At 46.7% G+C, this 72,089-nt stretch overlaps 1 protein-coding gene across 1 annotated transcript; it reads right to left on the bottom strand.

Moving 5' to 3' along the window:
• Window positions 1–21,896: 21,896 nt before the first annotated feature.
• Window positions 21,897–48,812, bottom strand: ADAMTS15 (ADAM metallopeptidase with thrombospondin type 1 motif 15). Its single transcript, XM_049857118.1, has 8 exons — window positions 47,222–48,812; window positions 36,577–36,709; window positions 35,902–36,069; window positions 35,384–35,667; window positions 28,327–28,504; window positions 27,109–27,290; window positions 26,835–27,010; window positions 21,897–25,009 (listed from the first exon to the last, which is right to left on the bottom strand). The coding sequence occupies exons 1-8, from the start codon at window positions 48,782–48,784 to the stop codon at window positions 24,235–24,237; spliced, it is 3,459 nt and encodes a 1,152-aa protein (XP_049713075.1). The 5' UTR covers window positions 48,785–48,812; the 3' UTR covers window positions 21,897–24,234.
• Window positions 48,813–72,089: the final 23,277 nt, after the last annotated feature.

The following is a 72,089-nucleotide window of genomic DNA, read 5'->3' as shown; positions in this document are numbered from 1 at the left end:
CCTGAGTTCAGACTTCTAGCCTCCCCAACTGTGAAACAATAAATTTCTGTCATTTTAAACCACCACTTTGTGGTACTTTGTTATGGCAGCCCTGGCGAACTAATTTGCTTTGAGTGTGGGCAGGACCTGTGACTGATTTCCAGCCAACAGAATATAGCAAATCACCTCCGTGATTACGTTATATAAGACTGTGACTTCCATCTTGCCAGCAGACTACATTGCCTTCTTGGGTTGCACACTCACATGAAACAAGCCTCCATAAGATGCCACATGGAAGGAACTGAGGGAGGCATCGACACACAGCCATCAAGGAGCTGAGCCCTCGCCAGGAATTGAATCCTACCAACAACCACACGAGCTTGGAAGCAGAGTCTTGCCTGGTCAAGGTTCAGAGGAGCCCCTAGCCCCAGACGACACCATCACTGCAGACCATGAGAGGCCTTCAAGCACAAGACCCGTCTAAGCCACACCTGGGCTCCTGACCCACAGACTCTGTGAAACGGTAAACCTGCTGCTTTAAGCTGCTGTATTTGTGGTCATTTGTTACTCAGCAATGGGTAACTGATGCACAGCATGACAAAAGCTTGGGCAGGACCAGCCCTGCCTCAAGAGACCAGCAAAGTCTCCCAAGAACAGAGCACACCAAACACACTCCAAAGGCTCCAGTCAGGACAGAGAGGGCAGTATGCAGGCTAGAGGGGTTCCTGGCCGCCATGAAAACACGTATGCCTCCAGAGGATCTGGGAAGGGGAAACAGCCGTGAGACAGAACGTAAAGTTAGGATTGATTTTCTGCTGACTCAGAGAGATTGAGTTAGCCTGAAAGAGGTGCTGAGCCGTGTTCCCTGGAAGCTTTATGTTTTCTTCCACCATCATAAAGTGTACATTTTCTGCCTTGCCACACAGTATTTTCTGCTTAGTTATAAGATTAACCATTTATCAAGCATCCTCCAGTTGCCCTCCACACCTCAGTTGCTCACCTGTGGGCCTTCTGTTCATTCTGTAAGGCCGAGCTGAGGAGTTTTCTCCTCTGTGAAATGTTTTCTGACCTTTCTGCAACACAGCTAGTCAGAGTGACTGCCCTGACACAGGCATATGCTTATCGAAATACTTATCAGCCTACATGTGGTGATTCCACAATGAATAACGCTGTCTCTCCTTAGACCGTGAGCTCTTTGAGCACAGTTCCTAGGTCTCCTGTTTCATATTCCTGGATTATAGTGAGCAAATAATAAATATTAAAAAGGGGGAAGAAAGAGAAAAATCAAGGTAGGACACAGTTTCTTCATGCCTTAGCCATCTCCCTCTATCTGGTTTAGCCTCCAAATTCCACCCCTGCTTTCCTCATGCATCTCAGCTCCATTTCCTCTGTGAAACGTTTTAGACTACTCTGTACTTATCTCCTAGTATACGCACAATCCCCTCAACTTGATTATGAACAATCTAAGGTCGAGGACCATGCCTTGGACTTCTTTCTTATTTCCCCACAGCCCCAAGCACACACTGAAATCAGTACTTACATAGCTGAACTGAAAATACTGTCCAACAATACATCCATTCTTCTCTGAGCTTGAATTAAGACAGAAACGTGGCTGTTGAGAGTTTCTCTGAGGTCAGAGGTCCTGGAGGAATCATTCTCATCATTCCTAGCCCAAAATCCTACCACTCCAGTTGTCACTTACCAACCTTTCTAAGCCTCAGTTTTCTCATCTGCAAAATGGGAATAATAATAGAGCCTACTTCACTAAGCATTATGAAGATAAACAACATATAACAGAGAAATGCTTATATCTTATAAACTCAAATAACATATAGCACTGTCATGGATTGAATTGTGTTCCCCCAAAATATCTGTCAACTTGGCTAGGTATTGTATGATTGTCTGCCATTTTATCGTCTCATGCGATTTCCCTATGTGTTGTAAATCCTATCACTATGATGTATGAAGATGGATTAGCAGCAGTTATATTGATGAGATCTACAAAATTAGGTAGTGTCTTAAGCCAATCTCTTTTGAGATATAAAAGAGAGAAGTGAGCAGAGAGACATGGGGACCTCATACCACCAAGAAAGCAGTACCAGGAGCAGAGTGTGTCGTTTGGACCCGGGGTCCCTGCACTGAGATGCTCCCAGACCAAGGGAAGACTAATGCATCACAAGGACCTTCTTCCAGACCTGACAGAGAAAGCCTTACCCTAGAGCTGGCGCCCTGAATTCAGACTTCTAGCCTACTGAACTGTGGGAGAATAAACTTCTCTTTGTTAAAGCCATCCAGTTGTGGTATTTCTGTTATAGCAGCACTAGATAACTAAGACAATCACCATATAAACGCTTCATGCCTAGATGTAGAAAATCATCTGTTATCAACAGTGTAAGCATTATCATTATCCCACTTTCCAAAAAGAGTCCAGTTCTCTTTCCCCAAGAGCCAGTTCAAAGAGAATACAGTGATGAGAGCTACCCACTGGGCAGCGATACAGAGTTCAACACAGATTTTGGTTTCATCAAAATTCTAGGCATGGGGAGGAAATGAAAAAAATGTTTAAGTATCACTTTCCTGGTCTCTGACATCTAAACTACTTTAAAAGTCTAGAAGAACAAAGGAAACTCCAGAGGTAGTAGCAAACTTATATGCTGAGATTTCTCAAATATTTATTCTCCTTCCAAGGGCTGTCTACAGATAGAAGAGCAGATAAGCCTGCCTTGGATGGAGAATTTCCAAATAGGAAGGAAGGAGCATGGAAGCTTCTAAAACATAAGGCTAGAAAGATACATCTTTTGTTCCAGAAAAAGTGACAGACAAGAGCTTCTGAAAATCCTTTTGAAGCTGAGATCCTCAATTTGTGGAAGAAACAAGTCTTAGAGCTTGAAAGGGACCATGTAATTAGTCATCATGCATTCAAAAGACGGACAATAAAAAAGGAAGAGAGAATAAGAATTGACACATTTGGATTGCGATGGCAAAGAATATTGAATGTGCAATGGACTGCCAGAAAAAGTAACAAATCAGTCTTGGAAGCAATATAACCAGTATGCTCCTTAGAAGCAAAAATGGTAAGACTTTTGGTTTACTTACTTTGGACACATTATCAGGAAAGATCAATCCTAGAAAAGGACATCATGTTTGGTAAAGTAGAGGATCAGTGGAAAACAAGGGAAACCCTCTGTAAGATGGATAGACACAATAATCACAACAATGGACTCAAACATACTAACGATCATGAAGATGGTATAAAGCCAGGCAACGTTGCATTCTCTTATATAAAAGGATACCCTGAGTCGGAGCCAACTCAATGGCAACTAACAACAACAACAATTAATTACCAAGTCCAATGCCTCATTTAAAAACTAGGAAATGGATATGTACAGAAGGCAAGCTGTTTGCACAAGATCACTTGGCTGTGATAGCAGAGGCTAGACAACGGACTGGGTCTCCTAACTCTCAGGGCAGTGTTTACCCAGGCTACCAGAGTCCTGTATAAATAGTTAGCTTTTGAAGAAATAAAAGCTAAGTGACTTTCAAAGGCAGAGTGCCCTAGACTCACAGAAACCAGAAGAGACTTTCGCATTAAGCAATTAGGTATTTATCTAATTATCTCAACGGCAATCTCTGTGTTTAAAGCTTTCCCAGGATGATGGTGGGGGGAGTGGGGAACAGTAGTGGCCTAGACATTTGGGAGGGAGCCCTGGTAGCACAATTTTCAAGCACTCGACTAGTAACCAAAAGGTTGGCAGTCCAAACTCATTTAGAGGCTTGGCAGGAGAAAGGCCTGGCAATCTCCTCCTGTAAAGATTACAGCCTAGAAAATTCTATGGGGCAGTTCTACTCTGTAACATGGGGTTGCTGTGAGCTGAAAACTGACCAATGGCACACAACAATAACAAGACTTTGGGGATCTAGCTCCATTTCAGATGGATTCTTGGCAGCAAGAAGATTTACCCAGCTTGCTTTGTGAGGGTTTTCTTGCCCAGATACTGTATATAAAACTTTTCATTCAGAAGATCCTCATTTTTCTCTGCCTGTCTTCAACCCACTTGCCAATCCAGTCCAGAGTGTGTTACACATTAAGGCTGCAAGATTCCTTATGGGTAACATATGTTGCTGAAACATACGGAGCCATAATATCTCATAACCCAGTGGTATTGTCCCTAGAGTTAAAACAACTCCGTTAACATATGTTTCTGCTATTCCCATCCTGAGGTACATGTATGGAAATATATTATGCACGAAGTATGATTAATTGAAAGATACAGGCAGTATATTAAAAAAATAAATCTGTTTATATGACCTATGCTGAAATACATTTGAAATACCATGCAGTTGCTTTCACCTAATTTATGTGGACTATCTCTCCATGTTTGCCTCTGATCTCTCTATCCTTTCAACTTTCAATCTCCCATGTCTCCTTTTATGTTTTCTTGGTGCCAAGAGAACCACAGAAAAGTAAGTTAGAGGTAGAAGGATGGGATGCCAGGAACAAGCAATGAGTAAAAAGGTGTGATAGAAGTGAGGGACAACTAGATAACAGAAAAAAAAAGTGTCAGTCACCCACCCCTCTGAATTCTAGAGTGTGTATTTTAGCAACAAAATCCCAAGAAGAGATCAAGAATATCCACCTACCTCTCCCCTCATTACATGGCCATATCCCTGTGTCAAGGAATGACCTGGCTTTATATTTCCTTTGTAAACCAAAGGGGTCATTGAGATGGAAAATAGTAATCTGCAGCTTCCCCTGACACTTCTTTCATCACCATACCCTGAACACAGGTTTCTGGAATCCATGTCAGTCTCTCCAATCCATTTACACTGCCTTAATTCAGGTTTTTGTGGTCTTAAATCTATATTATTGAAGAATCCCCTACCTGATCTTTCTGCCAACAGTCCTTTCCTATTCCAGTTCATGCTTACCACCAGCTCACCAGACTTGTAGCAGGTCTGATTTAAAATCCTTCCCTGGCCCTGCACGACTGGGCCCCAGCACAACCTTCAATTCTCATCTCCCACAACTCTTTCTCATGCATTCTACATTTCAGCCACAGTGAGCTATTTCCATTCCTAGGTATTCCATGCCACTGTACCTGCTGGTCCCATTGTGAGGAATGCCCTTCCCTCCTCATCTAACCAACAAATTCTATTCATTCTATAAGACCCAGCTGAAGCATCATTTCCTCTGTGAAGTCTTCCTAGATCCGCTTAAAGTTATGGCTATAATTGTTTCTTTTATAGTCCCATAGAGAGGCATCAGTGGCTTAGTGATAGAATTCTTCCTTTCCATGAAGGAGACACGGGTTCAATTCCCAGCCAAAGCACCTCATTCACAACCACCAACTGTCTGTCAGTGGAAGCTTGTGTATTACTATGATGCTGAATAGTCTTCAGTGGAGCTTCCTGACTAAGATGGACTAGGAAGAAAAAACAGGCTGTTTACTTCCAAAATTCAGCCATAAAACTTTATGAATTGCAATGGTTCAATCCTCAGCCAGTCATGGGGATGGCACAGGACTGGGCAGTATTTTGTTCTGTTGCACACGGGGTCACCATGAGTTGGGGGCCAGCTCAATGGCAGCTAATAACAGCAACAATTATCCCATAGCACTACATACCCTCTATTACAGTACTTCTCACTCTGCACCATAGTCATTTCTTTATCCCTGTCTCCTCCACTAAAACTGAGCCCTTTGAGGGACAGGAAAATGGTTTCATTCTGAATTCATTCAATAAATGTGAAGTTCAGACTTCCGGTCAACATGGCACAATAGACAGAAGCACCACACCATCCTTCCACAGCAAAGGCCTGAAAAACTAGGTAAAACAGAGACAAACATCAATCCTGGAGCTTGAAGTGTCAAGTGAAGAGGTAGAACTCAGCCAGGCACTGAATGGAATAAGAAACTGACAGAGAAGAGAGAGTGAGGAAAAGGAAAGATAAGTGCGGAGGTCCTCTATTAGTTAACATTGTACAAATTCACCACCTTGGACTCCTTTTGGAGATTGGTGGACAGGGAGCATGGGAAAGCAGCTTCACAGAGCTCCCAGCAGGTGACACAGCACTCAGTAACCAGCGAGACACACTTTCCCACCCCCTATCCTCTCCCTGCTGCTCTACCTCCACGCTTCCTGGAAGGCAGTGGTTGCCCGGCCAGCCAGGAAGCACAGTGCCCATGCCACTTGGATTTGCCCTGCCCACATTGGAGATCAATGGACAGGGAATACAGAAAACCAGTTTCACGAAGTTCCCAGCAAAAGACAGAGCACCCAGTAACCAGCAATATACACTATCCTAACCCCCACTCTTCTTCCCACGCCCCCTCGGCCTCCTCTGCTTCATGCTGGCCACAGTCTCTTCACCAAAAGGCAACTGCTTCAGTCCCGGGCTGCTTGGAATTGCCCCACCAACACTGGCTGGTTCCCTGAGTGCCATTCGTCTGTTACTGTTGTTGCTGTTTTCCATTTCTTTTGGTTTCTTTCATGCCTCCCACCACCACCCCTTCCTTTCTCTCAAACACCTGCCTCCATGTGCCATCTTTGCTTCTTCTTGAAAGGCTATGAAGCTCTGCTCGACTGGGGAACCAACCACTATCCTGGCCCGCGACGACACACTGGTGGGATCCCTGGGGCTTTTTTTTCTTTTCTTTTTTGCATCGTTTTGTTTTGTTTTGCTTTGTTCTGTTTTGTTTCTTTGTTTGTTTTCTTTTTCTTTTCATGGCTTGGGAGGCCCTTCTAGCCAGGCTGCACTGCACAGCTTAGGAGCCACTTTGCCAGTCTGCACAGGCAGGTAAGCGGGATCCCTGGGGCATTTCTTTTTTCTTCTTCTTCTTTTTTCCTTTCTGTCTGTCTTAGTCACCCAGTACCACAGTGGAAGGCTTTAACAAGAGAGATTTATTTTCTCACAGTTCAGTAGGCTAGAAGTCTGAATTCAGGGCATCAGCTCCAGAGGAAGGCTTTTGCTCTCTGTCAGCTCTGGAGGAAGGTCTTTGTGATGCATCAGTCTTCCCTTGGTCTGGGAGCATCTCAGCACAGGAACCTCAGGTCTAAAGGACACACTCTGCTCCCAGCACTACTTTCTTGGTAGTATGAGGACCCCAACTCTCTGCTTGCTTCCCTTTCCTTTAAGGTCATACAGGTTACACCCCAGGGAAACTCCCTTTACATTGGATCAGGGATGCAACCTGGGTAAGAGTGGTGCTACAATCCCACCCTGATCCTTTTAACATAAAACTACAATCACAAAATGAAGAAAAATGACAGAATACTAGGAATCATGGCCTAACCAAGTTGATACACACATTTTTTGGGGGGGGGACATAATTCAATCCATGACATTCCACCCTTTGGCCCCCCCAAAATCACATCCTCACAGCATGCAAAACATATTCACCCCATCATATCATAGCAAAGTCTTAACTCCAAGTCCAAAATCCCAAAATTCTTCTTCACCTGTGAAATCTAGAATACAAGTGATCTGCTTTCAAAGTACTGTGGTAGAACAGGCACAAAGTAGACATTTCCATTACAAATGGGAAAAACTGCAGGAAAAGAAGGGATAACAGGCACCAAGCAAGTCAGCAGAACACATTACATTAGCTGCAAGGCTTTGAAAATAATTCTTTGTTCTCTGAGACAATTTACACAATGGCCCTGCCTTCCAGACTCTAGGTATTGACCACACTCTCCAGATTTTGAGTAGAGGCCCCTTGGCCCTGGGTTTCACCTCCATCTTCCAGGCCCACTGGGAAGGCAACAATGCTCCCTTTGCTTTAGGCACACAATTCTCCTAGTCCATCTGAGTGGCAACTCCACCCTTAGAAACACCAAAGGCTATGGCTCCACCCTTTGAAACCCCTTTTGAGGCTGAGGCAGCTCAGTTTCCAGTGTTCCTCGTCTCTTCAGCTTCTGTTTCCTGGTTTCTTGGCCTCTTGGCTCCTCAGACCTCATGCCTACATCTGCCCTGCTGGGGCAAGTGTTCCAAAGTTCAGTAGCTCCACCAATAAGTGCCCAGAGGCACCCCACTCTGCCAGGAAGCCTCCTGTGCACAGGCCCTCAGCTCTCTGGCTCTGTGGGTTGGCTCCAGCGCCATCTTGCACTGGCCCCCAGGTTCAGCTGCTGCCGTTTCTCTCCTGCTGCAGGGTCTCTGCTGTGCTTGTCCTATGCCACTGTCGCAACTCTTATCTATTCAGTTTCAAAACCACTTCCACATTTTAGGTGTCTCTTAGAGCAGCACTCCACTCTCTTGGTACTAAATTCTGTCTTAGTCATCTACTGCTGCTATAACAGAAATACCACAAGTGGATGCCTTTAGCTAGAGAAATTTATTTTCTCACAGTTCAGTAGGCTAGAAGTCTGAATTCAGGGCATCAACTCCAGAGGAAGGCTTTTTCTCTCTGTCAGCTCTGGAGGAAGGTCCTTGTGATGCATCAGTCTTCTGTTGGTCTAGGAACGTCTAGCACAGGAACTTCAGGTCTAAAGGATGTGCTCTGCTCCCAGCACTGCTTTATTGGTGGTATGAGGTCCCCAACGATCTGATTTCTTCCTTTTCCTTTTATCTCTTAAAAGATAAAAGGTGGTACAAGTCACACCCCAGGAAAACTCCTTTTACATTGGATCAGGGATGTGACCTGAGTAAGGGTGGTGGTACAATCCCACCCTAATCCTTTTAACATAAAGTTACAATCACAAAATGGAGGACAATCACAGAATACTGGGAATCATGGCCTAACCAAGTTGATACACACATTTGGAGGGGGACATAATTCAATCCATGACACTGTCTTTCTTCATTTCTCAGTTCTCGTCTCTCTATACTTACCTTCTTTTCCTGTCTCCTGAATACCTGGTGCTGTGTGACGTCTACACCCCCTCTAACCAGGCTAGACTGCACAGCCTGGGAGACACGTCCTCGGTCTTCGAAGCCACACCAGTGGAACCCCTGGAGGGTTTTCTTTTCCTTCTTCCCCCCGCCCCCAAATTTTAATCTAGTTTTCTTATTCACATTTGCTTTTTTTTTTTTTTTTTTTCCATTTCTTGGTTTCTCATCTCTCCATTCCAATGGCAAGCTCCCTTAGCATTTTTTTTTGGGGGGGGGGCTCCTGTTTCTCTCTCCTCTCTCGCCTCTTTCCCATACCCATATTAGCTCCACACATCACAACCTCCCTCCTGTTTCCTCCCTACCTGCACTGTGCACTGAACATAACACCCCCAAGCAGCACAGGCACGACCTACAAGAAACTGCCTGGCACTGATTACCACCCACCCTGACAGCCCTAGTGCATGCCTCAAACAACCCATCCCAGTCACTCCCCTTCAGCTGGACCTGCCTTGCTACACCATAGCTGAGTACTGGCCCTGCCCATTGGACAAGGAGGTGAAAAATATTGTGACCACAGATGAGTAAACAACAAAGAATGCAGAGCCTGCCTGCTGAGGCATAACCAAATAAAACAAAAAAGCAGAATGAAACAAACAGATCTACAATCAATAAACAAAGAAAATTACTGAATGTCCTGAAGACAGCAGATGATATCAAAACATATTAAAAAAAAAAAAAAAAAGGACAGGATGGCTCCAGCAGGCATCCCAAATAAAACACCAGATGACTTTCCAATAGAAGAAAAGGCACTAGAATTACCTGACAGGGAATTCAAATCTCTAATTTCAAACCTATCCAAGAGTTGAAGCAAAAAGCAGACAAAAATGAGGAAAAAATAGACAACTTCATGGAAAAGGCAGACAAATTAATGGAAAATACAAACAAAAAAATGGGAGAATTCAGGAAAATAATACAGGAACAAAATGCCAAAATAAATTCACAACTAGGAATCAAACAAAAACAACAATTAGAAATCCAAAAGATGAACAAGAAGATTTCAGAATGGACAGTGTCATAGAAGGGCTGAGGAGTAGGTTTGAAATGATGGAAGACACGATCAGCAAAATTGAAGATGAACACATGGATAAAACTCTGAGGAAAAAATCAGAAAAAAGAATGAAGAAACCCTGGGAATTATGCAGGATACAATGAAAGCAAAAATTCAAGAATGATCAGAGTGCCAGAACAGGAGGAGAAAACAGAAAACACAGAGAGGATCATTGAAGAATTGCTGACAGAAAACTTCCCTAAAATCATGAAAGATGAAAAGCTGACCATCCAAGAAGATCAATGAACCTCATAAAGGATAGACCCCAAAAGAAAATCACCACGGCACATCATAATCACACTTGCTAAAATGAAAGACAAAGAAAAAATCCTGAGAGCAGCTCAAGAAAAACAAAAAGTCACATACAGGGGAACAACAATAAGACTAAACTCTGATTATTTGGCAGAAAGCATGCCGGAAGAAGACGATGAGATGACATATATAAAACCTTGAAAGAAAAAAATTGCCAACCAAGAATAATATACCCTGTAAAACTCTCATTCATATATGATGGTGAAATAAGGACATTTTCAGCTAAACAGAAATTAAGGGAATACATAAAAAAAAAAAAAATCAAACTTACAAGAATTATTGAAGGGAGTCCTTCAGTCTGAGAACAAACAACATCAGACAGTCTGATCTAGGATGAAAGATTGTACCAGACAGATACCAGCCTAAGAAATGAACTCCCAAAGACTATCCAAAACCAAGAGAATTACAATAGGGAGCCAGAGAGGTTAATCCGTAAATGACAACAGCGTCAGAACGATAAAAGAGGGCATAAACTGCATAGGTATAGAACTTTCTAATGGAGAGGAAGGCAAGGTTATACCAAGTAATAATAGACTGGTTCAAACCTAGGAAGATAAGGGTAAATTTCAAGGTAACCAGAAAGAAAGTTAACAAATCTACTCATCAAAATAAAGATGAAAAACATAAAAGTCTCAATAAAAACAAAATCTACAAAAACAAAAGAAATCCACAGACAAAAGGGATTCAGCACAGGAGAGTAAAAGGAACAAAGAAAATGTCAGCACCACAAAAAAACACTACAAAATGACAGCAATAAACTCACACCTATCAATAATTACACTGAATGTAAATGGCCTAAATGCACCAATAAACAGAACAATGAAAAGGAAATCACCAAAACAATACCATTTATGATGGCCCCTAAAAAAATAAAATACTTAGGAATAAGTCTAACCAGGGATGTAAAGAAAACTTCAAAACACTACTGCAAAAAACCAAAGGAGATCTACATAAATGGAAAAACATACTATATTCATGGATAGGTAGACTCAACATTGTGATAGTGACAATTCTACCCAAAGAGATTTACCAACACAATGCAATCCCAATCCAAATACTAACAGTATTCTTTAAAGAGATGGAAAAACTTATCACTGACTTTATATGGAAAGGGAAGAAGCCCCAGATAAGTAAAGAACTATTGAAGAAGAAGAATAAAGTAGGAGGACTCACACTACCTGACATCAGGCCTGCTATACAGCTACAGTAGTCAAAACAGCCTGGTACTGGTACAATGACAAATATATTGACCAATGGAACAGAATTGAGAACCCAGATGTAAATCCATCCACCTACTGTCACCTGATCTTCAACAAGGGTCCGAAGTCCATCAAATGGGGAAAAGACAGTCTTTTTAACAAACGGTGCTGGCAAAACTGGATGTCCATCTGCAAAAAAATGAAACAGGACACATACCTCACACCATATACAAAAACTAATTCAAAATGGATCAAAGACCTAAGCCAAAAACTATGAAGTTCATGGAAGAAAAAATAGGATCAATGCTACAGGCTCTAATACATTAACTGGATACAAGCCACAACCAACAACACACAAACTTCAGAAGATAAGCTAGATAACTGCAATCATCTAAAAATTAAACACTTATGCTTATCAAAAGGCTTCACCAAAAGAGAACACACAGACTGGGGAAAAAATTTGGCCATTACAAACCAGACAAAGTTCTAATCTCTAAAATGTACAAGAAAATCCAACACCTCTACAACAAAAAGATCAGTAATCCAATTAAAAATGGGCAAAGGAAATGAACAGACACTTCACCAAAGAAGACATCCAAGCAGCTAAACTAAACAGACACATGAGGAAATGCTCGCCGTCACTAGCCATTAGAGAAATGCAAATCAAAACCACAATGAAATACCATCTCATCCTGCCTTTACTGGCACAAATCACAAAAACAGGAAATCACAAATGTTGGAGAGGCTGCAGGGAGATCGGAACTCTTATGCACCACTGGATATAATGCAAAATGATACAACCATTTTGGAAAACAATATGGCACTTCCTTAGAAAGCTAGAAATAGAAATATCATATGACTCAGTGTCAAGAATTGGATTATGTCCCCCCAAAAATGTGTGTATCAGTTGGGCTGGGCTGTGATTCCCAGTATTGTGTGCTTTTCCTGTATGTTGTAAATCCTGCCTCTATGATGTTAACGAGAGAAGGATGGGCAGCAGTTGTGTTAGTGAGGCAGGATTCAACCTACAGGATTGGATTGTGTCTTGAGGCAATCTCTTGAGATATAAAAGACAGAAACAAGCAGAGAGACAGGGGGACCTCATACCACCAAGAAAGCAGGACCAGGAGCAGAGCATGTCCTTTGGACACAGGGTCCCTGCACCTGAGAAGCTCCTCGACCATGGGAAGACCGAGGACAAGGACCTTCTTCCAGAGCTGACAGTCAGAGAAAGCCTTCCCCTGGAGCTGACACCTTGAATTTGGATTTATAACCTACTAGACTGTAAGAGAATAAATTTCTCTTTGTTCTAGCCATCCACTTGTGGTATTTGTTATGGCAGCACTAGATAACTAAGACACCCAGAAATCCCAAGCCTAGGAATATATCCTAGAGAAATAAGAGTCGTCACACGAATAGACATATGCACACCTATGTTCATTGCAGCATTGTCCACAATAGCAAAAAGATGGGAACAACCTAGATGTCTATCAACAGATGAATGGATAAAAAAACTGTGGTATATATACACAAGGGAGTATTACACAATGATAAAGAACAACGATGAATCTGCTAAGCATCTCATAATGTGGATGAATCCGGAGGGCGTTATGCTGAATGATAATAAGTCAACCGCAAAAGGACAAATACTATATGAGACCTCTACTGTAAAAACACATGAAAAGATTTACACACAAAAAGAAACAATCTTTGACAGTTTCAAGGGAAGGGAGGGGTGGGGGTGGAAAAAACACTAAATAGACAATAGATAAGTGGTAACTTTGGTGAAGGGTAAGACAGTACACGATACTGGAGAAGCCAGCACAACTTGCACAAGGCAAGGTCATGGAAGCTCCATACTCCACATCCAAACTCCCTGAGGGACCAAATTGCTGAGCTGAGCGCCATGAGGACCGTGGTCTTGGCGAACATCTAGCTCAATTGCCATAACATAGTTTATGAAGAAAATGTTCTACATTCTACTTTGGTGAGTAGTACCTGGTCTTAAAAGCCTGTGAACAGCCACTAGGATACTCCACTTGTCTCACCCCTTTTGGAGCAAGGGAGAATGAAAAAAACTAAAGATACAACAGAAAGATTAGTCCAAAAGACTAATGGACCACATCTAACATGGCCTCCACCAGACTGAGCCCAGTACAACTAGATGGTGCCCTGCTACCACCGCTAGCTGCTCTGACAGGGATCACAATAGAGGGTCCCAGGCAGAGCTGGAGAAAAATGTAGAGCAAAACTCTAACTCAAAAAGAAAGACCAGACTTACTGGCCTGACAGAGGCTGGAGAAACCCTGAGAGTATGGCCCCTGGACACCCTTTCAGCTCAGTAATGAAGTTACTCCTGAGGTTCACCCTTCAGCCAAAGATTGAAAGGCCCATGAAACAAAACGAGACTAATAGGCACACCAGCCCGGGGGCAAGGACCAGAGGGCACGAGGGTACAGGAAAGCTGGTAATAGGGAACCCAAGGTTGAGAACAGAGTGTTGACAGGTCATGGGGTTGTTAACCAATGTTATAAAACAATGTGTGCACTAAATGTTTAATGAGAAGCTAGTTTGTTCTGTAAACCTTCATCTGAAGTACAATAAATAAATAAATATGAAGTTCATAGTTCTAACTCTGCTCTTGAAAGTTGGGGGAACTCATACAAAATTCTCAACATCTTTCATCTTCAGGTTCCTCTTATCTAAAAAGAGGCATTAACTTGTTACAAAGAATAAATAAAATAATACAGTCAAATCCTTAACATAATGCTTGTATATAGGTAACGCTAAGTGGTAGCTATTATTATTATATGCCAGGCACTTAATAAGTAAAAGGCCATTTAAAGTCTTAGAGTGTAACTGAAAAGACAAAGAATTAGTGCAATGTCCGAAGGACACAGAGGGGTGCCAGAAGAGCATCAACCCCCAAAGCTGAAACTCATTTCTGGGGACAGGGCTGAAAGGGAATGGACAGGTACAAAGTTACTGAAGTACGCCAGGGAAGACAGGATACTGGCCTGAACTAATGCAGCAGCAGTGCAATGGAAAGGAGGGGACAGATGTTAAAGATGTTTAGGAGGTAGAAGCAAGGCACATGATTAGATGAATGATGAGATGTTGGTCTGTGCTGGAGGAGTCTGGTGGGCACAGGTGGAGGAGAAGCTTATATACGCACATTTGAGAACCATCAATGGGTTGGTTATAACTGAGGCAATGGGAGTGTATGGATCCCCAAGGAAAGTGCATGAAATGAGTCCAGCAGAGGGCTCTGAGGAGCACCAGTTTTTCAGAGGTAGAAGAGGGAGTTCTAGAGGGACACTGAGAGGGAACAACTGGTAAGATGAGAAGAGATTACCACAGACACAACCAAGGAAGCAGAGAGGGGAATATTCTTTGTATTCTTAGTGCCTGAGATCTGGTAGGTACGTAAATGTTTATGGAATAAGTGAGTGAATAACTGAATTTAAATTTAAACTGAAAACATCAAAGACCATTCAGCTCACATCTTTTATTTTACCCTAATACAGTCTTCCATCACCCATCTGTCGGTTTGTCTTGCTGTGGTGGCTTATGTGTTGCTGCGATGCTGGAAGTTATGCCACTGGTATTTCAAATACCAGCAGGGTCACCCATGGTGGAGAGGTTTCAGAGATGCTTCCAGACTAAGACAGCTAGGAAGAAAGGTCTGGCGATCTACATCCAAAAATTAGTCAATGAAAAATTTTATCAATCACAACAGAATATTGTTAGACAGAGTGCTAGAAGATGAGCCCCTTAGGTTGGAAGGCACTTAAAATATACACACAATGGCCACAACAATGAAGTTGAACATACCAACAATCATGGGGACGGTACAGGACCAGGCAGTGTTTCACTCTGTTGTACATGGGGTATGGGTCATTTCTACTCTGTCACATGGGTCTCTGAGTCGGAATCGACTCAATGGCACCTAACAACAACAAGTAGTACAGGATATATGACTGCCCATTACTCTGTTCTTTCAAGTTTTGTATATCTGATTTTCTTCATAATAAAAGTTTAGAAAAAGAATTAGATATATAGTCTCCTGAATCTTACAGATTCCTCTCCTATAAGCAGCTCTACAATATCCAGGAACCAGGGACCCCACTGACCTCCAAGGAACCAGATAAAAGGCAGCAGCCACAGTCCCAGACAAGTACAAAAATGGGGGCATGCAATTCTTATTTTTAAAAAACGTCAAGGAAACAACTATGAGAAAAACAACCTTAGCCTACTGACATTTCAACATAGATTGGAACAACTATGAAAATTCTTTGAGATTTCTCGAGCCTAGTTTAGAGTAATAACTAGCTAGCTTTCACTAAGTACCTACTACATGCCAGGCACTGTACTAAACATTGCATTTGGCATTGCATTTTGTGACCTCAAGTTGATTCTGTGTTACAGAGCAGAACTGCTCCATAGGATTTTCTTGGCTCTAATCTTTACGGAAGCAGATGGGAATAGCTATATTTAAAAAAAAAAAAAAATGAGGTAAGTACTATTATTTTGCCCTTTTTAGATAAAGCCGCTGAAGCTGCACCCTGCAATCAAAGGTCTCAGCTCCTGCTTAGCAGTCCTATCTACACAGCCCTCTCTATCTCTGATTCTCCTGACCATTTCCTCCCTTCACCCTCCAGGAGCCCCAGTCACTGACCTAGAGTGCCACAATATCCTTTACGGTGTCCCTAACCTCTGCCCGCACCTTTGTAAACAAACCAAACAAAAAAAATTGCCACGGAGTCGTTTCCAACTCACAGCAACCCTATACGACAGAGTAGAACTGCCCCACAGGGTTTCCAAGGAGCCGCTGGTAGATCCCGAGAGCCGACCTTTTGATTAGCAGCCAAGCTCTTAACCACTGAGCCACCAGGGCTCCACCTTTGTGAATAGTGCTTGTAAATTATCCTAATTTGAGTGTTCCATCTATACCCTGCAGGGACTCTGACTGAGAGAGAGGGAGAATGACTGGAGAAGTGTGAATCCTATCTAGAAGGAAGGGAGGGGTCAGGAACCGCCCCCCCCGCCCCCCCCCCCCCCGCAGTAGGTAGAGAAGGCAGCATGAAAAAAGGAAGGCAAAGTGGTAAAACTCTGCACATGATAAAACCACTTTGGAAAACAATTTGGAACTAGGTGCTAATTAAGATGAAGAGGAACTATTGCCCAGAAATTCCATTCCTAAACACTTGCGCATATGTGCACAGGAAAGCATGAACAAGAATTTTCACGGCAGCATTGTTCGCAGCAGAATACCGGAAACGGCTAAAAGCTCATCATTCATATGCACACAGTGAAGTAATACACCACACTGCGTGTGTCCACATGAATGACTTCCACAAACACAGTATTGAGCAAAGACAGCAAGTTGTAGAAGGCTGCATAGGAAGGGCTACCCTGCATAGATAGCTACAACACCAGCAAAGCAAAGTCTGCATTATTCAAGGGTACAGATATGTGAAGTACAAGAACAGAGGAATGGTTGGAGATGATCAATATCAAGTTCAAGATAATGGTTGGTTACCTCTGGCATGACTGGGGAGGTATCCACGGGGAGCTTCAATTCTACTGGTGATGTTTTATTCCCAAAGGTGGGTGATTAGTACCTGAGTTTTATTTTATTAGTCTTTGTACTTTTATATGTCTTAAATGTTTCATAATTATTTTAAGGAAAGAAAAACAAATTTTTTAAAACTCTGGCGGTTTCCTGAGAAAACAAAGAGCCAGGTGGGTTGCTGACTCCACTGCCAGAGTTTTACTCACTTCTCAACCTTCTTTTCTCCCCTTTGACATTCAAAGTGACATAAGCCATTAGGGGTTTCTGAGAGGTTCATAGGGTTGCAAGGTGGTTCCAAGACCCAACTCCCAGCCTAAAATCCTGAGAAGAATTTCCACTGGGAAACATACCAAGAAACCCATCCAGTGAGTAGATCTCTTAATAGAGATTGTAGGAATCTCGGGCAAGTTTGGGTTCTGTTAATAGGTCCACTAGGAACCAAGATGAAACCCTGGTGGTGCAGTGGTTAGGTTCTACAGCTGCTAGCCTAAAGGCCAGCAGTTTGAATCCACCAGGCGCTCCTTGGAAACTCTATGGGGCAGTTCTACTCTGTCCTATAGGGTCGCTATGAGTCAGAATCGACTCAACGGTAACAGGTTTAGGAACCAAGAAACGCTGCCTCAAGAATATGCTCCTAAGTCATTGCAGAAAATCTTTTGGGGCAGAAGAAAGGAGCAGATAATTCTCTCCCTGCCTCACCAGGAGGCTCTGACTCGAATTCCTCAAGTAGAGCAGAACAGTTAAGGGCCGAGTTCTGGAAGGAAGCGAACTTCAGCTTGAATCTTGGACCTGCCACCTGCCGGGGTAACACTGCGCAAGTTACTTCACATTTTGAACCCAGTTTCAGCATCAGTAAGACTGCATTAGTAAGCCCTCTGAGGGCTCTTGTGGAGACCAAATTTGGTCATTATGTGGATTAAGACAGTGCCTGTGACAGAGGAGTGTCATCATAGCTCAGAAGAGATAGGCTCTTTCATGCCTCTTGGTTTTTTGTTTCCTAAATTTATTTTGTTGTTGTTGTGGAGAATACACACGGCAAAACTACACCAGTTTAACAGTTTCTGAATGTTCAACTTAGTGACACTGATTACATTCCTCCATCCCTCATGCTTTGATGGACGATCCAGAGAAGGCCCTCATCTTAGAAATACTCACTGATCACCCGCCATGCCCAGGCGGGGCCAGGTGCCGTGTATAATTCCTAACTCGGGTCCACGATCTATGACTGCAGTGCCCGCTGGAACACAGCTCTTCAAGAGGCCACGGTATCTTCCTCAACACGCTTCCTTAAGGCTCCCAAGGGCTGTTTTCTCAAAATCTTCCAAACAACAACAAAGAAACCCACAACCAGATCATTTGTGGGATGACTCCTGGTTGGGTGATGGGTCCCCCTGCAAAGACTAGAATCTCAGCCCATGAAGTCATCTAGAGGACAGTCAGTCAGAAGTCGAGGCAGCAGCGTCCTAAACCTCTGTGTACTGTGGGGACGGTGGCCAACTGTGGGGGCTGGGTGGGGAGAGGAGGGGGTGTTTGCAACAATTCAGGGACCTGACCAAGCTGCTGATGAAAGCTCACCAGCCTCCAGCTATTCACCATGAAAATATTACCACAATCTTCCCAAATCCCCTTTTTCATGAGGCGTTTCCCTTCCTTCTTCACCTCCCCTATCTTGCCCTTTTGGGCACTTTTGATCTCCTTCGGAACAAACAGTTTCTTCTTTGGACTGCCTCTGAAGCCAGGAATGCTTATCTCCTTGCTTAACAACCTTCTGATCAGTGCTTGGAATGGGGCTGACATTACTGACCACAGGCTTGAGCGGCCTCCAGAACCCAGCAGAGAAGCCCCTTCCTGAAACCAGCAGAAAGGTGGGGGAGGGCACTGCACTGCGCCCTGGCGGGGGAGGAGGGGGGTAGTGGTGGCCGAGGTTCTGGCCGCCTTGGGAGTCTGGTGACCATGACCGCAGCAATGGAAACTTCACTGCAGTCCCGCTGAGGGCAGCACGGGGGCAACTCGAGAGCCTGAAGGCAGGCGCTCTGCCCTTCCGGGACGTGTTGCCAGGACTGCAGGCATCAGGCTGACTCACCGGGGAGGGCTGGTCGCTGGCCAAGGAGGACAGAAAGACTCGGGGTCACACACGCCGCGCTTGGCATGAAAGACAGGCTCGCTGAGCAGAAGCAGCACAGCCAGAGGCTTGAGGCCTTTCTGCAATTATCAAGGCTTTTTCTCCACTGCACCCAGCAAGCATTTCCCACCCGAGGAGAGATAACAGAGCAAATTGCTCCTGCCTCTCTTCAAAGGCCAGCAAGGTCAGGAAACCCCTCCTCCTTTCTCCAGAAAGTTAGAAAATACAGCCTAGTTTGTCTGCTGGAGACGACTTCGGGGTGAGCTGAGTCCCCATTCCCTTACCTGGAGCCCTCCTGCTTCCAGGTGGTGCTGACCCACAACCAGCCCACAGGGTCTTCTCCTTATAAAGGTTCTACAGGTCATAGCTGTGATGGAAACCAGACAGATCACAAAATAATAACCCCAGAATAAAGTCCTGACACGTACTACGTGTGGGTGAGCCTTGACAACATTATGTTGCATGAAATAAGCCAGTCACAACAGGGCAGATATTCTAGGTTCCTGTTTATATGAAAGATCTAGGCTAGGCAAACCTGTAAAGACCACAGTTTATTAGTGGTTACCAAGGGGTGGAGGGAGGAGGAAAGAAAGACATCATTCCTTGGGGGCACCCAGCTTCTGTAAAGGGGGATGGAAAAATCTGGAAATGGATAGTGGTGATGGTTGAACAACATCATGCACATAATTAACGTCACCAAATTGTACCTGTGACGGATGTCGAAATGACAAAATTTTTGTTGCATGAATACTCACCACAATAAATAGACGTACACTGAAAATAACAACCCCTGGAATGTCACCATGTTTTAAACGATTTTACAAAGACTTTACAGTTGCTGCCTTTCCGCCCTAGACATTAACTGGAACTCCTCCAGGCCTCTTCCTGGCCTCAGTAAGAGCCATGTGGGCTCTCTGGCTCTCTCCTCCTTCCACCAGGACTGCCTATCATGTGCCAAAGCTTCAACCAAGCCTTGCTCTGGACCCCCTGCCCATATACCTGGAGGGGTCACTCTCAGTGTATTGCTGGCTCCCAAAGAAGTCATTCACCTCCCAGGCCTTGCTCTGAAGGAAGGGCAGGAGAGAAGCCCTTTCATCGGGAAACTCCAGCCTGAAGCCAAACAGTCCTAAACCAAAGTTTAAACCACGACTGTGCCTAGAAAGCTGGAAGCAGCATCCGGGAGCATTAAATCTAGCTTTCTCACTTTGTGGAGTTCCTGGGTGGTGCAAACAGTTAACACTCGGCTGTTAACTAAAAGATTGGCAGTTCAAGTCCACCCAGAGGTACCTCAAAAAAAGTTCTGGCAATTTGCTTCTGCAAATCGGCCATTGAAAACCCTGTGGAGCACAGCTCTACTCGGCCATGTGGGGCTGCCATGAATCAGCATCAACTCAACGGCAACTGGTTTTTTTCTTACTTGCAGATAGGAAATGAGATTCCATGAGAAGATCTCAGACCTGGGAAACACATTTCTGGATTCCTGGTCTAGTATTCTCTCAAATATATTACACTCCTCTCTTGCCTAGGTATTTCCTATAATTGTTGGACTGAACCAGAACTAGGAAGATTAGAAACAATCTCCAAACGGAATGGAGTTTTCTCTTGGGAAACCTAAGACAGATGCCCGGGTGTCCTGCATGATGGCCCTCTGGCCTCTCCTTGTACCACACCCTCCCTTCTCCCTCCAGTACAGCCACAGGGGCCGTGGTCCCCATGTTTAGGCATGCTTCCTCTGCTGAGAGGCTGCACCTCATCCTGGAGCTCTCTGAGAGGGCTGTCCCTGGTCACTCTACCCCCTCCACACACACACACACACACACACACACCCCTAAGTATTTTTTGTCTTAGCATCTCGTTTGTTTCTCCTTAGCGCTTACCTCAATCTACAGTTAGTCTTTTGTTTGCTTGGTTGTGTGTTTACTCAGAGCTGCCAGAGTCTCTCCTAATCCCTGCCATGTCCCTATCAACTAGCACGCGGCAGGTGTTCAGCAAACGTGTTTCATCCGTGAGTGGATGGGATGAGGCCACAGAGGCAGGACACAGGTTTTAGACACCACTTTATTAGGAGCAGGCTGCCCCCACCATAGCAGCCAACCCCCTGTATACACAGTATACACAGCCAGCCGGCACCACGTTCTCCCGTCCTTTTGCAGTACAGGAATGCAAAAGAAGGAAACACGAAAGGGGAAAGGGAGAAGAGCTACACATGACAGTGTCTGTGCATTTGGGAAGCCACTCCCAGGCTGAGGCACTAACATCTCTCGCACTGTCCGCAGCTCCTCCCAGCCCCCACTCCAGCATAACAAGGTCCACAAAAAGAGAGTTTGGGTCAGACTCCTCCAGTCAGTGCACATGACAGGCAAAGGAAGCAGATTCCTGAGCCCAAGTTCTTGGCCCACACCCCACTGGGGAAGTTGCTGGAGCCTCTAGAGTGTCCCATTCTTTCTCTGACGTGAGATGCCATCCTAACTTTTTATCCCACCACCAAAAACCTGCCCCTTGAGTCTTGTCTCTCCTAAGCCCTGGAGAGTACGGTTAGATCAGCAAAATGTTCGAAGACAAGACAAACCTCTCAAGTTGTCTTGGTCATACCTCTTTTTTGAAACGGAAAAATCACCATGACAGAAGAGCGCACTGAGGCCTGGCTTATGTCAGGAACAAGAATGGTTGTTCCTCCTTGAAATGACTTGTAAAGTGACTGATAGTAAAAGCCGCTCTGCTAGGAGGCCGTCAGCCCCACTGAGGCATGTCCCCCCACCCACCCCTCCCTGCGCATCCTGCACAGCACCCATGCCACCATCTCCTCTCCCAGAGGGAACACACCAAGCACAGGGCAGTGCTGTCGTCGGCTGCCAGGGCCCCGTTTTCTGCATTGGCGGCCTGGGTCCTTTTGTCCCTCAAGCCCCACAGTGTTCACCGGTGTCGGTGTTGGGAGGAGGCCTCCTATCACCTCCCTACCTCCTCCTTGCTTTGCACTTCAGAGGAGACTGCAGCCCTACCTAAGAGAACCTCACACATCCACCCTCCTGTGGGAGCTCTCTCCTAGGGCTCCAGACCCTGTGACTCGACCTAAGGCGACTCCACAGGCTTGCCTACTTGCTTGGCTAGTTGGTTGGCTAGTTGCTTGGTTGGTTGGCTGGTTGGTTGGTTGCTGATTCAGATTACTAAGGGAAAACCAAATAAAAGGCCTGAACCCCTTCCTCCAGGAAAGACACTTGCTTTGATCTCACCCCATTGTGGTTCTCCATTGAGGTCCTGCACTCCTCCCTAAAGAATGAACTCACTACCTACACTTGGAAACAAAATGTCCCACATACATGCGAGAGAAACTGCACCCTCAAGGAATACTGTGCTTGGCCAAATAGTCTCTAGCCCCAAAATATTTTCCCCACTTGGAGCTCTAGGAAATGCCCTGGCTTCTAATCCCCTAACATGTCTTTGGAAACCCTGGTGGCACAGTGGTTAAAAGCCATGGATGCTAATCAAAAAGGTTGGCAGTTCAAATCCACCAGGCACTAACTGGAAACCCTATGGGGCAGTTCTACTCTGTCCTATAGGGTTGCTATGAATTGGAATCAACTCGACAGCAAAGGGTTTGGGTTTTTGGTTTAACATGTCTCTGAGACAGACAGGTTTCCAGCACTTCCTGATTGGTGACTACCAAGGGCCTCTGGGTCAGGCCATTTATTCTTGGTAGTTCCATAAACCTGCCCCCCAAGGAACATGAAGAAAGCGATTCTGTCTCTAGAGTGGCCTCCAGCAGGTGGCCCAACCATGGGGAGGAGGAAAGCATGCATTAAGCAACCCTCTCTGTGCTGGGCAGCTTAGTCCGTGAAGCAAGACACGTGATCTGGCAGAAGCACCAGGTCACCACTGCCCCTGGGGAGGGATAAGGTCCAGTTCCCAGAGAGCATAACCTGAGGTAGCAAACAGTGAACCCCGTTTTCCAACTGGAGAAGCTAAGGCCTGGGGCTGTAGAATGATGTGCCCAGAGCCAGACATCTCTGGGTGAAGAAGAGCCTGCAGGCATGTGGGTATTCAGCACCTCCCCCTCCTAGGCGCTCGCACGTCCCTCTCCCCTCTTCTTGGGTACAGGCTTGTGGCCACTCTGAAGGTTCTCTGAGGTGACACAGAGCCAAAGGTGTCAGCCTTAAATGTGCTCTCTGGAGGAAGAAGCCATCAAAGCCTCTTTCTCACAAGGTGAGATGACCTCAAGGCATCCCAGGGTAAGACCTGGCTTTGGCACCCCAGCCCCAATGATAGTAGGCCCTCTGGATTTCTCCTCAGACTCCCCGATTCATCCAAAGAATCCATCACCCTTATAAGTTCCAGCATCTTATTTTAATGGCCTGATCCCTCTTGCAGAAGATCACAGGGTCCCTACTAATTTTCTACCTCTGTCTACACAGCCAACAGAGCACCCAAATGAAAGCTCTCTTACACATCATGACATCCTGGACAAAACAAGAAGAGGATGACAGCTCCCTAAGGGATGCAGAGAGGAGAAGGGAGATGAGAAATCTCAGGACTCCCTCTGCATACATACCCCTTCCTTCCCAAATGGTAGTGGCCTAGGCACCAATTATACCTAATCCAGCCAGCTTCTTCCCCCTCAGCCAGTTTTTTGTTTTTTCCTACGTCAGTCAGAAAAGGGAAGTGGGCTGAAAGCACCATAAAAACCTGCCTTGTTCAGAGAAGGCCTAAGGGCCTCTTAGGCCACCTGAGGGTGCCAAGCTGCTGGGCCATGGCTCTTCCAGCAGCCTGTGGCCTCCCTTGAGGGGGCCATGGTCCCTGAAGTTCTGCCTGGGAGGTGCCCATCCTCCAGGCCCCTCTGACTCTGACCCTCAATGCCTCCACCCAGTGCATCAGCTCTCAGCCCTCCCCACACTGGGCACCGGAGAAGCAGGCATGAGGTAGACCGAAGTCAGCGGCCCCCTGCCCAGGCAAGGGAGGAGGCAGGAACCCTCGCACCCTACGCCATGATCTTTGTCCCTGGATGTGGGCAGCATCTGGGTGGGCCCCTGGCAGCTGCCCACTGCCCACCATTCCAGCTGGCCAGATGTTGGCAGCACCAGTGGGGTGGAGAGTAAGGGCAAAAAGGGGCTGTCCTGTTCAGCATGGCCTCAAGATGCAGAAGTCCAGTTCCTGGGGTTTCCGGCGCAGGTTGCACTGGTCCCGGGTCAGCAGCCGCCCCGCCTGGCCCACACACTTGAGCAGACGTCTCTTAAATCCCTGGCCACAGCTCTTGGAGCAAGGTGACCAGGCCCCAATCTCCCAGGCTGGGCAGGGCTCCCCACAGGCACGTGTCTCCACTGGCCGATGGGCCATGTCACAGACAGAGCCCGAGAGCTGCCCCAGGGAGCCACGGCAGTCCACTGCCCGAGTCTGCAAGCCCCCACCACAGCTCACGGAGCAAGGGCCCCAGCTGCCCGCCACCCAGTGAGCGGGGTGCCCACTGTCCGGCTGCTCCACTTGGTTGGAGAGACTGAGGACACTGTTGTGCAGCACAGAGGGGTCCCGGTGGTCCTTGCGGTGGGAGGACTTTTCCTCCCCGGGCTCTTTGGGCAGGTAGAAGGAGTAGCGGACCCGGGGCGGCGTCATCTTCCCCACGGACAAGACCTCCACAGTCAGCGGCTCCAGGATGGGCCGGGACGCCTGCAGGCTCTCCACTGCGGTCCCCGAGCCACTGTACCGGACCACGCTGCCTTTCACTATGAGGTCCCGCTCCACAGCAGACACCACAAAGTGCCCGTTGAGCAGGTACTTGCCTTGGCCATTCTTCAGGGCCAGGTAGTTGTCATCCCCAATCAGCCCCTTGTAGCCACGCTGGCGGATGTCAATGCTTGAGGCACCTGCAGGGATGGCCACCACAAAATTGTAGCCGTGCCTGCAAGTAAGAAAAGGGAGTGGGGTGTATGTGTTAAACAGACACCTGGACACAGGACAGGGAGACATCATTCCCCCTTACACTCATAACCAGTTCCCCTTTCACTAAGATGGCAGAGTACAAAGAGTTGCCAGCTCTGATGCAGGCTGCACCACCGCCTGCAAAGCACCCCAACAGGAGGCTGCTGTGCTCCATATAATCAGACAGTCTAAGATGAAATGAGCTGCCTACATGGCCTCGTGCTCTGTTTTCTTCAGCAAATTCATCTTTTGAGGAATTCTAGTGTGGAAGTGAAAACAATTTTGGGATCAGACAGATCCCTACCACTTGCTTAGCTGTTGATCTCAGATAAGTTTCTTAGCTTCTCTTGGCCCCTATTTCCTCACCTGTGAAATGGAGATCAGGACAGCACACAGCACATTGACACATAATGAGGATTAAATAAGCTAAGGCACGTAAAGCATTTAGCATCGGGCCTGGCCCACAGTAAGCACCAATAAATATTAGGGGTTGCGGGGTGGTAAATCTATGCTGCCTGAATCCACGGCTAGGAAGCTTGATGGAGTAAGCCAGGAGTGGCCCTGGAGCTGAGAACTGGGATCTAGCCCTGGCTCAGACTGACTCACTGTGCGAGTTTAAGCAAGTTCACTTCTCTGGGCTTCCATGTCCTCACCTGTGTAGGGAGTGAACTGGACTACATGATTTATGACTCCTTCCAGGCTTAGAATGGGCTACCTGCTACTTAATCAATGAAGCGGGTCTGGCAGTATTTATCTTTAGTTCCCCACTTGCGCACCCCCACTCCCATGTTTCTTGTGAAAGAACATGCTAGAACACCACCCACCTGCAGTGCCCAAACTCCTGAGATAAGGACCTAGGGGTTCAGCTGAGGTGAGAGATGAGGGGTGAGAGCTGAGGTTCCAGGACAGCCATCTAGGCCTTCCAATCATCAGCATCTAGGACTCCATAACCTCTCCCCCAACTGAGACTTCAGGACCTCTGTCTGCCCCAGCTTCTTCCAGAAAATGTGTCAGGACTTTCAAAGGAGTGCATCCCCCTGACAGTACAAGGGAATGTACTCAAGGTCAGAAATCTCAAGCTAGGGGGAGCTCCAGGCTTGAGAGGGGAATAGAGAGGCCCCAGAGATGTTCCTTCAGCTGGATCCCAGTGTGTTCCCCAAGAATGGTGCCATATCTCTACAGCTTACTGCCATTCTCTCCTCGACCCAATCCCCAAGGTTAAGGCCTCGGACCTGGGGAGAGGGTGGTGGCCTCCAGCTATAGTTATGTTTGTTAACATCAGAGCCTTGTATCATCAACACTTATTGAGCATTCATTTGTACCAGGTACAATGCTAAGCATGCTGCTTGGATTAGCTCTTTAATCCTCACAACAGCCCTACATGAAATATATTAGCATTGTGCCCACTTTACAAGTGAAGAAATCTAGAATTCTACCGATTGTAGCACTTGCCCAAGGTCATCTAGAAAATGTGAACTGAGATTTGAACTCAGGCTTGTTTTACACTTGAAATCTAGACAGAATCTGTCTCACTCTTAACCAGTCCTCCCTGCCATCTCCCTATCTTCCATCTCCTGTTAAATGGTGTCCGCTCTGAGCATTACTCCCTACATCCATCTTTGTAGAACGAATGAATGAATGAGTGCATATAAACCCTGGAAAGATATGAGTGGCCTCCACAGCCAGGGCACTGGCTGGGATCTGGCATTATCGCAGTTACACCCAGGCTCCCAAGGCCTGGGAGGAATCCCATTCACCCTCCCTCCCCTTGCTAGCTGCCAGCCCCTCCAGGGCCTAGAACTCACATGGGCTTGGTGAAGAGTCCTGTCACCTTCTTGCAGCTCTTGTTGTCCCCGCCACACACCCCGCACTTGTCAAACTTCTTCTTGGAACCCAGGTTCCCGTCGCAGCCGGCCTTGATGCACTTGCCTTGGACGCAGATGGAGGTGGAGTCAAGAGCGCATAGAGTGCCGTCCACCACCTGCAATGCCATGCCAGGCCACGGGAGAAGGAAGAGGGGCGCTCAGCTGGAGGTTCCCCAGGGCCCGGTCCCACGCTGCCACCTGCCCAGGGGCTCACCTTGGGAGCCAGCACGTAGAAGTAACCAGTGCCGCTGGCTCTGCAGATGAGTTTGCACTTGTCCCGGGGAGATACGCCTGAGTACTTAGGCACCCAGGCCACAGCCGGGGTGAGCCTGTTGGTGCTGTGGTTGTAGCCGTTGAAAGCTTCACACTGCTCCTCCCGGAAGCTCTTGCCAGAGGCTGTGGAAGGTGGAAGCACAACCAGAAGCTATAGGAAGGGGCAAATGAACGGCAAGGGTACGCAAGGGAGAGTATCCCTCCCGGGGTGCCAGCTTCCCCAGGGCTCCAAGCAGCTCATCCCACCCTCGGACTTGTGATCCTTCTTGCGGAAGCCACAGCCTCCCCACCTCCAAGGACTAAAGCAGGCTGGCTCTAAAGGGTCAGCGTACGGGTAATACTGCAGCCCCCGAGCAGTGCACTGCCTTCCTGCAGTCTAGTCTTCAGCTCCCCTGTGACAGGTGTCTTAGACTTCCTCTGGGCTGTAGGCCCCTTCCTCAGCCTAGCGAAACTATTTGTACAATAATGTAACCAAATGCATAAAACAGTTTACATAAGATTATAAAGAATAGTAATCATATTGATATGCAACTATCAGTACATTTTAAAGCATATTTGTGATATATGGGCTTCCTTCTTAATGCACTAAATAACAAAATCAGTAATGAGTCTGATAATTATTGTAATTTTGAAGCTGTGAGGCACACAGACGGCATGTTGAGATACCTGCAGCAACTGAAGTGTAATATAAAAATAGGCGTGATTTCCACCAGTGACAAAGTCACAGGTACTGCTGCTACTACTGTAGTTAGTTGCCTGCATGTCTAGTTCAAGGAAATACTAAAATTTAGATAAAGAGGTTAGTAAAAAGAGAGATGTGTTTTTCGCCACTCAAGTTCACAGTCCCTGGATTTAGGAGTTCCTGCTTGTGAAGATGGGTTTGTCAGTACTTAAATAAGAGGATAGCCAGCGCCTCATGCCTTGAACCGTTTAGACTCCCAGTCTAACTTTCCAGAGGAAAACACCTTGGCCAAAGATGAGAAAAAAGAGGAACGATCCTCAGAACTATCTGCTACGCTCCCTTTCCAGGCTTTGCCTTAGGGGTTAGAACCTTGACTTCGGGCACTTCGCGGCCACACCAGGCGGGAGCAGCGGTGGGGAGGTGATTCCCAGCCTCGCCTCCCTTGTGCCCAGGCCACTGCTGCCCAGCCCTCCTCACCTGAGCGGGGACACGGCTCCAGGTTGCAAGATCTGTATTTCACCCGCACTCCCTCGCAGTACTTGCCCCCATTGGCAGGGGTTGGGTTGCTGCACTGCCGCCGGGCCAGCTGCACGCCCCCACCACAGGTCCTCGAACAGGGCCCGTAGGGCTCCCATTTGGCCCAGGAGCCATCCACCTGTGAGAAAGGGTCTGTTACCTTCCTGCAGAGGACCCGGCTTCCATGCCAGCACCCTTAGCCTATAGAAAAGCCATACTGTTTCAGCCTCCACACGTCCAAGTTCCCATCCACTGGACTAAAATTCACTTTGTATCATGAAGGGGAAAACTATGAGCCAATTATCAGTGGGCATACAGCCCACACAGCATTTCAACCTACCTGTACCCGCTGCCATCAAGTCGATTCTGACTCACAGTGACCCTATAGGACGGAGTAGAACTGCCCCACAGGGTTTCCAAGGAATGGTTGGTGGATTCAAACTGCCGATCTTTTGGTTGGCAGCCAAGCTCTTAACCACTGTTGATTAATAAATACGAGCTTGTCCTAGTTATAGATGAGGCAGTTCAGAGGAGACAGAAGAGGCCTCACTGGGCTATGGAGTCAGTTTTATAACTGTCTCTGCCCTTACCAGATGGGTGGCCCTGAGTAAGGAGCTAAACCTCTTAAGTTTCAAGCACTTTATCTGCAAAAATGGAGCTGAAAATATTCAGGCCCGAAGTTGATGTAACTTGTCTGAAAATTCCTAGCACCACAGGTTGCCACAGACCAAGAATTCAAAGTAACCCTTATTTATTTGTTAGTGTATTTTCAAGAATCTAAATTTAAGGTATGGCCAGCCCCCATCCTTTCCAATAATAAGCTACATAACCATTAAAAAAAAGAAGAAAAAAAACATTGCCATCAAGTCAGTTTCAACTCATGGCAACCCATGTGTTACGGCATAGAGCTACTCCACAGGGTCTTCCTGGCTGTAACCTTTATGGCTAGATGGGTTTGAACGGCCAACCTTTAGTATTCAAGTGCCAACCATCTGTGTCACCCAGAGATCTTATGTAACTGTACATATCCGAATGTTTTTATTTGTAAATGTTTATTTGTAAATCATTCAGACTTTTCATCAAAACAGAGAAATCTGAACCTCAGTCAAGGGCTGAATTCGAGAGAGTTTTACTGTAAGTGCTTCTAATGTTTGTGTTAAGAGGAGATATAGATAACAGATTATTAAGCAATCATAAGACTCTATTTGGTTTTAGGGTGAACTATGCAGTGTTGTTTTTTTTTTTTTTTTTTAAAGGGTGGAGAGGGGATAGAAAGTTTATAGTCTTCATTATGTTTTTCTTAAGACGACGGTAAAGTGAGATTTCATTCCCTGAACACACATCAGTTGGGCAATAGAGGAAGCAGCCTCATTGTACAGGCCTGGGAGTAAAAGTCTGGCACCATACCCCAGAAAGTGAATAAGCCACATGGAGCCAATCAGGAACTGACTGCACGGTGCAGAAATACTTTAACTTGTGTATGTATTCAGCGTGTTTATTCTATCTGTTCTCATGTCAGATCGTCTTTGCTTCAGTGTTATATGCTGGTGTTATCTTCTGAAAACCACTTTTCCTTAACCCTGCTTTCTCCTCAAATTAGAGCCCTACTTCACTCTATCCCACAGACATAGAGGCATCAGTATTTGCTATTTCCACCTCCTCACTCTTCAGTCCCTTGCAATAATGGTTTTGTCCCCACCATACCATGGAAGCTGCTCCCCTGAAAGTCAGCAATGACTTTTGTTTCCAAAAACTGAACAAGTCTGGGCCTGGGCCCTTCCTCTCCATGTTGTCTTCAGTATCTAACACTGCTCCTGGCACTCCTGAGACAATGTGTTTTTTTTTACTTTGGTGTCACTTCTTCCCACCCATTCATACAAAAAGTGTTCAATGTGCTACTCCCATGGGTTATTCATGCATTTATTCAACAAACATTTGTTGAGTTCCTACTACAGGCCAGGCACCACTTGAAGCAAGTCCCTGCCTTCAAAGTGATTTCATCCTAGTTGGGGAAGATAGACCATCAGAAACAAACCAATGCACAGAGGATGTCGGATGGGGTTAAAGGCAGGGAGACCCAGCATGGGCTGCTCTGTAGTGCAGGGTCAGGGAGCCCACTGTACTGAGGCTGAGGGGGCATATGAGCAAGGCCTACAGGAAGTGCAGAAGGGAGCCATGCAGATATGAGGGAAGAGGTCCCAAGCAGAGGGATCCAGAGCAAAGCCCAGAGGAGGGACCATGCTTGGGATTTCCAGTGTTCCAGGAGGAGAGAAGCAGGAGATGGAGTCAGAGATAGGCCATGGAGGCCACTGGGGAGTTTGGACCATCACGTGGAGTGAGGTGTAGAGCCCCAAAAGGATTCTAAGTAGAGAAGTGATTTGATCTCATTTACATTTTAAAGGGAGCCCTTGGAAATAGATAGTGGTAATAGTTGCACACCATGACTGATGTATTTGGTGTCCCTGATACATGTGAAAAACGTTGAATCAGCAAATGTCTTGTTAGCTGTATTCTTACGAAAATTTTTAAAAAACAGTAAGCCTTGGCTCTATGTTGGGAACAGTCTGCAAGGAGCAAGATCAGAAGACCCATGGTTGGGGGCGACTGCAGTAATCCAGGAGAGGTGGCAGTGACAGCAGACAGACAGCGCACCGACCAGATGCAGCTGGTGGTGAGAAACAGATTCTGGACATGTTTTGAAGATAGAGTCAATAGGAATTGCTGATGTATCAGATGTGAAATGTGAGAGGAAAAGGGTTTTGACCTGAGCAACTGCAAAAGGAGTTGCCATTGACCAAAATGGGGGAATACTGCAGGAAAAGCAGGTATATAGGGTTGTTGTTGTTAGGTGCCGTCAAGTTTGGTCTGATTCATAGAGACCCTATGCACAACAGAATGAAACACTGCCCAGTCCTGCGCCATGCTCAAAATCGTTGTTATGCTTGAGCTCATTGTTGCAGCCGCTGTGTCAATGCACCTTGTTGAGGGTTTTCCTCTTTTCCGCTGACCCTGTACTCTGCCAAGCGTGGTGTCCTTCTCCAGGGACTCATCCCTCCTGACAACATGTCCAAAGGTTGTAAGGTGCAGTCTTGCCATCCTTGCCTCTAAGGAGCGTTTTGGCCACACTTCTTCCAAGACAGATTTGTTCGCTCTTTTGGCAGCCCATGGTATAGTCAATATTCTTTGCCAGCACCACAATTCAAAGGCGTCAACTCTTCTTCGGTCTTCCTTATTCATTGTCCAGCTTTCACATGCATATGATGTGATTGAAAATACCGTGGCTTGGGTCAGGCGCACCTTAGTCTTCAGGGTGACATCTTTGCTCTTCAACACTTCGAAGGGGTCCTTTGCAGCAGATTTGCCCAATGCAACATGTCTTTTGATTTCTTGACTGATGCTTCCATGGGTTTAGGGTAGATGACCAAAAGTTCAGTTTTACAGCTGCTATATTTAAAAGCTTATTAGATATCCAAATGGAGATATCAAGATGTAGTTAGACACATAAGACTGAAGCTCAGAAGAGAGGTCTGTGCTGGAGATATAAACGTAGGAGTCTCCAACATATAAAGGGGGTCTAAAGCCATCCATGGGTCTAGAGGAATCACTGAAGAGACTGAGCATGGATGGAAAAGAGGACTAAGGACTAAGCCCCAGAGCTTGCTAACTTTTAGAAAATGAGACTATGAGGAAGACCCAGTTAAGAAGACTGAGAAGGGGTAGCCAACAAGGGAGGAGGAAAGCTGAGAGGCAGTGAAAACTGTGTTCCCAGGGAAGAAAGTGATCAACTGTGTCAAACGCTGCTAGTGGGTCAAGCAATATGAGGCATGATAATTACTCATTGAATTTAGCAAAGTAGAAACCATTTGGTGATTTAATAAGAGTTATTTTGGAGGGCTAATGGGAGTGAAGGCCTGATTGGCATGGATTCAAGAGAAAGACGGGAAGAGAGGGATTGGAGAGAGCACACGTATGCAACTTTCAAGGAGTTTTGCTTGCAGTCGGTCAGAGAAATAGACTGTGATACATGAAAGGGAAGTAGGATCATGAGAATGTTTCTTTAAGACAGAAGAAATTACAGCAGGTTTGTTTCCTGACAGCAATGCTTCAACTGAAAAGAAGAGAAGAGAAAAATTGCAGGAGAGAGAGGGGAGACCTGCTAGAGTGATTTCTTTGAATAGACAAGGGGGGATGGTATCCTAGAGCAAAGCACAGAGCATGGCCAAGTTAAGGGCAATAGCAGCTCATCCACGTACAGGACGCAGGTAGGATGGTGGAGGTAGTGGTGAGAGCTGATGGAAATTCTCTTCTGAATGCTTAATTGCTTCTTTTATTTTCAGTGAAATAGAAAGGTCACCAGCAAAAGTGAAAATGAGCAAGAAAGAGTTGGTAACGGGAGGAGAGAAGTGAAGGTGTGAAATCATAGTTTAGGAGACCGGGAGAGTGAATGGACTAGGGAACTAAAATGTGACTGCTGGGCAGCACTAGGGGCCCAGGCAAGTTTCAGGTCATGAACTTCAACTCAGGCCAGTAAGCATGGCTGTGTGTTTTTCCCAGCCATATTCACCTGTGCTGGCACAATCAAGTAGGGGAGAGGTTGAGATTCAGCCAGGGCGGTGGCTTATCCGAGTGAGTATGACAAAGAGGCAAAGGGGGAAGGGAGTTAAGAGTGTATGCAAAGAACTGGTTATAACAGTGGACGGAATCTCAGCACAGTAAAGAGGGAAGCGAGGACATGAGAAGAGTGAGGCATGATAAAAAGTTGCTAGGGTAAAGTGTAGGGTCCAAATGGGGTTGAAGAATAGCTAGAGGGGGTGACCTGGAAGAGAGGGCCTTGGTGATCACAGTGGGATGCTGAAAACTCAGGTTTTTGGGGGACAGCAATTATGACTAAAGATAAACTTCGTGGGTTGACCTTGCTGAACTAGGGCAGAATCCTCTGGGGAAAGCCAGATTTCAGTTAAAACAAGACGCTGATGGGAACGTTCAGAAAAAGGTGAGGAGAGCAGATTTTGCTAATGACGGCTGGGAAATCTGGAAAGCATGAGGAAAGATGGCTCTTCTCAGACCACATTTCCTATATCCACAGCCCCTTAACTAGCCTCCAGACTCCTTTTCCCAGAAGTAGCCCCTCACCTGACTCACCTGTCCTCAGGACTTTCCAACCTAAGCTCATCGCCTGGCAGTCAAGGCTGCTGCAATCTCAGCCCAAACTACCTTCCCAAAGTTGTTTCCATCAGAGCCCCTTATCCCCCAGCCCTCACCTCAGACCCACCCAGGAACATCTCTGACCCCTGCCTTTGCTCCTGCTTGTGGTCATTTTAACTGCTGTCGAACGGGCCCCCAATTCAGGGCGACCTCATGCACAATGAACAAAACACGCCCAGTCCTGAGCCATCCCGTGATCCATAGCATTTTCACTGGCTGATTTTCAGAAGTAGATCATTAGGCCTTTCTTCTTAGCCCATCTTAGCCTGGAAGGTCTGCTAAAACCTGTTCAGCATCACAGCAACACACAAGCCAGACGGGTGGTGGCCTCACACAAGGTGCGTTGGCTGAGAACTAAACCTGGGTCTCCCTCGTAGAAGGCGCGAATTCTACCACTGAGCCACCCCTCCCCCCATTTGCTCCCGCTAGAATGCCCTTTTCTCCATCTCCCTATTGAGGTCCTACTCATCCCTTAAGATTCTGTTCAAATCCCACCTCCTCACCAAAGTTTTTTCAGACTCCTCTGACCATGATTGTAGTCCCTGGGTGGCGCAAGGGATTAATAAGCTCAGCTGCTACCGGAAAGGTTGGAGGTTGGAGTACACCCAGAGGTGCCTTGGAACAAAGGTCTGGCGATCTACTTCTGAAAAATCCCCCACTGAAAACACTACGAAGCACAGTTCTACTCTGACACACACGGGGTCTCCATGAGTTGGAATTGAGTTGACAGCAGTGGCAACAACAACAATCATGAATAATCTCCCACCCCCCCACCCCACCCCACCCCACCCCACCCCACCCCACCCTACCCCGCCCTCCTGTGACAGGCTTTATACTTCCGTCATAACTCATTCCTCCCTGTCTTGTATTGTAGATACCTTTTTAGCTTCTCCACTAAACTATGAGCCCTGTGAGACATGGCCTATGACTTAGGCCTTTGTCTAACCACCTCGGTATCTTACACGGTAACCTGAACACAATAGATTGGTGCCTAATAACATCTGAAGGTTTACTTAAGTATAGATTCCCAAAGCGTAGAAAAATATTTTAAATCATTCTGCACCACACCCATCTCAGAGCAACTGATAAGTGCTTACTAAATGTTTTTTTACAATATTGCCTCTGCCCACAGAAAACACGGGGCCAAGTCCTCCTCTACCTGCAGGCAGGGGTCAGGGAGAGGTAGCCATCACCAAGATCAAGGAGGAGAATGGGGGACTTCTCAACACCTGAAAAATCGTAAACCTTTATGCCCAAATCTAAGCCCTGAAAACTATAAAGTCTTTACTATATACAGAGAATATCTGGGGTCCTGAATATGTCTGCGGTTGATTGCTGTTTCTATTTACTAAGAAAAAAAATTTTTTTGTTCAACCGTGTTTCAGTTGGAACAGGATGTAACCAGTGATTAAAGTCTGATCAGGGTTTTGCTTCATTTCAGCTCCGGTCCCAATGAGATGCTCCCCCACTCAAATGAAACGTCTCTGGTGGCCAAGACCATGCCTGCTCATCTGTGTGGCCCACAGCTCCCTGCCCACAGAGCACACCCAGAAACAGCTGAAGAGGGACGAATCTGTGGAGCCAGTGAGTGAGCAACTCCCAAAACTGAGCGCCCAGCTTCAGGTCCAGAGCACCTCTACAGCGGAACAGGCACAGCGCTCAGGGCTGAGGGCCTGCTCCTGTCAAGGGCACCTCCCCACGCGTCTAAGGCCTGGTCCGTTCTCTGATCTGCCATACCTTTTCTCTCCAGTCCGCAGAGTTAGGAAGGGGCTAGGACTACAGACAGGGAAGTAAGTCACAGTGCAGCACTCACCCTGTACTTGCTGATGTTGTGTCTCTCCACACAGGCCCCCTTCAGGCAGAACTTGCCTTCACCACAGCTGGTGCCATCTGCCCAGGGGAAGTGGCGGGTCTGGCACACCATCTGCCCCTTCGCCTTGCCGGTGCACCACAGCTTGGTGCAGGACTGCATGTAGGGGCAGGGCTTGGAGCCCACACCAAAGGCCAGCTCGCACTGCTGGTTCAGGGTGTAGCTGGCACCCGGCAGGTCCTCTGGCAGGGCGATAGGATTGCTAGGCAGGTCCAGGAGGCAGTCACCTACAGAAAGCCAATGGCAGTCATTACTGGGGGCTTAGAAGCTGAGGCCTGGCTAAACCATTATCTCAGGGTAGGAGAGAATGAACCAAGGTACAACCGGAATGGACCCATTTTAGAGCCCTACTCTTGTGGGATTATGCACAGAATAGGTACTGAGAGGCACCGAGAGCCACCGTCAGTGAGAGCGGCAGATCCCTCCAGCCTGCCCCTCCCCTCTGTGTGGCCCTGGCTCACCGTGCCCGCTGTCCAGGAAGTCAGTGATGATGGCAGCACTGCAGGCTGACCAGGGGTTGGCCCGGTCAATTTGGATGAGGGTTGGGGACATCATGTGGTTGGCTCGGAGCTTCCCAAATGCCTCCTCGCACACTTTCACATTGTCATGGGGCATGTTGAACACGTGGCCTGTGGGGTGAGGCAAGAGGGCTCAGTGGGCACAAAGCCAGGGCTGAGAAGAAGAGGCAAGGGTGGGACAGGAGGTGGGGGAGCCAGGAAGCCCAGGTCAAGGGTCTTCAGGCTGAACATTTCCACCTATCAACTGACTGCTCGGCAAATGTCTCAGAGTCATTTCCTTGTGTGTCCTGCCCCTTCTATCAGGCTGTGGACTTGAGGAGGATGGCAACGGGGCTCCTCTTTTCTTTACTATGTTCTCCCCATAGTACCTAATCAATCAGGCAGTCTGATGGCTGACATGCTCCAACAATGTCCCTGGCCAACGGGACTGGAGCAGCCAGAGAAAAGAAAGCAAAGCTATTGCTAAGGCAGATCCTGGGCTAAGAAAGGACCCCTCAGGCTTCAGAGAATGAGGCAGCAAACACCAATATTTCCCTGGCCCCCAGAGTACCCAGCGAAAACCCAGAAAGACCCTGGAGGACAGTCCCTCCCTCCGTCTGTGGCCCCCTTCCAGCTCACCCAGCTCGTGGGCCGTGGTGAAGGCCGATGGAAGCCCATCATCCTCAATCACAGAACAGCTTCTCTTGGGGTCACACATGGTGCCCACATCCGCCATGCCCAGTGTGTCACAGGTGGTGGCGCCACACAGGTCCTGCCAGGGGTGGGGAGCAGAGCCCAGACATTAGAGACAACAGCAGAAGGGACTTGAGGGCAGCCACATGTCTTACAGAAGGGTCCAACTTAACCTCAGAGGCCCCAAGCAGACCCCTCCAGCCATTCCCTTTTCCTAGGGGATGTGGGGATAGTCACAGAAGCAACCCAGGCAGAGGGAGGAGGCCCGGGATGAACCTCGGTGGCTCACTGAGAAAATTCTGCCCAAATCTACCGAGGGTAGTCCTGTGGGAGGAAATTATCAGGTACAAATGTAAACTACAAGGGCCCTTCCTTTATATAGAAATGGCCTTCCAAACCAGAAGAACAGCCACACCCATAGCTGGGCAAAAGCCTCATTGCAGTCAGCTGAGCTGGTGTGGGTGGAAAGCTGGCACATCCCATTTGGAGTAGTTGTAGGCGGTTAGGTCCTTTTGGAGTGACTGCCTTTGGGACAACCAAGAATTAAGCTCAGTTTCTCAACTGAAGGATCACCAGCCCAGAACCTTCCATGCCAGACAGAGACTTTGTCCCTTCAGCAGGGACAAGGCAAACTGGGATAGGGACAAGCCCCCATCTGGACAGAGACCAATGGCTATAGGAGCTCAAGGGGGCCATGGGCTCCATGGCTGCTAAGAAGAAACTAAATTGTCACCTTTGCAGAAACCAAAAACCTGTTGCTGCCGAGTCGATTACAACCCATAGTGACCCTAAAGGACAGAGCAGAACTGCCCCATAAGGTTTCCAAGGAGCAGCTGGTAGATTCAAACTGCCAGTCTTCTGGTTAGCAGCCATAGTTGTTAACAACCGCGCCACCAGGGCTCCACCTACGCAGAAGGTCCTTTTGTTTGGACTGAAGCTTAACTCGCAACAGAAGCCTGGGCTTCCAGCAGCAAACCCTGGAAGGAAGAGTTTCCAGAGACTACGGAAGAGCAGGAGAGAGCTGCTGGGGTGGATATCTCAAAGAGTTTATCGAGCACTATAGGCCAGCAATGCGTCTAGACCTAAGGAGCCCAGGAGATGGAAATAGGGTCAGATGCTTGTCCACACTCCCCTCCTCCTGAAAGGATATGTTGAATCGGTGGTGGTAGTGTTCTGCTCACTGCACCTCCACCTTGAATTGTAGAGAAATTTACAGTTTACAAGAAACTAGCACATGTACCACCTCGTGTAATCCTCACAACGGTGTTCTGAGGCAGATAGATCATTATGACTACCTTTCAAAGGTGGAGACTAAGACTCATATCACAGGTAATCACAGCCATGAAGTATTAACCGCTTACACGTGCATCCCCTGATTTCATCCTCGCGACACCCCACTGAAACCATGACTGTTATTATCACCTTTCACAGTCAAGGAACTGATTGCTCAGGGCAGTCACACAGCCAAGAAGAGGCCGAGAAGAAACGTGGACTCAGGCTCTGCAGGGTCCGATACTCAGAGCTCTTTCCGCCACATCACGGCACTCCTGAGTTAGCACACAGAAGGAGTTGGGGGGCCAAGGTGTCCACAAATACACACATACAGAGATGCCCTCCGTCGTGTTTCTCCTTAGGGCTCTAAGTGTGCGTACATGTTTACACACACACATGCCAATGTGGGGGAAAGGTGGGCAGCGGTGCTGGTGTGGGGCAGGGGCATAGGAGGAAAAGTGGTCAGAGTACAGAAAATCAGCAAAAATTAATCCAAAGCACTTAGAAGTTTGCCACCTGAGCAGTCGCACTTGGCTTCACACAATCAGGTGATAGTCACACTTCCTAATGAGTAAACAGTTATTCTGGCTGTAGAAGGGACAGGGTGATCAGATGATCCCAGAAGACCCAGGAGTTGATTATAGGTGAAGCGCGCACCCATCCGTGGCCTGTGATCCTGGGCTTGCTCACCTCACTTCTTCCACTCTGTGACCCCCACAGGGGGACCTCAAATGCCCTTCTATTCCCAGCACCTCTCCCACCCCGAAGGCTCAATCTCCCAGAAAGTTCTCCTCCCACAGAGCTCTGAACCCTGGAAACCAACAACTACAGTGCATGGAATGATTGGTGAAGGACCAATTGTGAGGTACACAGACCAGCTTGTGAATGGAGGGGGAGAAACAAGGGACAAAGGTTTAGGCAGTGCCTGGTGAAGGAGGGCTGGGCAATAGGGCCATATGTCCCCAGTCACTAGAGCATAGGAGCCTCACAGAGGCTAAAGGCTTTGCAATCCTCGTGACCGAAGCCTGCAGGGAGAGTTGGGGATGCACACTGCATTGCCACTGGGACACCATGTACACCCACCACTAGCTTTGTGTAAGACAGACATGGCAGAGGAACAAGAATCAGAAAGCCTAAAATTCTGGCATTGGCCCCATCTCTAGGTAGATGTGTGACTGGGCGATTCACTTTTTCCTCAGGGCCTCAGTTTCCTCCTTTGGGGAAGGGCTAATTCTCAACCAGAAGCCTGATGAACCAGTCCCTTAAGCCTTCTGCTCCTTTCCCAATCCGGGATGCTCGCTCCTTCTGGTCCTCTAGATTATAAAAGGAACACACAGAACCATGTACCTTCAGAGTAGAAAGAACCCCAAAGAACATCTTGTCTATTGACCTATGTCTGTAGTTGATAAAATGAGCTCAAAGAGAAGGGAAGCAGCTTCCGCTGAGTCTCCCATGTCCCATGTGTAGATTCAGAGTCCTGAGCTCACTCTACCCCACCAGGATGCCTGGACCAGATGGAGTGCTGACTGGGACCTAGACTGTCACTGCACCTCAGCTGTCCCTCGGCCCACCTCCGCGGCTATGAGGTCCTTAAAGCCAAAGCCTCCTTCTTCCAAGGCAGGCAACTCTTGCCAGCAAAGACATGCAGCTGCAGGCTCTTCTCGGCCAGAAGCAGCCTGTTCTTTCCTCCAGAAATCCCAGTTTCCCTGGATCAAGGAACAAGGGCAAGCTGGCAAATTTCCTGAGGGTGAGGGTGTAGGTGCACGCTGCGTGCTGCTAACCAGTGTTTCCATTGTGGGAAGATGCAGCTGCTTTGGGTCAGAGGTTCTGCCCGCCCCTCTTCCCCCGTAAGAGACCAAGTGAAGAATCCCTGGGCCTCAGTGCTCTAAGCGCCTCCAACAGTCTTGCAGGGCCTGGAGAAGACCCAGCTCGAATGCCTCATTTGTAGCACTAAATGCCTCCACCCGTCTGGAATGAACTCAGATGCACTCAGATTGCTTTAACCTCTTCTGCTCAGGCTCTTGTCTACCGAAATAGAAGCTGTTCTGGTTCCTCCTGTCTGGAGGGTAGATGCACTTCTCTGCCCCTACCTGCCTGACGATTTGCCATTTCTCTCTGTAGCTGCAGCTGCTTTTCCAGAAGACGCAAGAATCATTCTGGGCAAGAACCTAATCCTCCTGGACTATCCTTTCCTAAGTTTCCCTTCCTATAAAATACTTAGGGGTCAGAGGCAGGCTAAAAAAGAAAGAAAGAAAATAAGTAAGGATCAACAACTTGCAGTGGCTGATCCACACTTGCAATGTCCCTCCCCACACCACTGCCAACTCCCCACCATCTATCCTCCCTGCAAACACCTGTCTTCCCAGACCTCCTTTCCAGCTCCTCTCATTTTCCATGCCAGGTACTGAACTGTTCAGTATTTTCCACCATCATGGAGAAAGAGAAACCCATAAAAACCAAGCTCACAGAAGTTTCTATTGAATTGAAAAAAAAAGCAGAAAATACATGTGTTCTCACATAGCCAACTTCCCGTTACGTTAAAGTCCTAGCACGAGAGCCAGTGCTAGTTTCATGGCTGTGGCATAGCATTCAGGAGCCCTGGGTGGTGTGAACAGTTAAGCACTCAGCCGCAAACCCAAAGGTTGAAGGTTTGAGTTCACCCAGAAGCCCCTCGGAAGAAAGCCATGGCTATCTACTTTTGAAAGCTCAGCCATTAAAAAACCCTATAGAGCACAGTTCAATTCCGCACACACAGAGTCACCATGAGTTGGAATTGGCTTGACGGCAACGGGCCTTATGATAGCATTACAAGTGTTATCATCGCAGAACTTTAGAACCTTTCTCACTTTGCAGATGAGGAAACCGAGGCTCAGTGAGTTGAAATTACACAGCTATAAAACAAAGAATTGGAAGCTGAATCCAGGCTCTCTGAACCCAAGGCCAACACTGCAGTAGTCAGAACATCATCACTACGGGTGAAACCACCTGCGCCCCAAGTAATGCTATCTTTTTAACTTGTTGCTCATCAGAAACTCCACCATGCACTGCTGCATTTTCTCATCCAGCCCGAGATCACTTCTGTTTGTAATCCCCATGGATTTTGCTGGGAAAAAAAAAAAAATCTAGCAATTTGGTGCCTGGGAAATGTGACTAAGGTTGCATGGCGAAGAAGGAGGAGATAACACACCCGGGAGAAAAGGGCTGGTTACCTCTTTTAGCATATTCAGTTTCACTAGAATATAAATTCCTCAAGATCTACGAGATGGGATTATAGCAAGAAACTGAGGTAACCACAACAGAAAGAATTACCTCAATGAGAACGGGGAACCCAAAGCTTGTATTAACGCTTCAAGAAAGAGTGCACACCAACTCTAATGATACCAGCGGACATTTATTAGGGGGCAGCGGTGGCTCAGTGGTAGAATTGTCACTGTCCATGCAGAAGACCTGGGTTTGATTCCTGGCCAATGCACCTCACGTACACCTACCACTTGTCCATCAATGGAGGCTTGCATGCTGCTATGATACTGAACAGGTTTCAACAGCACTTCTAGGCTAAGACAGAGTAGGAAGAAAGGCCTGGAAAACTACTCCCAAATACCAGGCAATGAAAACCCTACGGATTGTAACAGTTTTCATGGGGATGGCAAAGGGCCCGACAGCGTTTAGTTCCTTCGTGCACGGGATCACCATGAGTCAGGGCCAACTGGATGGCAGCTAACAACAAACAACATTTATTGAACCACCACTCTGTGCCAGACACTATTCCAAGAGCTTCGCCTGTATTAACGAATCCTCGCAACAGCCTCTATGAGGAAGATGACATTATTAGTTCCCATTTTACAGCCGAGACCAGAGAAGATAAGCAGCTACCCCAGGGTCAAACAGTGAGCCCTGCTTTAAACAGAGAGGAGGGGCAGAGGCAGGGTGGAAACCCAGGCAGTGCTGCTCACAGCCAAGCTCTTTCCACTACCCCGCACTGCTCCTGGGTAACAGCCACCCCAGAGCCAGCTTCCTGGGAACGAAGTGGCTAGAGAAGCTGGAGCTCCACAGGTTAGGACCACCCCCCACCCCTTCCCCAGCCTTCAGGCCAGGCTGGTGGGCCTGAGCGAGAGCTGGGGGGAAGGCAGCGTCAGCGTCACGTGCCGAGAGCACTCTTAGCACAGTGTCTGCACCACCACCGCTCTGGTGGAGCAAGACCTGGGCTCCCTGCCCCACACCCGCACTGACACACTGACCCTGTACCTGCTGTGCACCTTGTCTGACGACTCCAGGAGGATTAATGAGCTTCTCTCCGGGGCCCCTCCTACCTACAGGGCAAAACCCAATGACAAAGGACCAAGACCAATGCCAGAAGAACCTAACTCTCCTAGCCCTGCAGCCTGACAGCCTAGGAAGTTGGATGAATGATCCCCAGGAAGGGAGCACACTACCCAAGCAGCCACAGCTACAGACGCAGCTCTTTCCTTTATTTCAGCACCTTCCTTCCGTGAATGCCTACTGGACACCAAGACGTTCCATACCGCGGGGCTACAGGGAGATAAAGAGGCTGTACCTTAAGGAGTGTGCAGATCCCTGGGCTTGACAAATGCTGGAGTCCACGTCTCCAAATCAAAAATAGGAATATGTAGTCAGATAATAAAAAAAAAATTTTTTTAATGGGACACTTTAAATCAGGGCAATGGGACAGGACACTTCAAATCAGGCTATTACAAGTTTCAATCTTGGCAAACAACAATAAACTTATATTGAGCAACCACTAAGTGATAATAATACCCATTGCCATCGAGTCGATTCGGACTAGTAGTGACCCTATAGGACAGAGTAGAACTGCCCAGTAGAGTTCCCAAGCAGCGCCTGGTGGATTCGAACTGCCGACCTTTTAGTTAGCAGCTATAGCACTTAACCACTACACCATCAGAGTTTCCAGTGAAAATAACAGTTGCCACTAATCAGGTGCCTATTCTAGACCACGAAAAAACTCATCCTTACAACAGTCCCAGAAGTCCAGTGTCATCATCATAATCCCTATTTTCAGAATGAAGAAAGTGAAGTTCAAATAGCTAACTCATTCAATGTCCATTGCTAGACAGTAAAAGAGGTGGATTCAAACTCAGCCCTGCCCACCTCCAGGCCTGTGTTCCTTCTATCATTCGATGCAACCAAGGCAAGGTAAGGCTGAGGGTTCAAAAGAGTAATGCAAACAACTACAGAGAAGTTCACAGGAAAGGGAAGAGCAAAGCCTAGAGAAGGATAAAGCTCACTTGCCTTCCTGACTCTCAGAAAATAGAAACAGATGCCAGGGCACATTCCTCCCTCCACCCTTCTCCCCACCCTCCCATGTTCGTACTGGGCTGACTTATTTGGTGAAGGAAGAAAAGAAGGGAGAAGAATAATCACCCTACAATCCAGGGAACAATCTCATTCCACTCCTTCCTCTCACGTGTGCCACCCAGGGACTTCTTCCGGCCAGGGTAGTACCTGAAAATAATAAATGCTCAAAAAGTATTAATAAAGAATTATGCATAACTGAATGAAAGTCAGTCTACCAACAGATGACAGTGGTGTTGGATAGAAGGAGAGAGAAGACACAGAGAAATGAGGTCCTCCTGAGTCTTGGCATGAAATACCTGACTCCTGCCGCCCGATGAACAAGAAGCCACAGAAACTTTTCTCCCCATAGAAATAAACATCCACCCAGAACGACTCTGGCTCAACTTCTCCGCAAATCTTGGTTCTAATCCTATGCTGACCTCACCCTGCTGTCTGGAGGCCAATCGCTTCACACAATCAGATGTGCACTGTTTCTCCATTAAAGTATTCTGAATCTTTAAGCAAGCACCTCCAGTTGTCAAAATACTTGCTGTCTGATCAATGTCTTCTCCTTTCAGGGCAGTCTAGTATCCTCCCTGGGTCTTGTCTTCTCAGTGTTTGCATTTCAACACCCACACCCCACCTTCTGCCTGCCAAGAGGACAGCAGCTTCTGCCTGAGTCCGGCTGACTGGTTTGCATGCACGGCACCCCAGTAGTCAGTCAGGGAAGAGCACCCACCCACCCCGGGCACACTGCTCATGCAGCTCTCCTTCCACCCACCTCCAGCACCCGGAGCTCGGTGGGGGCTGCTCCTATCTCTGTCACAGGAGAAATGCCATCTGAGCAAGCCAGACCCCTTCCTCATTGAGTCCTCCCCGTAGAAGCCACAACGAAAGCTAGATCAGTCCGTAAGTCACTAGCCCATTCTCAGGGCTTTGGGGGAACCAAGAAATAGGTGACTCTAAAGGTGTCCGTCAGTTCAAGATCCTTTACAGACAAAAGATGACTTAAGTACATTTCTAAACATTCTCATCCAAACAAATATGTATACATAGGTGTTGGGGTGTGTGTGTGTGTGCGTGTGTGTGTGTGTGTTTAAAAGAGGAAGACCCTCAATGAGATGGATCAACACAGGGGCTGCAACAATGGGCTCAAGCATAACAACAATTGTGAGGATGGCGCAGGAGCGGGCAGCGATTCATTCTGTTGCACACAGGGCCGCGGTGAGTTGCAACTGATTTGACAGCAACAACAATGTGTGCGTATACACACACACATATGTGTATATATAGATATATAAAAAGATACATATATATAAGTCAAAATTCAGCTTGAAAAAGCATTGCTTACACCATGATAATAAAGAAAGTTAAGCAGACTAGCTCATCCACCTGATTTAACAGAGCACTGCTGACCATAACAACCAACAACAGAAGTCCCTCTTCCTGCGTTGGAGGAGGCAGCTGACTCCTTCTCCAGGCGAGTCTGCCCTGGTCAGAAAGAGCAGCTGTGCGTTCATTTTCTCACAGAATACGGTACCTGCCCCGGGGAGTTCAGGAATGAGAAGTTCCTAAGCCTCTGAGAAGGCAGCGAGCACTGACATCTGTGCTGGTGAGGAGGTGGAGGATGGACGTTCACTCTCGAGCAGAAAGCACATACCTTGATGATGAGCCTGCCAACACAGCAGCCTCCCCACTCTCTGGCTTTGCCCTCCCGACTCCTAAGGATGGGACAGCTTCTAAAAGTCATATCTTGCAGTACATCACTGCTTCAGACTCAAGTGGTCGTGCATCTTGTACCCATTATGCATGGACAGCATAGCCCCCTGGGGGTCTAGCACACAGAAGCCTTCACGCTGTTTGATTGCTGCTTCTTCAAACGCCAGGTCCTTCAGATTGTATGGCCCATATTCCCAGCAGCAGTCCTCTTCCTAGGGCTGGTTCCAAAGAGTCAGCGGAGACAGTGGCAGCACAGACTAGGGTCTATTACTTTAGAGCTAATGAATGACCTCCACAGGCCTCTCTCAGGTATTGGTTGGGACAACAGCTGCTTTGCCCATTAATACATCCTGTTCTCGGCCAGCAATTTGATTGCAGAGCTGGTCTGTGCGCAGAAGTCGAAGCCACCTCCTTTGCAGTTTCCCCGTGACTCAGTCCCCATGTCAGGGTTGGGCAATGGCTGCTCTTACAGACCTCAGTTGGAAGAATGAGAGCAAGGAAACAGACTGAGGCCAAAGACCTCCCTAGAGAAACCAGGTGGTGGGAGGAGAAGGCTGGGAAATGGAGGAAGTTCAGCTCCAGAAAGGCGCTGGCTGTGCCAAATGGGTTAGTGTAGAGGCGCCAGCTCCAGCCCGCGTGCACTAGTCCAGCTCTGGCCGGCCATTTGGAAATCATGGAGAGTTAGAGCTCAGAGGTAACCAACACTGCTGTGCCATCCCCAGAATGCTGTGGTTACAATAATGAGAAAACAAGAACATGGCACAGATTCAAGTCACAGCCCCCGAAAGCAGATGAAGCAGATGGTCTGAATGCCCTGCCCTCCCGATCTCCTGTATCTGACAAATTTCAAGAATCCAAACCCTTCGCAGTACCCAAACACTCCAACATCTACAAATCTGAATGTGTACAGATTCATAGGGTATTTGAGATGGAATATTAGGTAAAGGCCTGGTTCCTACAAGCATCTCTGGTCTTGGCTGTGCTGATCCTGGTGGTGCTTTCCCAGGAAGTCCCTTTTGGCCACCAAACAAGTGCCAGACTGGGCATTTCACAGCCCACACCATTTCACTGCAAAAACAGAGCTGCTTTCCTGGTCCGTGTCCATCTTCCTAACCCCAGTATTCAGGCTTCCCAACCCCACAGACGGAGTCTCGCAAGCGGTCTTTGCTAAACCCACACACTTCCACACTGGCACCAGGGCCAAAGCTCCAGCCTTGTGGTCAAGTTTTAGTGAACAGTGGGCATGAGCAAACTTGCCTGCTCTGCTGGGTAGCATACAGCAGCACAAAGGGAACAAGAATATGGGAAAGCTCTAAGGGATTTTCCCAACTCAGCTCCAAGTGAAACTCTAAATTCCAAGTGAAACTGTCCCAGCTCCAGATGGGTGCCCTACCTAGCCTGCCTGCTCTGAATGGACTGGAAGCCCCTGAAATACAAAACAGACCCGGTTGAGTCGGACATAGGAGAAAGAGCAATGAAGGAGAGACTGCCCCCCCCCCGCCCCCGGCACTTGAGTCTCTCACTACCCCCAAAAAACAAACCAAACCCGTTGCCGTCGAGTGGATTCCAACTCATAACGACCCTATAGGACAGAGTAGAACTGCCCCACAGAGTTTCCAAGGAGCGCCTGGTGGAGTTGAACTGCTGACCTTTTGGTTAGCAGCCATAGCACTTAACCACTACACCACCAGGGTTTTCCCCTTCACTACAACTCACAAAATTTCCCTAACGATTTCCTCTTTCCCAATCCAAGGTTTTCCAAGGCAGAGACAGGATAACTGAACGTTTTACCGGCAAGAAATGTCGCCAGGCGCGGTACTGGGACGCTTGGATTACCTTCCAGTTCTACAGCCAGTGAAAAGAAGACTCAGAGGAGGTGTTTGACAGGATTTAGACGTCCCAATACAATAGGGGCGGGCCTTTTCTGCCTTCTCCAACACCATCCTCCGAGCGCCTCCTATCGACCTTGGCGGCAAACTGCAGCTTCGGGGCGGCAACTTCCTGGGCTCTGGCCCCCGAGGTGCCTGATCTAGGAGACACTGATTGGCCGCCCCGGGCCAACACCTTCCCAAGGAGCAGGCTATCCTCAAACCGCCCCAACCACGTGAGCTGGAGCTCCTCTGAGCCGAGCCCTTTCTGGAGCTCCAGAGTAGGCGTTGGAAGAGGTCAACGAAACTTAAACTCGGGGGCACCGCGCGACACACAAGGAATTTGGAGAGTTCTTTTGGGGCAGTTACCCTAAGACAATGGGGCTACCCTGGTCCAAAGAGGCGACTGACCAACTCACCTGCCTTGTGAAGAGGATGGCAGTGTCCCAGTACTCGGGGTGCTTGTCACTCACTTTGTTCAGCTTCTTCTGCCAGGCGCAGAAGTTGCGCAGGGTCAGGGCTGCATTGCCCGTGACCTTGGGCCCGGCGTCGCGGTCCCCCAGAAGCAGCACCTTGACCACGACGATATTGATGGGGTTGAGGATGCTGGGATGGCGGTAGAGCCGCGCCGCCGTGGCCAGCAGGGTCAGCAGATAATGTTCCAAGTCCGCGCCATGGAACTTGACCATTGACTCGTCCGCCACCACCAGGGTCTCCACGTACCGCGGAATCGACACGAAGCGCTTTGCGCGCCCGGGCCTGCGCCGGCTACGACTCTCCCCTAAGTGGGACCGCCGCAGCTTATAAGGGTCCAGGGCCCGTAGGATGGCGGGGTTCCAGCCTGAGGCCACCCCGCAGCGGGAGGTCGAGTCTCCGGGGGACCCGCCGGGGGCTCCCCGGCGCTGGAGGAGGTGCGCGCCCTGGCTGTTGCGCTGCGCCGCCGGCGCGCTGGCGTTGTGCAGCGGACTAATGACATACTCCGAGCCTCGGGAGCCAAAGGCTCCGCGTAGCCCCCCGCACACGCTCACCACGGCGAAAGAGCCCGGGTCGCCGTTCACGTCCCCAGAGTAGAAGCACCGTCGCAGGTCTGGGAAGCTCCTGGTCAGTCCTTGGAGGTGGTCGCCCAGGTGCTCAGTGGCGAAAGCAGGGGCCAGGAACTGGGTATCAGGTGTCAGGTGGAGGTAAAAGTCCTCCTGAAATGCTGTGATCTGAAAAATGAGGCCCAGATCCCGGGCGTCCTCTGCACCCTGCCAGTGGTAGTGGCGGCCGTTGATGTCCGGGTCCAGTCGGATGGGGACGACCACCTCCCGCTCTGGCTCGAAGCCGCTGGCCGGTCGCCCGGCGAGAGCCAGGGTTAAGATGCCTAGCAGAAGCATGGCGCCGGAGCCGCGCACAGCCGCGGCTGGAGAAAGGGCTCGGCCCGGCTCCCCAGTCCCCGGCACCGTCTCCTTGCAGCTGGCCACCGGAACCACCAACCCTCGAGGACCGCCCGCAGCTCCTAGAAAGGAGAGGGAGGAAGGGAGACTCCTCCCGGAGCCACGGGCATGCACCGGGCAGCCCGCGCCTCCTACCTGTGCCTTTCCAGGCAGAGCGCGCCTTAGGAGCTCAAGTACAATCGCTGTCAAGTGCAAAGGCGAAGATTTGCAGCCGAGAACTAGCGGGAGTGCAGGGCCGCTGCTCCCAGACGCAGCCACTTGCAGCGCAGCAAACCAGGGGCTGGGCGAGCCTCTTAAAGGACCCCTCCTCTTTGGCCTGCCCAGCCAGCGCCCCTCCCCTCGTTCCCCTCTCAGCCTCCCAGAGCCCGCGGCCCGGAGCCTCCAAGGGCCACCGAAGAAGTCGGTCCCGCCTCCAGCGCCAAGAGCCACTTGGCGGAGAGGGAGTGGCGATGAGCTGAGCCTGGAGGCGTGGGTTGGCTGGATAAGCCCGGCGCAGGAGTCCCGGCTCGCGTTTTGCCCTCGGTTATGCCCAGAACCTCGACGCATCAGCCTCTTTGGCCCTGTAGAACATCCGTCCGCTTCCGACGTCTAATCTCAAGGCTGTTCGGGTCAGGAGTTAGGAATGAAGACCCACCATTGGCCCCCTTCTCCTTGTCCCACCTCATCCCTCCAGTTGCAACATCCCTGCTGTTTCTCAATCAAAAAAAAAAAAAAAGGTGCCCTAAAAACCCCAGAACCAAGAATTCCCTGTCAGCGTTCTCTTGGCGGAAGGACAACTTCCTGGACACCGGGAGAGCCCTTCTGGACGACCTGGGCCTGTGGTCTGCCCTCTAGGCAAGGATGTGCTGGCTAGCTGGCGCAGATTGTTAGATTTTCAGGAATTTTGCCAGCCAGCTGTTAAATACAACAATTGTTAAAAATCAAATTATATGAACTTACGATTTAATAAATTAAGTTAAAAACAAAGGTAATGAATACTGAAACTATTTCACTAATTACTGTTATTCATGCTGTTGAACAGGAGTCCCTGGGTGGTGCAAACGGTGAAACGCTCGACTTCTGGCCAAAACGTTGGCAGTTCCAACCACCCAGAGGTGCCTCGGAAGACAGGCCTGGCAATCTGGTTCCGAAAGTCATAGCCTCGACAACTTTGTGGAGCAGTTCCACTCTGCACACATGGGGTCATCATGAGTCGGCGTGGACTCTACGACAACTACCAATAACAACATTCTTTTGAGCCAGCAGAAACACCAAGCCTCTGGGACAGCCTGCAGCTCCCAGAACCGAGAGCAGAAGGACACTGTGATGTGCCCCTCCACGTATCTCCCCAACTCCTCCTTCAGGGACTTCACAGTAGGAACTTAAAATAGGTCTTGGCGAGAGAACTTACAGAGAGAGGTCCCTGGGTGGCGCAAGAGGTTTGCACTCAACTACTGACCTAAAAGTTGGTGACTCAAACCCACCCAGCAGCACTGCAGAAGGAAGGCCAAGCAATCTGCTTCCTTAAAGATTACAGCCAAGAAAATCCTATAGAGCAGGGCGTCACCATGACTCAGAATCAACTGGACTGCCATGCGTTTGGTTTTGGCTGAGGAGTTTTTGTTTTTGTTTTTTTTTAACCTGTTGCCATCAAGTCTCCTCTGACTCATAGAGACAGAATAGAACTGCCCCGTAACGTTTCCAAGGTTGTAATCTTTATGGAAGCAGACTGCCACATCTCTCTCCCAAGGAGTGGCTGGTGGGTTCGAACCGCAAATCTTTCAGTTAGCAGCTGAGCGATTAACCACTTTGCCACCAATTCTACCACTCAGGGCTTTCAGGGGAGGGCTAGTGGCAGTTAAACATTTAGTGCCTGGAGAGGGCATGGAGAGGAGGGAGGGGCTGGGACTGAAGGGGTGAGAGAAGAGTATCTTCCTGACAGGGAGTGGCAGAAGGACTGGTGAACAACAGAAATACCAGATGGTGCTTCCTCCGTGAGTTGATCTCATTTGATCCTTTGGCCGAGTGTTGAGCAGGGCATGGGAGTGGGAATCTGAGTGTGGGCCAGGTGGGAGACGCCATTGAGCCACAGGTTTCCATCTAGTTTGGGGGAGGTCCTGAGCTGCCCAATTTCAAGCTCTAGTCCTTGAGATCCTCCTTATCTCTCCATAGAATTGACTTCTTTCTTCTGACAAGGAAGAAAAGTAAGTAGAGAAAGGAAAGTTTTCCCATCTGTCCTGAAACTTAGAAAATCTTTCCAGAACCAAAGCGTTCTGAGTCGTGTTTACAAGAGGAGAAGACAGGAGAGGGAAGTGTACAAGGATTTTACACATAAAGGGTCTGGTGTGAAAGGAGTTTTGAATGTCTTAAGAAAGTGCTGCTTATCTAACAACTCTGTTGTTCAAAAAAACGAGAAAGCGAGGACAGGTCCGTCAAGGAAGAGCACTTTTTGTCCATTATCTTCACCCCATGAAGGACCCATTCTTAGAAAAGCCTCCTGGGACCTTGGAACAGGAAGATGGCTCAAATGCCCTTAATTCTACTGGGACCCCTCCTTAAATGAGAAGCAAGGAGCTGAAATTCGTTATGTGAGTGAGTAATAGATGGGTCTCTCCTCTGCAAGTGAAAGGGAGATTATGCATATGGGAGGGCTGGTGTGTGAAAGGTCACAGCCACGAAAACTCTATGGAGCACAGTTCTACTCTAAAACACACAAAGTCGTCATGAGTCGGAATTAACTCAACGGCAACTTTGTTTAACATGACTGTGAATACTACTAATAGCTGTTATTTTTTTATAAAGTGCGGCCTAGCTTGCCCTCTAACTGCTGTCTCCATCCTCTAAAGTTTTCTGGTATTCCCAGTAGGGAAGGGAGGAGGGCTAATGGGATCGCCTTCTCGCAGCTGTTTAAGGATGTGCTCCGGAAGCCCTACTTTCATACGAGGACCCTGCACCCACCAACCTTAGGTTTCCCCTGTCCTCCATGATCTTAAGATCTTTGGGGATAAAAAGTGAATCCTCCTCAGGGGAAGACTGGGCCTAGCCTGTGCTGTCAGCTCGGCCTTCTGTGCCCATCGCCGACCAGGCTGGCCCCTTCTTGTCCTTCAGGTCTCAGCTCAGACATCAACTCCTCAAAGAGGTCTTCCTGGACAACCCAATCTAAGAAGCTCCAGATCATGATTCCATGTTTTATTTTATCCTCTACATAAGCTGACTTTGTCCACTTGGATCTTCTGACTGTCTTTACCTCACCAGAATGAAAGTGGGGCCTTTTCATTATATCCCCAGGGCCTGGCACATCAGGGCACTCCGTAAAGACTGAACCAATGAATCAACGTGATTCCAACCTCAGTTTGGTTACTTGCTGTCTGTGAAACTTTGGGAGAGATACTTCACTTGTACAATGTGGATAAGACTATCTCGCTGGAGAGTTTTGGGTGCCTGACACAGGGCCCCCGTATTCATTCATGACCTACACCTCACTGATGGAAACCTTAGCAGCTGCTTAGCTCAGTGCCCTCATTTCATAGCTGAGGCAGCTGAGGTTCAGAGAGACCAAGCAACTTGTATAAAGCTCCCCAGCCAACTGCTCCGCTCCATTTCACAAACTCCTTTCCCATCACTCTTTACCAGAACACGTGGCTGCAGCCGAATTCATCAGCTTGGCTTCCTCCGCTCAGAAGCTGCTATGTCAGCATGCATACCTTTATGTAAACCATTTCTCCCCTACAGAAATGCCCTCCCAACCTTTTCTATGCCTGTCTATATCCCTCACCTCCCACAGGAAGCCATTTGACTCAACTGACACAGCTCTGGCTGCTGTTTTCCCTTAGATCCTTGACATATGTGTATTTGAAGTCTAACTTAGGCATATTCACCTAAGCTTGCTGCCCCTCCGCTAGTTGAATGTTAAATCTTTTTCTGAGACCAGGCTATAGCCACACTGGGCTGGAAACTCATCAAAAACAGGGATTCCTTTTCTTTTATATCCACCTCCAGGACAGTCCCCAGAATAGTGTTGACTGCTTGGCTGAGCCAGGTGGGTGCAAGAGGTGCCAGGTACATCAGCCCAAAAAGTTAGTAGGAGGCAGGCATAAGGGTTCTGTTTGGAAACTTGGATTTCACTTCTTTCAGATTCTGACCATTCACCATCATCAGCACCAAGGATGCCTTCTGCCTACCTGTAAAATGACACACCCGGAGTATCTCCCTAAACCAGGAGAAAAGAGTTAAGGAGAAAATAGGGGTGGAGGAAAAGAAACAAGGAACAAGTTCTATGGTCAAGGCAAGAATTTTATAGGGAGGGAAGTGTCTAAAAGAAGCCTCCCAGTTCCTCAAGATCAGATATTATAACTCATTGGCTTTATAATATTTGGATTTAGATCAGTATTTACATGGCAACATGAAAATAGATTTAAGAATGTAACATGTTTTCTGCTTTACACTTTTATTATTGTTTGTCAAAGATCCCTAAAAGCCCCAGATGTATTTAATATCCCCTTTATGGAAACTGTGCCACAGAGATGGGCAAAGCAGACAACATGCAGGAAGTCTCAGGCCTTGGGAAGCTGCCTGGAAGGCCCAGGGAGTGTCAAACTGCTGAGCTGCATCATCGACTGGCTGCACAACTGCTAGAGCCCTTGCCAACCTTCCCCCAGATGTGGAGACAGCTGAAGCAGCTGGAGGCTCATCTAAGGCCCATGAATTACAGCCCTGGGCCTGGGGCCATTCTTCATTGTTCAGAAGAAATATTTAACTCTGTTCTTCCCTCTCAACCACCCACTCAGTTTTTGTTTTGTTTTGTTGTTTTTCTCTGAGGCTAAGAATTTAAACAAATGTCCCTCAGGTACCTAACTTCTGCACTTGTTCTCTTGGATGCTAGGAGGTTAGAACAAAGAGTCCTGACTTGGCTTAGGGAAACTCACCAAATAATAGTTCCAGTCTGCCTCTTTCTCCCACCCTAAACTCCTTCACCCCCCATACAGTCTTAAATAGCAGCCACCAACCTTGTATCCCAGGATCCTCAGTTCCCTAATATATTTTATAGATTTACACATACACACCGAAGTCAATTACTTTGGAGCTCTTGGCAGTTGGGGGCCCACCCACACCTTCAGTTGTCAGGATGATTGAGATAGGAATGCCTAGAGCTAAAATAAAATGGGTATTAAATCCTTAGACTCTTGTCTAGGCAATTAGAAAGCAGTCAGTCCTTTCTGCCTAACGAGCTTCTGGCTCCTCTGTTCCTCTCATCACCTACTTTCTCCATCATCGGCAGCATCCAAAATGGCAGCTTCAAGATGGAGCTTGAATTTGAGACTCAGGTCCTTCACCCCAACCAACAGTAAAGGACCACCTCAAGACGACTTCTTCAGAATGCTGGACGAGGCCCCGAGATAAAATGTATCATCCCCACAAGTGCCAGGCTTTCTTCAATCAACTTATTCTCCTTCATAATAAAAAGACTTGACTATATGTAGTATTGGAGGATCTGAATTAGTTCATATAGATTACCTCTTTTTACCCTCACAAAAACACCTGGGTGGGGTACAGGGGAAGGAAACACGAATTATTAACATCTCCACTTTTGGTAAGAAGAGGAGCGGTTAAGTGACTTCTCAAAGATCTCCTTGTTAGTGACTAGCGGAAGACCAAAACATTCATCTTGTATGAAGTCCCAGCCTAGCGCTGCTATCCTGCCTTTCCTCTCCCCAGGCCTTCCCGTTTTCATTATACACACAGTCCTTTCTCACCCATGTCACAGTACACCCCACCTGTCCTGTTACAGACTCCCGTCCATGCATAGTTCTTCCCAGTCCCCCATCCGTAGGCACCCTCCTCCTCATACTCCTCATGCATATACACACCAGTTACTTTAAATAAAACGTATAAGAATCCAGTGAGTTGCCGTCAAGCTGAGCCTACTCTGGGTCAAGAAGTAACTTTATGGTCCTAAAGTAACTGGATCTACTGTCTTTGGAGCTTTTATAAGAAGCCACAGAAAACATCCGTAACAGAGGGGTATTATTTAATTGGCATTAAAACAGCATTTTTTCCAATGCATTTCTGTTTACTTCCCTCTTTCTTCCCTCTGTGCTCTGGCTCTGAGGGGACTTAACTCATCTACTGCAGCAATTCTTAACACTTAGGGGGCCACGGGTCCCTTTGAGAATGTCATGAACACTATGGAGCCTCCCCCTGAAAAACTCCCAGGCACATACGCACACACAATTTTGCACACAACCTTGGGAGATTGTGTGCAAAAACCCATTCTTCAGCTCCGTGAAGCTTAGCAAAAGCTAGCTATGCCCAAAGAAGAGGAAAGGTCTCTTCTTCTTTTAATAACCCACAGGACAAGCTGTTTAAAAATACTTGAAAATCAGATAAGGCTAAGCCAGGACCTGAGCCTCAAACACCAGCCCTTATATGACAGAACGGTCAGGGGCAGGAACGGATCCAGGTCGGCGCCCCAAATTGCAGATTTTCAAGCCAAGGCCCAGCCTTTCTCCATTTTATGTTATAGTATTGGGGGATGCTAGTTAAATGCCCCAGTGCCTGAGTGGAACAAGCGATTAAGCACTCGGCTACTAACCAAAAGTTTGGTGGCTCAAATCCACCCAGAGGCTCCTCAGAAGAAAGGCCTGACGACCTACTTCCAAAAGATCACAGCCGTTGAAAACCCTGTGGAGCACGGCTCTACTCTGACACACATGTGGTCGCCATGAGTTGGAACCAACTCACCAGCAACCTGTTAATTTTCGTTGATTTTTTAGTTAAATGACCCAGTCTCCTGGAGCTTTGAATCCCTTCTTTATGAAATAGAGTGTTCTTATTACCTTCAGTAAGGATACATCAAACCCACAGAGTGAATAGCGTTATTTAGGATTCTTATCATTAGGAAGTATGACACAGAACTTGTCCTCCAGGAGTCTGCAGAAAACCTGAAGTGAAGGGCAGACTCTTGCTCTCTTCATCTGGATAAAACAATGAGTAGGCATTTAGCCTGTGGAAACACAGAGGCAGGCAGCCCTTCCATCCATGTTCCTGCTCTTCCTTCCTTGTCTCTCCTGCCACACCTGCTCCTCTCCGCCCTTTCCACCCCTTGTTTTTGCCCCTCCCCCACCACCACCTTTTGTGTTGCTCTGTCTAATTTTTCTCTTGCCAGAGGTTTCATTCACACTAAAGTAGAAATAACTCATAACAGACTTGAGATGTTTCTCTTTCAGATATATTCACACCTTAAAAGGATGAAAACCTTTTTCAAAACGAAGTTCTGATGAAAGAATTTCAGACAGCAGCCAGCAAGGGAAGAGGCTTTAAGAGGGAAAGACAAGAGAGGTGACAAATTGACCTTCTGAGGCAGAGCCACCATCAGTGGTTGGGCAGGTTGTGCAAAGTAGTGCCCTGGGGACACAATCCTCATAACCCAGGATCCCCAGAAACAAGCCACATGCACAATTGCTGATTCCATCTATTCATCCTGCTCTCAACCATCACGTCTTCCTGAATCCAACAAGGCCAAGATAGAAGGGTTCCCCTTTATTTATCTATTGCTCTCAAAGTTTTCGTCTAGCATCTGATTGAGAAATGTTTTGTGGAATCACACCTCATCTGTCCCTAACTTTTATTAGCCTAGTCAATGTGAACGAACTCACTCCAGGCTTCTCACCTTTCTGTTTCTCTCCTCAAGTGGAGAAATGGGTGGGCAATGTGAGTGAGCATCTTGAACACCAGAGGTGAGAGCAGGGAGCCCAAGGTGAAAGATTAACTTCCAATGAAGCATCCACAACCCAATGAGCATAAGGCTTAAGGGCACTGGAAAACAGAGGGCCAAAAAAGCTCATATTTAAGTAAAGAAGAATATAAAATTAGCACTTCACCCGTGGTAGGAGAAAATCTGCATCTGGAGGCCCTGATTCAGGCCCAATTTGCAGCTAAATGTGGGTCACAGAGCCAATCCTGAGGTGCCCAGCAGACCCCACTGTCCTCCTTGCTTGGGTTCCCTCCAATGCTCTGCTGAAAACCCAGATGGCATCTCATTCAAAAGGCGTTTCATGTCTTGTCTCCCTTCTTTCCTCTTTCTCACACCTCTGTGTACCCTCCTTGCCTCTGTGCACAGCCAAGAGGTGATGGGATCCAGCAGTGTCACTTCTTAGCCATCCTGGCAGTTGCAGCCCAGTAACTTGCCTAATACTTTCAAGCTGTGGTCATTGAGGCTACAAAAGTCAAGTCACTCGAAGTAAAGATTCCTCCCTCCCTCCCCCTTTTGCTCCCTGTGCATCTTAGGCTGGGTTCTTCAAAGAAACAAAACCAGTGAAACGTATATATATAAATTTATGGAGAGTGATTTAACTCAAGAAAATGGCTCATGCAGTTGTGGAGGTTGGAAAGTTCCAAAACCTGTGGGTCAGGAGTCAGGGTGAAGGCTTCCCCTGACTCACATGGTTGCAGAGGGTAACAAACACAAAATCAGCAGGTCGGTCAGCAAGCTGCTGTCTCATGTCGCAAGAACCAAAGGTCAGATGAAGATGATTCAGATGCAGGATCTAGAGCAAGAGTGAGCCTTGCTAGAACATCCATTTATATACTGGAACCAGGCCATACCCCCAAGGAAATACCCTTTTTAACTAATTGGCTGCTCACAGCAGATCTCATTATATAGGTGATTACATTATATCTGATCTCAAATTGGAGGTGATTACATTATATCAGGTCTCATCATGGAGGAAATTACATTATATTACATTATAGATGAGCAATCAGTCCAATGTCTACCAAACCACTGGCTGAGAACCATAGCCTAACCAAGTTCACATATAACATTAACCATCACAGTCCAACCCTTGTCAGTTGGCACCTGTACATATCTCCTTAAACTGTACATAACCTCTAAATGAGGAAAATTACAAGGTCATATTTGCACCTAACATGACACAACCCACCTGCATACAACCAAAAATGCACTAGCCATATTTACATCTTATGTTTTATAAGTAATGGGACAAGAGAGAGAAGAAAACAGAAATATTATAGATACACACACCCATACACATATAGGAAACCCTGGTGGCATAGTGATTAAGTGCCACAGCTGCTAACCATAAGGGTGAGCAGTTCGAATCCACCAGGCGCTCCTTGGAAACTCTATGGGGCAGTTCTACTCTGTCCTATAGGGTCGCTATGAGTCGGAATTGGCTTGACGGCAGTGGGTTTGGGTTGGTTTTATACACATATAATAAAAAAAGGAAGAAATACTCATAACAATTAGAGTCTTCAGTCCTGCAACAGGTCATGTGGTCATAACTGGTATTTAGAACTACTTTCTTCCACCCCATTCCTATTCCCTTCTTCCCCAGCAAACACATCAGCTGTCATGCTTCTTGCCTGGTGGGGTGATCCAAACCTTCATTCCTGAAGGGTCTAAGCCACAAGTAGTCGTACTGGAATGGGGTTGCTATAGTTTTCCGTTGACTTTTTCACAAGGCATGATAGCACTAAGAGACCGCCCTAAGGGATCTCCTGCATTTCAGACATACTCTCCGTTACCTCCATTATGTAATGTCAGTCCAACTCCCCCTTGGTAACCAAGATCAATCACACCAGCCAATACAGTAACTCCCTTCTTTGCCTGTTGATTCAGAGGCATGCAGAGCCCACAGTGGCTGGGTGGCATTCTTAACATTCATTCCAACGGAATCAGGGTTGTGTCTACAGGTGGGAGCATTCCTCCCTTTGGAGCTAAGACTTCTAGACACACAGAGCGTAGAATAACGGAGACAGGAAGCAAAAATTCTGTGAGTGGGTCACTAGGGGTAATAGCAAGTGGTGTCACTCCCATTCTACCCCTTGATTCCTGGATCCATGAATCCTGGCTATGGGAGAAACAGCACCATATACTGGATGCTGGTTTAGACCATATACAGCCTCCTGGAGAATATTTAAACCCTGCAAAGTATTGTCACCTAGCTGGAGCCATAATTGTGTCTTCAAGAAGCCAGTCCATTGTTCTATCAAGCCAGCTGCTTCATGATGATGGGTAACATGGTAAGGCCAGTGAATTCCATGAACATGGACCCATAGCTGCACTTCATCTGCTGTGAATTCCTCCATCTGAGGCAATGCTGTGTAGGATATCACTATTGTAGATGAGGCATTCTGTAAGTCTGCTGACGGTAGTTTTGGCAGAAACACTGCGTGCTGGCAAGGCAAATTCATATCCAGAGTAAGTGTCTATCCCAGTTAGAACAAAAGGCTGCCCCTTCCATGATGGAAGTGGTCCAATATAATCAGCTGGCTACCAGGTTGCTGGCTGATCACCTCGAGGAATGGTGCCATATCAGGGACTCAGTGTTGGTCTCTGCTGCTTCGGCACTCAGCAGGAGCTGTACCCAAGTTGGCCTTGGTGAGTGGAAGTCTGTGTTGTTGAGCCCATGCATAACCTCCAAAGAGGACGACTGGTTTCTAAAGAGCGCGTCATCCTATTAACTTGATTGTTAAAATCTTCCTCTGCAGAGGTCACCATTTGGTAAGCATTCACATGAGACACAAATATCTTCACTCCTTTGGCCCATTCAGAGAAGTCTATACACATACCTCTTCCCCATGCCTCCTTGTCACCAATTTTTCAATCACATTACTTCCAAGTTCCTGACCATCCAGCCAAACCACTGGCCACAGACCATGAATCAGTATAAAATTGCACATCTGGCCATTTCTCCTTCCAAGCAAAGTAAACAACCAGGTGCACTGCTTGAAGTTCTGCCCATTAGGAGGATTTCCTTTCACCACTGTCTTTTAGTGAGGTCCCAGAAAGGGGCTGTAGCGCTGCCACTCTCCACTTTCAAGTGGTGCCTGCATATCATGCAGAACCATCTGTGAACCAGGCACTAGTTTTCTCTTCCTCGGTCAATTTATCATAAGGATGTCCACATGAGGCTATAGGTGCACATTGGGAAAGGGTAGGTATGTGACAGGAGTGAAGATCTCGGGCATCTGAAGGACTTCCTCATGTAACTTATTTGTGCCTTCAGGTTCTGATTGAGTCTGATCTTGTATATACCACTTTCATTTAATGATGGAGTCCTTCTGTGCAGGTCCAACTCAATGACTCTCTTTGTCAGGCAACACCCAGTTCATGATGGGCAGCTCAGGCCACACAGTGACTTGGTGGCCAATGGTTAGGTATTCGGTCTCTACCAAGGCCAAGTAACAAGCCAAAAGTTGTTTCATGAAAGGAAAGTGGTTACGTATTCTGGAACTGGGGAAACCACTACAGGATGGGTTCAGGGACTCCATACTTCCCTACTCTGACTGGTGGACCTCAGTGACATTTTGGGTCTCCTGGAATTAGTGTCAGTTCGGAGCCAGTATCCAGTAATCCCTGAAAATTCTGATTATTTCCCTTTCCCCAATGAATAGTCATACTTGTAAAAGGCTGTGGGGCCCTTTGGAGAAGGCTGGGAGAAAGATTAGCTGTATATATTTTTGGCAGTGTGGTGGGATCTTTCCTCAAAGGGACCCAGCCTTCCCTTCATTCAAGGGGTTGTGAGTTTATAAATGGGCTCAAGTCTGGGAATTGACTGAGGCACCATGACTCTCTATTCTGGTAATTCAAGTTAGACTACCAATCTAGAATTCTTTCGCTTGTATAGATCAAGTAAATATTTAGTGGATTTCCCATCTTCTTCTCTCCTAGGGACACCATGACTAAGTAGCCAACACCATAAGTCCATACGATTCAGACTATTCTGATTACTGCTTTGACTCTGCTTTCCATATAGGTAACCATGCCCACCTTGTCTTTGTCAGTTAAGTGTCACCACTTGGCCCCTACCACCAATCAGCCCCACTGTAGTTAGCTGTCTTAGTTCAGTTAGGGCAGTCCTACTGTTAAATCTGACTTATAAAAAATAGAAATCATAGCAGTTTTCTAGGATACTGGGGCTCCCTTCACAAATCTTTTCCTCACCATTATGGTAAAATGTGTTCCTTATGGGCACTCCATGTGTGGGTCTTTGGGTCTAAACTGATAAATCCACTCTAACGTGCCAATTCACCCAAGCCTTTAGGTACCTTTGTGGTGGTTAAGGTTGTGTGTCAACTTGGCTGGGCCATGAGTCTCAATGGTTTGGCAGTTACGATGTAATTGGCAGTTGTATAATGTTGTGATCGCATCCAGGATGAGATTTGATACAAAGTGATCACCTTCATGACAGGATCTGCTATAAATAGCCAACCAGTTGAAAGGGAGTTTTCTTTGGGGTGTGGCCCACATTGAATATAAGTAGACATTCTGGCAAGGCTTGTGGGTTTTGCTCACTCTGAATCCTGCAGCTGGCTCCTGTTCATCTGATCTCCACTTCTCGGGCCTCCAGCTAGCAGCTTACCTTCAATCTTGCCTACTGATCTTGGGATTCATTGATCTTCACAGCCTGTGAGCAAGGGCCCTACTCTCTGCCCTGCCAATCTTGGGTTCACCAGCCCCAGCAGCTACGTGAATCAGGAGAAGCCTCTATTCCAACCCACAGACTTGGGATGTTAAAGCTTCTACAACTGCGTGAGCCATTTCCTTGATATAAATCTCTCTGTATATGTTTATACATTTTACTGGTTTTGCTTCTCTAGAGAATCCAGCCTAAGACACCTTCTACATTATACCAGGCAGGTCTAGCATTTCAGCTTGATTTTGTGTAGGCCACCATTCAATCAATGCTTCAGTGAACCAACCAAATAAACTATTAGATCCTTTTCTAATCTCTCAAGCTGAAATACTGAATGAAGAATCTGTGCTTAGTGGGCCCATATCAACAAACTCAGACTATCCATCTTTATGTTCCTTGCACCATTACCCCACACCCTTAATAGGACATATTCCTCAGATTTCTGTATGTATATATTAGAAAAATCAAGCAGTTCTTCTGAAGTATACCACACCTCTTCCTGGGTCACACTTTGTACTTCACCTCTTGGGGCTCGCTTGGACGTAAGTCTAGTCATAGGTCTAGAAGCAAAAATGGGTGGCTGGGGTGGATCCTGGGGATATTCAACAATGTCTTACAAGGCATCTGCTTCAGGCACTGCCACAGGCAACACCCCATGCAACATCTCAGACAAAGACTCTTCAGGCACAGCTGGGTTAATCTCATCAAATAAAGGTGGAAGTGGTAATGGTTTTACTGGGATGATGGCTAAGCAGACAGAGCTGGAGTAATCTCTTCAGATGGGAGTAAGAGGACTGGTTCTGTTGGCAGAAGCGATTCAACAAAATTTAGGGGCTCAATGTCCCCAGCATCCTGATGATCTGCCCGTAAGTCCCATACCAAGTCTCAGGATCCCATTTCTTCCCAATCGATCCCCTCACTTTAACTTCTGACACCACTCACTTGAGTTTGGAACTCAATTGGTGTAATTCAGCCACTCTTACAAGAAAACTCTGGGCTTGTTTTACAGCAATATCAACTCTTACTACAAGAAATAAGACTTTTTTTTTTTTTTTTTTAGAGCACAGGTGGCAACTTCCAGGTCTTTGGTGCTTGAGCTTTGACTCTGAAGCTCTTAGCTCATCTCTTTCTTTCACCACTTTGTCTAGCAAAAGTAGGACCAACCAATCAGCTTTCTTATACTTCTCATTCTGACAAAATTGTAGAAAACTATCAAACACGCAATCACCCAGAGCCTTGGCTCTCACAAATATGTGATCCATTGGTGAGGACATTTTGTGTATTTCTCCTGCCACCCTATGCCATGAATTAGCAGTGCCCTCTTTACTACTGAAGGCAAAGATATCTCTGCCTTTAAGACTAGCCAGACTTGAGAGCAAATTCAGAAAACTCATCCTTATAAGTTTGTTCCTCTAGAAGCACTCTCAATATGAGATTTCTTAGGCTGAGTTCTCTAGAGGAGTAAAACCAGTGAAATATATATATATAAATATACAGAGAGAGATTTAATTCAAGGAAATTGCTCACGTAACTGTGAAGGCTGGAAAGTCCCAAAATCTGTGGGTCAGCCATCAGGTTGGAAGCTTCTCCCGACTCACATGGTTACGGGGCTGATGAACCCAAGATTGGCCAACCAGACGGCAGGCTGCTGGCTCATGGGGCTATAGGAGCTGGCAAATCCCAAATCTGCAGGTCAGGCATCAGGCTGCTAGCTCAAGTCCCAAAAACTGGAGGTCAGATGATGATGAGTCAGATGCAGGATGCAGGGCAAGAGTGACCCTTGCTGGAACATCCATTTATATAACTGGAGACAGACCACACCCCTGAGGAAATTCTGTTTTCAACTGATTAGCTCCTCATAGCACAGATCATCATAGAGGTGATTACTTTATGAAACATTGTAGAACAGCAATGAGTCCAATGTCTGCCAAACCACTGAGAATCATAGCCTAGCCAAGTTGACACATAACATTAACCACCATACCACGTGAGCCAAGAATCTCCTCCTTCACATCACTACATCCCACCCTGACATTTCATATTAGCCAGCAGACCATCTGGGAAACACTTGTGAACCACAGAACCCAATCAGGGTGAAAGTCACTGCATTCCATAAAGGACAACCAAGGGTGCCTCCTACTTCTGCTAAGGTCACAGGTTGGTGGGCGGGGGTGGGGGGAGGCAGCAAGAATGGTGATTCATGGAGCATATTTCACTTGTGCTCTTGGTCATGTGAAAAGAGAGAAAAGTGGACGAATAGGAAAAGCTGAGAAGATGGGTAGAATTCTAAAAGGAAACAAAGAGAACCTCTAATTTTACCAGCTACCATCCATTGTTTGTCATACCATGATGGCTTGTGTATTGCTGTGATGCTGGAAGCTATGCCACTGGATTTCAAATATCAGCATTGTCACATATGGTAAACAGATTTCAGCACAGTTTCCCACCTAAAATGTGTTAAGAAGAAAGGCCTGGAAATCTACTTCTAAAAATCAGCCAATGAAAACCGTATATGTAAATAATACAATCATATACACAGAAAATCCCAAAGAGTCCACAAGAAAACTTTCAGAGGTAATAGAGGAATTCAGCAAACTTGTAGAGTACAAGGTCAACAATAAAATCCGTTGAGTTTCTATAACCAGCAATAAGAAATCTGAGAAGAAAATTAGGGACACAAGACCATTTACAATAGAATCAAAAAGAATAAAATATCCAGGAACAAATCTAACCAGGGACTTAAAAGACTTATAAAATAAAAACTATAAAACACTGCTAAAAGAGAATAAAGAAGACTTAAATAAATGGAAAGACATTCCATGTTCATGCATTTGAAGACAATATTGTTAAGATGTCATTACTACCCAAAATGATATACGGCTTCAATGCAATCTCAGTCAAGTTTCCAACACCCTTCTTTACAGAAATAGAAAAACCAATCCTCAGCTTTATATGGAATGGCACAACAATGCTGAAAGAGAAGAACAAAGTAAGAAAGCTCACACTTCCTGATTTTAAAACATACTATACAGCTACAGTAATCAAAACTGGTATAACAATAGACCACTGGAATAGAACCAAGAGTCCAGAAATAAACCCACATATTTGTGATCAACTGAGTCTTGACAAGGACGTTAAGCCCATTCAATGGGGAAAGAAGAGTCTCTTCAATAAACGGTGCTGGGAAACTGGATTTCCACATTCAGAAAAATGAAACAGGAGCCATGCTTCACACTATGCACAAAAAATAAATTCAAAATGGAGTAAGGACATAGATGTGCAAACTAAAACCATAAAATTCTTAGAAGAACAAACGAGTGCAACACTGTCGGGCCTAGCTTTCCACAATGGATTATCTAATGCAATAACAAAAGCACAAACAGCAGAAGACAAAATAAATAAATGCGATCTCATAAAAATTAAAAGCTGTTGTCCATCAGAAGACTTTACCAAAAAGTGAAAAATAAGGTACTGACTGCAAGAATATCTTCCAAAACCATATATCTGTTAAGAATCTAATAACCGACAAAGGCAGAGCAAAGGGGGCTGTTTTGGAAATTTTGGCATGAGAAAACTGTATCCTGATTTTGGTGTTTGTTATACAACTCCATGAATTTGTCAAAACTCACAGAACTGTACACCCAAAAAAGGGAATTTTACTGTATGTAAATTTTAAAAATAATGGAAGATTTGGAAAAGGATAGTGATAATGGTTGTACAACATGAAGAATGTAATCAATGCCACTGAATTATACATTTATAAATTGTTGAATTGACAAATGTTTTGTTGTGTATATTTTAACCATAACAAAAAAGTAAAAATAAAAAAAAAATGGAAGAGATTACAAGAAAAAAAGATGGAGCTGATTCTAAAAATGCTTAGAAAAAAAGAATCTAATAACCAAAATATATATAAAACTTTGACAAAAAGACAACCCAATCATAAAACAGGCAAAGGACTTGAATAGACATTTCATCAAAGAGGGCATTCAAATGGCCACCCAACACATAAAAAGATGCTCAGTGTCATTAGCCATCAGAAGGATGCAAATCAAAACCACAATGAGATACCATTTCACTCCTAATAGGATAGCTAAGATTTAACAAAAAAAAAATAAAAACAGAAAATAACAAATGTTGGCAAGGATGTGGGGAAATTGGAACACTTATCCATTCTTGGTGGGAATGCAAAATGGTATAGCCGTTGTGGAAAACAATGTGGCAGTTCCTCAAAAAACTAAAAAAAGAACTACCATATGATCCAGTAGTTATGCTCCTAGGTATACACCCAAAAGACTTAAAAGCAGAGACTCAGAAAGAGATTTGTACATCAGTGTTCATTGCAGCACTGTTCACAATAGCCAAAAGGTGGAAACAATCTAAATGGCCATCAAGAGACGAATGGATAAACAAAATGTGGTACATACATACAATGGAACGCCACTCAGCCAGCAGTAGAAATGAAGTCTTGATACATGCTACAGTATGGATGGAACATGAAGACATTATGCTGAGCGAGATAAGCCAATCACAAAAGGACAAATATTTCATGACCAACATCACTTACATAAAAATACAAGAAAAGGCAAATGTATAGAGTACAAATTTTTTTAGTGGTTACCAGGGGTGGGATGGAGGTGGAAAAGGGGGGTTAACGGTGATGGAAAAATTGCATTGATTAAGGGTAGGGTTGCACAGCCAATTATTATAATTGCTGTCAATAAACTGTACACCTGTAAAAAGTTGAATTGGTAAAAGTTGTGTGATAGATATGTTTTACAAAAACCAAAAAAAAACACATAGTAGCTGCTGAGACTGCTTATGTACAACCAAATGTTTCATGGGATTTGGTTCCTTGGTTTGGAGGCTTAGGGTCATGCTTTCATGGAACATCCCAGTTAATTGGCCTAATAACGTGTTTAGTGCTTCTCTTCTACCTCCTAGTTCGTTGTGTAGCGCCTGCGGTCTTAAAAGCTTGCAAGTGACCATCCAAGGCACAACAATTGCTCTCTATTCACTTGGAGCAACAGAAGAAGGACAGTTAGGAACAGAGAAAGAAAAGAATGTGAGGCCAAATGCCTCCATGAACAACTGCCTCCTTTGCCATGAGACCAGAAGAACTGGATGGTGCCCAGTTACTATTACTGAATGTTTTGATCAAAGATTCTACTGAATAATCCTGATCAAAAGAAGGAAAACAAGAACAGAATCTCAAATTCTCATAGGCTGTAGACTTTCTGGAGCCATGGAGGGTAAATGAACCCCTGAAACTATTGTCCTGAAATAATCTTTAAACCTTAAACTAAAAATATCCCCTGAAGTCATCTTAAAACCAAACAATAGTTTAGTTTAACTAATAAAAAAGGTTTGCATTGAGCATTATGTTTTTTTAAAACCTATCTATACGGTATCAAACTGACAACAGCAAATCAAAAGATCAGATAGGAACCTTAGGGGGGCAGTGAGTTTATGTTAATGAGGGAGGAACAACTCAGAAAAGGAGGGTGAGAATGGTTGCACAACTCAAAGAATGCAATCAATGTCAGTAAGTTGTACATGTACAAACTGTTAAATTGGTATATGTTCTGCTGTGTATATTCTCAGCAACAACAAATAAACAAAATTTAGGAAAAAACAAAAAAACTATGTATCAGAACTGAATATTGTCCAGTATAGTGCTGGAACATAAGCCACCTAGTTCGGAAAGCACTTAAAATACACACTGGCCACAACAATGGACTCAAGCATCATAAAGATGGCACGGTATTGGACGACATTTTGTTCTGTTGTACATGGGGTCGCCATGAGTCGGAGCCAATGCAAGGGCAACCAAAAACAACAACTTCACAGACATTCATAGAGCAAAATGCACTCCCACTTACAACTTCAACTACACCCCAGCTACATTTGGCTCCCAAATCTGCGTTTCTAGCCCCATCACTACCTGAGCTTTATTTTCATAGATCCACCTCTCCTAAATGTCCTAGAGTGTTGTTAGCAGGTCTAAAATCACCCATTCACATACCCAAAACAACACATGCATGTACACATGTATCTTCGCCATCCTGTTTCCCTCATCTTAGTCCGTGGTATCTCTCTTCATCCCACCCTTCAACTAGCCAGCACCATCTCCTCCCTTCCCTTGGCCCCCCAGTCATTGCTAGGTCCTGACAGTGCTAACTCAAAAGGTAATAATAGCACAAACTAAAAAAAAAAAAAAAGACATATTTGTCTTACATCAGAACCAACTTATGACAGAGTCATTGGAACAGAACCCTGTCACAAGCTGGGGACTACCTTTACTTACAACATTATAATTATTTAGCTAACTTTCTCTTCCACCAGACTAGGAGCTATCTCAATGAAAAAGATGATCAGAACATAGGAGATATCTTTTTCATTTCTTTTCCCCTTGTGCCTAGGAGAAAATATCGAAGTTGTCAAGAATTTCATTTTACTGGGGCCCATGGAAGCAGCAGTCAACAAATCAAACAATGTATTGCGTTGGGCAAAACTGCTGCAAAAGATCTCTTTAAAGTGTTAAAAAGCAAAGATGTCACTTTGAGGACTAAGGTGTACCCAATTCAAGCCGTGGTATTTTCAGTCATCTCATATGCGTGCAAAAGCTGAAAATGAAATAAGGAAGACCAAAGAAAATTTGATGCATTTGAATTATGATGTTGGTGAAGAATACTGGATATACCATGGACTGCCAGAAGGACAAATAAATCTGTCTTGAAAGAAGTATAGCCAGAATGCTCCTTATAAGCAAGGATGGCGAGGCTTCATCTCACTTACTTTGGACATGTTATCAGGTGGGACCAGTCCTAGAGAAGGACATCATGCTTGGTAAAGGAGAGGGTCAGCAAAAAAGAGGAAGACTCTCAACGAGATAGACTGACACAATGGCTGCAAGAATGGGCTCAAACATAGCAACGATTGTGGGGATGGCACAGGACAGACCAGTGTTTCACTCGGTTATACATAGGGTCACTATGAGATGGAACTGACTCCGTGGCACCTAATAACAACAACATGTGCCTAGGACCATTTCTGGCCCATAGTAGGCTTATGGAATTACTGAAAGTGAAAACACAGAGAACAAGGAACTGAAAAGGGAAAAGAGAAGAAGAAAATTCAAAACTACATGGAAGTTCCGTAGACATATCCAAACTCCCTGAGGGACTGAATCACTAGGGGGAGGGCTATGAGGACTGCAGTCTAGGGAAACATCTAGCTCAATTTGCGTAACATAGTTTATAGAGAAAATGTTGTACATTCTACTTTGGTGAGCAGCGTCTGGGGTCTTACAAGTCTGTGAGTGGCCATCTAAGATACTCCTCTGGTCTCACCCCATAGGGAGCAATGGACTAATGGACCACAACTACCACAGCCTCCACCAGACTGAGTCCAGCACAACTAGATGGTGCCTGGCTACTACCACCAACTGCTCTGCCAGGGATCACAGTAGAGGGCCCCAGACAGAGTTGATGAAAAACGTAGCACAAAATTCTAACTCACAAAAGAAGACCAGACTTACTGGCCTGACAGAGACTGGAGAAACCCCAAGAGTATGGGCCCTAGATAACCTTTTAGCTCAGAAATGAAGTCACTCCTAAGGTTCACCCTTCAGCCAAAGATTAGACAGGCCCATAAAACAAAATGAGACTAAGGGGGCATACCAGCCCAGGGGCAAGGACGAGAAGTCAGGAAAGCTGGCAATAGGAAACCCAAGGTCAAGAAGGGAGAGTGTTGACATGTCATGGGGTTGTTAACCAGTGTTATAAAACAGGATGTGGACTGTTTAATGAGAAGCCAGTTTGTTCTGTAAACCTTCATCTAAAGTACAATACTTAAAATAAATAAAAAAAAAAGATGCAAAAATAGGAGAAAAATTAAGGGAAGCTCAAGGAGAAGACAGAAGATGGAGGAAGGAGCCACAGAGATGGGAGCAAGAGAAGAAAGATAAGAAAAAGGAGAAATGTAAAGGTTACCCCTTCTCCCATCACCACCACATTACAAACAAAAGACAAAAAAGTGTGTTTTCAAGATATTAAAAAAAGACAGCCTTCAAAGTTTGGGTAAAAATGTTTTTCCATGCAAGTGTACCAGTCCGCCTCCATCCCACTCCCCTTCCTCCCCTGCCACAAGGCTGTTCCACCTCCCACTGTCCTTCTAAGCTCTACCAAACCCATTGCCATGGAGTCAATTCCAACTCATGGTGACCCTATAGCACAAAGTAGAACTGCCCCATACGGTTTCCAAGGAGCAGCTGATGGATTCGAACTGCCAACACTTGGTTAGCAGCCAAGCTCTTACCTAAGCCCTAAGGCCTTTCCTATTTCTCCATCATCTTGTAAGGCAATATGAAGATGCCTTTGCATTCTTAGACAGTTTCACACAGGGTAAACACTCCTTAGGAAGTTGCTAAATGTGCCTAAATTCTAAGTACTTGGAATTCTTCCATAATATAAGGTTCTTTGACTGAAGAAAGAAAAATAAACAAACAAGAAGTGACCTGAATGAAAATACCATTGTTAGCTGGGTTCAGAAAGATGCTGAATCATAGCAGCGGCAAGTCCCATCATACCCCATGGACCCCAGATTCGATTGCTAGCCCTGCCACCAGACGGCTTTGTAACCTTGGCCATGTCAAGCAAACTCCCTGAGCCTCAGGCTCTGCTCTGTGTGAAAAAGTAGAAGTAGATGTGGCATGGAAAGAACACTGGGCCGAGAACCCAAGGTCTAGCCCTAAATCTGCTGCTAACCAGCTATGTGACTCTGGGCAAATGCCCATCTTGCTAGGTCTCAATTTCCCATCTGTAAAGAAAGAGGTTAGAGAAAGGGACCTTTTAGGTTTCAGCGCCTTCCAATTTTTATGCCTCCATTGAAAATCCTCTAATGCCCACAAGCATGATGAGACTGTAGATAGAAGAAACTGTAGGAAAGAACATTCTGGAAAAAAAAAATGCACTCCTGTAACCTGAGGAAGTAGGATAGGTGTACGGCTGGCCATCTGCATCAGGCCAAGATGTCTGAAAGCAAAAAACAAGAACAAAAACATTGGGGTTCTCATCCAGAATCAAAAGAATGCTCATTTCCTCCACTACTCAAAACTTTGAAATTTAGAAATGGACGGGATCTTAAAGATTTTATAATATTCTCTCTTGCCCAATCCAAGATTTCCCTTCTAACATGCCTGCTGGCGTACCTGTCATTGCTTGAATACTTCCAATGAGGGAAAGTTCTACTGTGCAAAATTCTGTGGATTTGTGAGCACAGCCAACCCTTTGAGTGTCAGGAGTAGTTGGCACAGGTATTACTTAGAGGCCTAGATTTTTTCCTGATGCCCGAGCCACAGTGCCTGAAATTCTGTCCAAATCAAAAACTAAACCCATGGCCATCAAGTCAATTCCGATTGTACTGTTGTCATCTGCCAATTCTAAACGGGCTTTCACTCTATACCAGTGTCAAGGGCTCTAGGTTTAAGCATAATTAAGACAAGCCTGACACCTTGTGGTGGCAGTAGAAGTGGCAGGTGCCACCCAGGAAGTTAGTTACAGACCCTCAGAAAGCACCTATCCTCAGAAAGGGTGAGTCCAAGGAGAGAGGGCAGGGGACAGTGAGCCCGCCAACGGTCGTTGTTGTGGTTGTTGAAACGAGGCTGGAGAAATTCCAGAGTTCACTCATTGACTTCTCTCTCCAAAGAACTGTCCCTGGGAGCACTTTATTCTGTGCAAAAAAGAAACTCCCAGAGCCCAGCGCCTTCCCACCTGGGATACAAGGGCTCCCAGGACAAGCAAGACTCACTGGCTGATTAGGTCTCCCACTTCCAGTCACCAATATGCATTCTGGGGAGAGAATGGGCAGCTGGAAACATGGTTTCAATTCCACTCCTGCTAATAAAGAAAACGTATAAGATGCAACTGCTATTGAAAATCAGGAGGTTTACTCTGTGAAACGACAAACTAGGAACTTCAGGAAGCAAACACCAACAAATGAAATGTTACAGCAGCCATGGGGCAAAATAGGATTTCTCACTGCCTGCCCAGGCACACTGTCCCAGGGCTACTACTTACTATGCCGTTGTGCTCAGATCAATGAGTTTTGCTTGTTTTTGGAAAAGGGTTGAAAATGCCATTTTTTCCCATTCTTCTGACTCCAGAAGTGCTTCCCCCCAAACAGCCAAGACTCAAGTCATGCCTATCCTATAAGTTTTCTAGGAAAGCAGACTCTGCAACATGCTAAGTTGGGAAGCTCATCCTTTCATCTAATTTAATGTTTCTGAGAAAGCACAGAGAAAGGGACACCTGGAGGGTGGTTTCCCCTGGATTTTGTTTTAGCAAAAGTACTTCTGTCATTGTTTTAGCGTCCCCGTCCCCTACGGAGGTAACAAGCCCTGAGAGTTTGCGTTGCATGCTGAGCCTCACTAGCTATGAAAAGGAGCAGAGAAAACCCCACTGGTCTGTACCCCAGTAGAGGCAGAACACTGGATATTCAGGGGTCAGTGAGGTGCCACGCACTTCAAGGTCCTGATCCTGTCTTTCCTAAGTGATGACCCCAATGGGCCTCCCCACTGACAACTTAGAGAAAGGGCTGAGAGGGGTGACTCTGTAGCCTGCACTTGGAGAACAGGACCCTCAGTCCAATCCAGGTCTGCACCATTAAGGCTAGGGATGGGGTGAATGACCTGAGCTTTGCAGTCCTGAGAGAGAAGGCTACACAGACCAGCCACCTGCTCTGTTCCTGCATCCCAGTAGCACCTCATCTGCCCTCTGCTGGGAAATGGCGAGGTGATACATTTGCTCCTGGAGCTGTGGTCAGTGCAATGAAAGAGGGCTTGCCACCTTTCCTGAAGCGCTCAGACAACTGAACATAATTCCACAGGAGAACAGTTTTCAGCTTCCCGCTGGGCAGTTCTTGGAGGTCTATTTCTCTTCTTCAGGAGTATTTACTTTCCCTCTGGGGTGACTCCACTTCCCTGCCAACCTCACTGCTTGTGACCAGTGCTTACTACTGTGCCTGTCCCTGTCCCCGGGCTCCAATTTCCCTCCTGCCCCCAGCCCTCAGGACAGGGCACTAACGGAGCACTGGTAATAGTAACCGTTGGTGCTAGCCTGTGCCGTGGTTGTCAGCTGAGAGCGTGATTCCTACCCACCTTACTCTTCTGCTTTACGAGTAGAAACCCTAGAACTTGCCCCTGATCTTTCTCCTGACAGTAGGATCACGGCAGTGACTGCAGGGATGCCAGCACCGCCGCGGAGGCCAGCGTGGAACCTCTTCGGAAGATGTCCTGGGCGCTCTGCCCTGAGGAGGGCACGGCCGGAGTCTCCCCAAGGACTCTGCCTAAGGCCAGCTCGGCACTGTAGGGGTTAACGTGGGATCACGTAAAGGGAAGGGGAAAAGTTAGAGTTGACACTTAAAGGGGGGGA

This window comes from Elephas maximus, chromosome 17 (genome assembly GCF_024166365.1).
Source record: "Elephas maximus indicus isolate mEleMax1 chromosome 17, mEleMax1 primary haplotype, whole genome shotgun sequence".
Taxonomy (NCBI): Eukaryota; Metazoa; Chordata; class Mammalia; order Proboscidea; family Elephantidae; genus Elephas; species Elephas maximus.
Note: the sequence above shows the minus strand (reverse complement) of the source record. Positions and strands in the feature narration are given on the sequence as shown.

Bases quoted from the DNA above. Each gene is read 5' to 3' on its own strand.
- ADAMTS15 (XM_049857118.1), bottom strand. From the start codon at position 48,784: ATGCGTCGAGGTTCTGGGCATAACCGAGGGCAAAACGCGAGCCGGGAC. The intron at 36,710-47,221 runs GTGAGTTGGTCA...CACCCCTGGCAG, and splicing joins CCATCCTCTTCACAAGGCAG to GACCTGTGTGGCGCCACCAC. The intron at 25,010-26,834 runs GTGAGTTCTAGG...TCTTACTTGCAG, and splicing joins GGACTCTTCACCAAGCCCAT to GCACGGCTACAATTTTGTGG.